This window comes from Myxocyprinus asiaticus, chromosome 6 (genome assembly GCF_019703515.2).
Source record: "Myxocyprinus asiaticus isolate MX2 ecotype Aquarium Trade chromosome 6, UBuf_Myxa_2, whole genome shotgun sequence".
In the NCBI taxonomy this organism is placed as follows: domain Eukaryota; kingdom Metazoa; phylum Chordata; class Actinopteri; order Cypriniformes; family Catostomidae; genus Myxocyprinus; species Myxocyprinus asiaticus.
In genome coordinates this window covers 25,109,970-25,182,058 of record NC_059349.1, presented here as the reverse complement: position 1 = coordinate 25,182,058, position 72,089 = coordinate 25,109,970, and the positions used below count along the sequence as shown (strand labels likewise).

General features: G+C 40.3%; 2 protein-coding genes across 2 annotated transcripts; one reads left to right on the top strand and one right to left on the bottom strand.

Annotated features, from left to right (window-relative positions):
- Positions 1–55,408: 55,408 nt before the first annotated feature.
- On the top strand, positions 55,409–56,922 carry LOC127442388 (M-phase-specific PLK1-interacting protein-like). The gene is made up of 2 exons (XM_051700375.1): positions 55,409–55,846; positions 56,058–56,922. Exons 1-2 carry the CDS (start codon positions 55,520–55,522, stop codon positions 56,256–56,258), a joined length of 528 nt encoding a protein of 175 aa, XP_051556335.1. The 5' UTR covers positions 55,409–55,519; the 3' UTR covers positions 56,259–56,922.
- A 134-nt stretch (positions 56,923–57,056) lies between these two features.
- On the bottom strand, positions 57,057–66,160 carry LOC127442387 (ras-related protein Ral-A-like). Its single transcript, XM_051700374.1, has 5 exons — positions 65,757–66,160; positions 61,714–61,913; positions 61,420–61,628; positions 61,073–61,247; positions 57,057–60,594 (listed from the first exon to the last, which is right to left on the bottom strand). The coding sequence occupies exons 2-5, from the start codon at positions 61,813–61,815 to the stop codon at positions 60,472–60,474; spliced, it is 609 nt and encodes a 202-aa protein (XP_051556334.1). The 5' UTR covers positions 61,816–61,913; positions 65,757–66,160; the 3' UTR covers positions 57,057–60,471.
- Between the last annotated feature and the right edge of the window lie 5,929 nt (positions 66,161–72,089).

The following is a 72,089-nucleotide window of genomic DNA, read 5'->3' as shown; positions in this document are numbered from 1 at the left end:
TTTTAGGGTGCCTTGCTGATTCCAATTAGTAAAAGTGCCATTTTTTAAATCAGACAATGCTGACATCTAAAAAGTGTTGCAAACATTTAATCCTTGTCTTTTAATTTAGATGGTTTTCGCTATAGGCTACAGTGCAATACTTGCTTAATCAAACAATAAATGCTCTCACATCAAATGCAATTTGTGTAATAAGGTACTTTCAGCTTGACACTTTTTGTTCCTTCTATGTGCTCTTTTTTACATCATTGCATCAAAAAAGACATAAACTATAAATATCTAATGGCAATTAGCATCTGATGTCATAAGCAATACCCTTGCTGCCTTATAAACACAGATGTTTTTGGAGAAAGCCCAATGCGTGAAAGCCATTTAGTCGTGATATATATATATATATATATATTAGGTAATTAAATGAAGTCCAGATGGGGTTATAAAACATCATTTTGTCTTCTGAGAGAAAATAGTTACTAGATATTTTGTGTTTTATCCTTGAATGCACCTTGCTTCCATCTAATAAACTTCACCAAGAACACCAGCAAACAACTTTGAATTAATGACAGTTTAAAAAAAAAAAACTCATCCTCTCCAGAACACATTGCATTTCTGTTTCCCTTGTGTGCTGAAAGTACACAAACACAATGGAGTCACTTTAGGTAAAGGAGAAGGTGCATGCATATCAGTATGATGAATCTGGATTCCTAACACTTTTAGTTTGTATAAATGCACTATAGTAAACTCTCATTCCATTTCACAAATTGGTAAAGTTTATTCAAGCAGTCCTCTATGTGCAACATGGATTTAGCTGAAATTATTTTTTACTGGTGCAAAGGGGGAGTGGAGAGCCAGTACACTGAGTGAAAAGAAGGTAAATAAGGAAAAATTCTGCAAACAGACAAAGTGCAGCGACCCTGTTGATAGGTTGGCCAGCACTTTTTATCTAAAACACTAGTATGCATTCCGCTCAGGGTAAGGCAACTCAGCACGTGGTGCAAAATTTACCAATCAAAATGCCATGAGAGACATCGATCAGCACTTATGTAATTATTTATGATTTCATAAAAGCACAACATGACATCAGAAGTTGAGACAATGAGACAATGAGAAACACACGGTTTGAAGGATCTTTATGGATAAAGATACACTGTGTAAAAAAAAAGTATTATTGCTAACAGTGTTTGGTAAGTTAATTAAAAAAGTAATCCACTACAGTACAGATTAACTGTCTAATTACTGCTCTAAAATAGTTATTAGATTACACTACTCATGATTGAAATTTTAATGGAAAAGTTGTCACATTACTAATTACTTTACTTCCCAGTACTTTCTAAAATACAGTAAAACCCAAACAAACACTTTCAAACTAGAGGGCAAATAGCTTTAATAGTAAAACCACCAATATAATGCATTACACTACTGTTTTGTTTTTACTAAAAAAGTAATTTGATTACAGTAACTAGAGACATAAAAACATAGCGCTCGTGCATGAGACACTGAAAAAACAGCGAGACATGGTGTAACCGTAAGAGATATCCATCTAGCGCATGTTTATATAACAAACAGTGCAGATGTACGCAAAAAACGTGTTTGGTGTTTGGTGAAAAAACACTGATTGCCAGGAACCTCATTTAACAAAAAACGGCATCGGTCTCCGTTACATTTCAAATACCTTTTGCCATGTTTGATACATTTATGTTGTGATGAGTTAAATAATTTCTTTAAATGTTTGTCGAAGACAAACATTTTTTATATATCAATGAGTATAAAGCTGAAAAAAGAAAAGGGGGTGGGCACAGCTTTGAGTTTGCCAAGAGATGAGAATAAATGAGAAAATGCCTGCCTTTAAAGACTAGACCTTTCATGCTTGAGTTGGCCTGTTGGGATAGTGGCCAGGTTTGAGGACAGCCTCTGATGTGAGTCTCATTCACTGAGGGCCAGTGTTGTCTTCATGTTATTCTAGGCAAATGGAAGTGACGTGGATGAAATAGGCAGCCATTGTCTCCTGATGTGTTGACCTCATGCTCCCTCTGGGACTGTCTAAATATTATTTCTTGCAAAAATGTTGAGCGCTGTTGATAGGACCTTTTTCACAGAGCCTCCACTCTACCATGCAGTAGGATGGCTTTGTGTGGTGCTTCTATCTGTAAAGCAGCTTCTTTTTTGTGTACGTCAAGTCTTCATTTTGTGTACAATAAGGTTCTCCAGGGTCACATGTGGTCTGAATGTTGGAATACTTATGATTTGTTGCTGGTATTGTGCTGTGTGCCAGCAACGGATGGCAACAAATTACAATACAGCAAAGCTATAATGGAGTATTAATATTCACCAGTGCTACTGACTCTTGGCTCAAAGGATGTTTATCACATGAATTTCAGCCTTGTAAATTATAATTTATTTACAGTTTGCTTCTCAATTGCTTTAAGAGTATTGACAGGCATTTGTGATGGGTAGCCTTTGTTCTTATTAATTTTATATGACTTTGGCAAGCACACTTGTTTCAAGTGAATTGGTTTTTTGTTTCCACTGTCTTGTGACCACTTGTAGTCAGACCAAGTTAGTTTTGTGTTAGTTTTTGCCCATGTCTATTAAGCCATATCGTTTTGTAGTTCTAAACCCTGAAAATAACCTCTAGCAGATATATACATTTAAAAGTCTTAATCTTCCAGGAGAACAGACAAAACATATTGCAGACTTAACCTGCACTACACAGATGTTTGTCCAATCAAATGCTCTCTAGATTGAGAATGTCCCACCCCCTAATATCACCTGCAAATGACTAGCAAGTAGCAAATCATAGTTCATGACTGTGACGTAAAGCTAATTGTATATTTATTTTAAAGCAAGTCTTTGATATGAAAACTTCCCTTTTTAGAAATAAAGTATAGCGGATTAAACTTCAATAGTCGTGAAACCACTGCAAATATTATTGTTGCGTTCCCATTTGTTCATTCAGCAATTTGCTCCAACAGACTTTCCATGTATTTGGAACTACCCCGTGTATTTTGGCTTCGCTATATGCATGCATCATTTAAATTCATTTAAACCAACTGATCTCAGTTCAGGAAACTCTGGGCTGTCAGTAAAGTGTTACATTTTTGACGTACGGAGTCATGTGACAAAACAACATGGCAGCGAAATGCCAACAAAACTACATCTGGTAAGAAACCTAATTTTTTACATTAAAACCTGTTTGAGTCAAAAGATTAGAGTCTCTAGTTTCATCCGATAAAATCTGAGCAATTTATCATGAAACTCCACACTGCTAAACACAATGTACACTAATGTGTACTTTAGCACATTTTTCTGAGACCAGTGCAGACCGACAGCACACTGGAGGTTAAGTCATTCACTAAATGGAGAACAAGGGAGCATCCTATGCAGCTAAGTGTGGTGATGGTTGAGGAGAATCCCCTGTTCACTGTGTAAAGCGCTTTGAGTGTAGTGTCAGAAAAGCGCTTTATAACTGTAACGTTCATTCATTCAAGTGCATTCACTCCTAAAATCCAACCAAAAGTTCAGTTTCAGGCTGTACATGATGTTTGGATCACTCAACATGTTTGGCAGACATGGGACAATGGTAATCAGTACATAGATTCAGAATTTATAATGTATAATATTACTTTAACATCGTTGGCAGTAATTGGATGATGCAGGCCATTACTTTGAATCAAAATGAATTATGCTAATTTCTGATGTAATGTCTGTAACGTCTCAAAAACATGAATAACCAACACTCCTGGAAACATAATAAACAATTTGATAAAAAGAAATCTGACTGTCTATAGCTTGGTATTATTTAATATTTCACAACTGAGTCCCAATGTCCATATATGTGGACATACATTTTTATGAAAACTATTTGTTCTAGATTATTATTATTATTTATTTATTTATTTATTTTTTGGTATATTTATTAGGTGCTACTAGTTACAAATCAAAAAAGGAAATGGAAAATGCACAAAGCAGTCATGCTCAGGTCTCAGGTTTAAAAAATCTAATACAAAAAGGTTGCTAGATTTCCGATAAGGCAGAAATGCATCTTTACCCTCTGCGAAAAAGGTCCATTGGAAATACACTAACACAGGTAAGAATTTTTGTTGTTGTTGTTGTTTTGGTCTGTGAATATTGACACTCAGAGATTGGTTTCCTAAGTAGCAGAACAGTGTGTACTGAGTACTAACTGGAGCTGAAAGGAAATGCAGTAAATGGTTATGGAGTTGTGTATGGTAGAGTGTCAGCTGCTCTCAGGATGCATCCTTCCTCTGATGAGACTGGAGATGCTGACTCACTCCTACAGCTATAGTGGGTGATTAAAGTGTAATGCCATGTGTGCCACCTCCACATACTGCACATGCACACACACATACAGCCTGACTGGTCATGCAAAAGAAACAAATCACATACTCAAACTGTACATGTACAAAACAAAGTTTTGCAGTGAAATGTTACTGGTTTGTCAGTGTTTGCTAGAGTGTGTGCAATGTTAGCTCAAACCACAACAGCAACTTTTCTGAAGGCCACACTTCTCTTTATGGTGTGTAACACATATTGGTTAAGGACATGGCACACTGTGTGGGGGCTAGTGAAGGATGTAGGCTGTTGGATGAAGGACTAAGACAGGGAGGCTATATATTATTGTTTATATGTCTTCAATAGGGTTTTTCACTCCTAAACACATGTAGAACAATCTAACAATTATTAAGAAAGAACATGTTCTAACCTCACTAATTACTACAGATTACACACGCACTGTACTAAAATATTTGCCAAAATGTCAAACAGGCCATAACTGAGAGTTTATCACATACCGCAAGCTTTTGTAAAGATGCCGTACTGGGGGAAAGTCTATAATTAAAAAGGCAAACATGTTGTGTTGAACTATAAACAGGGATCTCAATGTTCACACCAAATTTGGAGAGGTACATTTAATACCGTGCTCTTTGTTACTGAGTTTTTCAAGTTTGTCAAATGCTCATTGGATCTCAAAGGCTGAAGTACACAGCATGCACAAGTTTCAAGCTGAAATTACCCTAAATCTCTGAGTATTTAAGAGTAGTACTAACTCTGGAAAAGATTTATGGTTTAGGCTTGTTTGTAAGGTCTGTAAGTGCAACATTCTGGATGTATTTGCATCAAACAATAAAGCTTAACGTGCTAACATATCACAATGTAACACTTCAATAAATCTTAACATCTAAACTTAACTCAATGAAATAAGAAAATAAGAGTGCTTGAAGAAGATGGATACAGACTGTTACAAATAACAATACTCCAGGGAAAGATGACGGTATCGCGGTGAGAGAGAAAAGAGTTCGGAGCTGCAGAAAAAATGCTGGCGGGACTGTCAACCCCTTTGAACTAAGCAGACGCACATATGATCCTCCAAGAATCCCAACCAAAAATTCACAGAATAATTTGACATATCGATTAAAATGAGTCATTGTGATATTTTAATGGGCTGTAAGACAAGAGTAAGATGTTAGGCTCAATAATAGACTCATTTATAGAATTTAAATGGTGGTCACCATGCATAGTACACTGCTGAGATGCATAGTGTAAGGTAGAGCTATAAATAAGACGTAGCTCAAACGTACAATTTATTATATGTCTTAAGTAATTGTTATCTTTGTTTTCACTATCGTTTATCAGCATGGCTTGTGTATTTAAAGATATTGAGAGAGGGCCGCTCATGGTCACAGCATAATAAATGAACAAAGATATGGCAGCAGCTATTTGTGTAAGTGTAAATAGCAACAAAAAGCATCTTCTTTGCACTAAGTGCAAATAGTGTACTAAAATACAGTATAGGGCTATCACTGCAGTGTGTTTATTGTATTTATTTAGAGTCCCACAGACACCCTACACCAGCCCCTACCCTTAAACCTAACCTTCCCTTTCAAAATTCAACCATGGTTTTACTACAGTACCATAGTCTCGCTATGATATTTTGTAGAAAATTAATAGTAACCAAAAAGTTAAACATGATTACTATATTAACACCACATTACAGTACGGAGTGGTGGTGGCGTAGCGGGCTAAAGCAGTTAACTGGTAATCAGGTTGCTGGTTCGATCCCCACAACCACCACCATTGTGTCCTTGAGCATGGCACTTAACTCCAGGTTGCTCCGGGGGTATTGTCCCTGTAATAAGTACACTGTAAGTCGCTTTGGATAAAAGTGTCTGCCAAATGCATAAAAAAAAAAAAAAAGAATTACAGTAGTAACACCGTATGGGGAATTGCATTAAAACTATGGCTTCTGCCTAAAAACATGGTTAATACAACATTATCATGGTAATATTAAAATCTAACCTTTATCTCAACTCCCTGAACTTCACTGTGTCCTAATCACTGCAAGGAAACCCCCCTCAATTTGAACACTGATTTCAACTTAAATCAATATTTTATGTCCATTTATCTATTTATTTGGAAAGTAGTCTTGTGATAAGTGGGATAATGAGCAGTCAGACCGTTGCAAACCGGAAGTGAAATTCAGCTGTTTCTAGAGACTTTGTGATTTCTATATTCTTACATAATAACATAATTTTAATGCAAATCAACATTTCATTTCATTTTCATGCAGGTACTTGTGTAAGAAGCAGGATAATGTACAGTCAGCCAGTCAGTATTGCAAAATAAACTAGGGGGTCCATGGAAAATTGTAAAGAAGTGTAAAATATATATATATATATATTTAAAAAGTAATAAAGTTAAAAAATTTCCAAATTTGACATTAATGGTGCTGCTTAACATACTGTATTCATTCTGATTTCTAAAGACTAATCATGAGATTAACCGCAATAATTTTTTATATTGACAGTGTTTTCCTTTATATTGCCTTTATAAGTTAGAAAGGGGGTCCTTCACAAAGGGATCATCATATTTAGGGGGTCACTGACATAAAAAAGTTTGAAAACCCCCAAACCCACTGAAAGACCTTTTCAGATCGATTCAGTGAGTTAGAGAATGTCCTACTACAGTGGCCACCTGGTGCACAACACAACATAAAGTAAACTAAATGAATTAAGCGACAGCACAAGCTAAATACTCTTGATATTGTTTATGAGTAGAATGTATGTGGATTTGACATATGATAGTCTTGTAATGTTATGACTGCTCAATAAAAAACAGCTGAAAGATTTCACAACACAACAGAACATTAAAAGAGGGACCCGACTTGGGCCAGTAACCACCTGGCAACCACCCAGAACACCCTAGCAACTGCATAGCAATGCGCTAAAAACAAAAACACAGAGCACATTGGCAAGTGCGTAACAATGCCCCGGGAAACCACCCTGAACACCCTAGCAACCACATATCAATGTGCTAAAAAGTACTGAGAATAGATTAGCAACTGCATAGCAACATTCTACCACCCAGAAAAACCCTTGTTTTAACCAGTATTTGGTTATGTCTAGAAGGTAAACTGGTTGCCTAAAGTCTCACAAGAGTCGCATGCAACGTTCAAACACTATGTTTTTTTGTGTTTATTTGGAGTCCCACAGAAACCCTACACATACCTCTACCCATAAACCGAACCCTTATCTTAACCCTACCATTAAAACTAACCCTAAACCTAATCTTATTAACAGCAAATGAGACTCGGAGGATTACCATTTTGACACAGCCCCAGTATTTGACAATGCTCAAAATGTTTAAAACAAAAATGTATCGATAGCCAAAATTAGATTAAAACTTACAAGAACAGTCTCTGCTCTTTAGATTCTGAAGTAGAGGCACAACGCTGTTCGGGTCCCCCCTCGTGATTTTGATTCAGATTTGCAAATCTATTTGCTAAACGAATCTATCCTTCTGCTTTTTTAACTGATTTGACCAATTCAAAAGAATCAAACTGATCAAAAGATTCTACTCAAACAATTATTTCTAGAATCGTACATCACTATCATTGAGATGCAGGCATGTTTACTTCATTTTGGTGAGAAAATTAATACTTTGATACATTTCTCCAGACCCTTTAATTACAGTTGCATCAGAGTGAAATCGGAAAACAGTAGGTTGACTTTTCTTAGCTAAAATCCTCTGTTCTTACCGAAATTCGAAACACTGCCCCCAGTGGCCAAAGCGGTAAGTGTCGTTGTGAAGCGATTTGTTAACCATTAGTGGAGTTAAAATGTAATGATATTTTAGGGTGAAAAATGCAACCTCTGAATCGTGCTCGCCACTGATTATGTGAATGCGAAAACTTGTTTCAACGTGGGATCCGAACCTGTGTCTCCCATGCTGCTGACGCAAGGTGCCTCCGGTATTGCCACAAGCAGGGGTGTAAAAAGTACTCAGAAATTATACTTAAGTAAATGCATGGATAATGAGTGAAGATTTTACTCCATTAAAAGTCCAAGTATCTAGTCAAAAACATACTTGAGTGAAAGTAAAAAAGTATTCACATTAAATTGTACTTAAGTATTAAAAAAGTAACTGTTTTTCTAGCTAGAATGAAATAAAGAGAGGAGATTGTGTGAGAGAGGATGTTGTTAAATTCGATTGGTTTTTTAAGTTGCCTTTTTACTGTCTCTGACGTCATATTTTTTTACCCCAGTGGTATTTGCAACCTGGTCATAGAATCATGTTAAAAAACCTACATTTTTGCAAAATGATTTTTATGTGGCCTGTTGTACGTAACATGGCGATTTCCTGGTGAAATGAACACTAGAGGCACTAAAACAACAATTACTTTTATCCCCTTTCATTCAAATCACAAGTTAATCGGTAGATTAACAGTTCATAAACACTTTTCGCTCTGTTCCTCACACAATGCAATCATATGACATATAAACACATTTACTATAGCACATGACTCATTTTAACGTTTGCATTACATAACCAACTACATTTACAAGGTTGTTTAAGTGTGATCAAATTGCACGGTAGGTCAGCTGATAGCGTGTTGCATATGCGATAGAAAGGACCGGGGTACAAGTCCTGAAGTGCACGCGAGTCGACACGTGAGCCGAAAGTGTCATAGAAGCACCACAAAATAATGCAATTGTGTTTTTCATCTCACATTTGCTTTTTCTGACACTATCGGTTAGGTTTAGGTTTAAGGTTTAGTATAGGGTGGTAGGTTTTGTTGATTTAAATCTTGATAGAACATTAACCTTAAATACCTCATCTGTTTGAGAGAACATTTCACTCGCTTTTAGCGCCACACAGTGGACATTTCACTTCGGAACTGCCCTGAGACATTTAATGAACCACATAATTTTATTTTGCAAAAGCATTGCCAGAGTCACGCAGTGTAAGTTGCATGGGAGAAGGCACTCATGAATTGCAATAAACCCAGCCCCTTGAGACATAGATTGAGAAAGATTTTAAAAAATTCAAATGAAGTTAAGAAAGTTAGTAATGTTGTTGGTTTTGTGAATTGTTTTCTGAGTTTTGCTACCAAACCTTGCTGTTGAGCAGATGGATGAATTCCATTAAATTCATAATTAATATTTATTCAGATTCCATTCTTTTTATTATCATTATTACCATCATTATCATTGCTGGTTTTATAGTTATTATTATAATGAATAATGAACAACAATATTAATTCAGCAAATAGGAAGTAGAAATTCAGAGATATGGTTTAAATATGAAGGCAAGTGTAGAAATAAATGGCATGTAAACATTTAATTACAAAAGCCTTTTGTTCTTAAATACATTATATATTTGCAACATGAATGATCATTTTTGACTTCTTAACTGTATAATCTGTACCAGTAGCAGGCGTTCAGAATAAAGTTTAGGACAAAAACCATCAGTGTTTCTCACTTCGTGCTCATAGTTTTGAATGAATGCATCACATTCAGTCAGTCGGTCACATATGGTATAGTCGCACAAATATTTCAGCGTATCCGCATATTCAAGCGTACTCCTCAGTGAGTGACAAACCATTTGAAATGACTAACCTCTGGTCTGTCATCTGTCTGATGCAGTGAAAAGGCTGCATCAGTCCAGTAAGATGAAAGAAAATTATCTGCAAAAATGTAATGAGTACTTTTCAAGTTGAATTAAAATTGTAAGGAGTAAAAAGTACTATATTTTCTTTGGAAATGTAATTAAGTAAAAGTACAAGTATTCCGTTTAAATGGCCACAAGGGAAGGTAAACACACAGGAGCCAATGCAAAAATATCTGATAGGAGATGCCGCTTGTCAGTGAGTCGGCATAATGTGGCCAATCCTAGGTTATTGGAACTTTTTGAAAGAACATGCAGACTTCCCTTGTGATTATGTTGTTGCAACTGTTTTATTTTTTGCAGTGTTAAGTCGCGAAAGTAATGAAGGGGTCTGGAGATATGTATCGAAGTAAAAGTATTCTCTTCATATTGAAGTAAAGAAAAAATGAAAGTTATCAGAAAAATTTATACTCAAGTAAAGTAGAAATATTCAAAAACTGTACTCAAGTACTTTGTACACCTCTGGTCACGAGGACACCACAGCCAATGACAGGCCTGTCTTTTAGTCATTAAAAGAATTGGTCAGCAAACATGTCTGAGTGAGAATACTCCCTCTGGAATAAACTTCTTTTAGTTCCAAATTTCTAAATCCTATTGTTTGAAAGAGGTTAGTGAACATGAAGCCAACCACTTCCTTTAAAGGTACAGTCCACCCGAAAATGAATCAGGCAATATGTTAGTCTCAGTCAACATTCATTGTCATTGCATTTTTTTTCCATAAAATAAAAGTAAATGGTGAATTAGGCAAACATTCTGCCAACTCCTTTTGTGTTCCTCGGAAGAAAACAAAATCATACGGGTTCGGAACAACATGAGGGTAAATGCTGAAAAATAAATAAATAAATATAATAAAAATATTATATATATATATATATATACTACCAGTCAAAACTTTTGAAACACTTGACTGAAATGTTTCTCATGATCTTAAAAATCTTTTGATCTGAAGGCGTATGCTTAAATGTTTGAAATTAGTTTTGTAGACAAAAATATAATTGTGCCACCATATTAATTTATTTCATTATAAAACTAAAATGTAAAAAAAAAAATTTAAATAAAAAAAGTTTTTGAAATTGATGACTTGGACCAAATAATAAAGAAAAGCAGCCAATAAGTGCCCAACACAGATAGGAACTCCTTCAATACTGTTTAAAAAGCATCCCAGGGTGATATCTCAAGAAGTTGGTTGAGAAAATGTCAAGAGTACATGTCTGCAAATTCTAGGCAAAGGGTGACTTTGATTTTCAAAGGGGAGGGGGGGGGGGTTGTTTAGTCACAACATAATTCCCATAGTTCCATTTATGTTATTCCATAGTTTTGATGACTTTACTATTATTCTAAAATGTGAAGAAAAAAATTATAATAAAGAATGAGTGTGTTTCAAAACTTTTGACCGGTAGTGTATATATATATATATATATATATATATATATATATATATATATATATATATATATATATATATATATTATTATTATTATTTTTTTATTTTTTTTTTTTTGGTGAACTATTCTTTTAACGTCTAAAATCCAGGCCTGTCATTGGCCACATCTGTCATGAGGCAGCACCATGCTTCTGCGACCTCCCCGTCCTTGTGGTGGTGACCTAACCCCTACATACCCACCCTCAAATGCAACCCACTTAGAGCCAGGCCTCTATTTCACACAACGGTTCTGCCCACTTCACTACATATCGAGAAGGAAAATAATAACTTCATTATAGAGATGCCTCAACAGGTTACACTACAACTCACCTACACCTATTCCATCTCCCACACTATCAGCTGAGCTTATCATCTGATAATGCCTCTCGCATACAGTTGAACACGAGCTGCGCTGTATTTGCAGTAAATTTGTCTTGTTGCAACTAAATAAATATCCTCAGTGATCTGAATCCATCATTGACCTCTCTTATAATGAAGTGTGTGGTTGGCACAACACAACAACACAATTCCATAAATCCAATCAAATTTGTGGTATTTTGAAAAGGCTGTATTCAAATGAAAGTGGCAATAAAGGTGTTTTGTTATATATGCTAAAGGAACAACAGCAGTAAACATGTCCATATGGGGAAACATGTCCATATAAGGGAGTCTGTGGATATTTCTCAGGATAGGGTTCTTTTTGAAAATCAATTATCTTGAAGTCTTGACTAAAAAAAAAAGAGAGAGAATATTTACTATGTTACCGCAGATGGAAAAAAAAATACACTTAATGCCCCCAATAGCAGGGTCATGTTGTCACTAGTACCATCATACTATAATGAAACCTGTTTCCTTGCTGTAATGTATCCCATGTGGTTTTATTGAGTTCACTTGTTTATTCGACAGTTATTAAAAAAAATGACAATAATGAAATTTCATAGAATTTATAAAATAATTGAAGTGTTTAAAACTAACATAGATGGCCACTGCTATAGAAAACAAGCATCTGTGCAGCTTGAATCAAAATTAAAGTTACTGAGAGATAGTCCTTGTTACAACTTTTCCATGTGACAACTAGCCCCAGTCTCCCTTATGTGCAGCACAAATAGCTTGTATGGTACCAGGAATAAAAAGGAGCTTTATGGGATAACTTTGTGTGAAGAACATACCGAAATTTAAAGCGTTATTCACTAAAAATCACACTGACAAACTAATTTCATTATAGTACATAGATATAAACCAATACGTGGCAGGTTTCGGATATAATTCAGGAGGACAGGTAATACACAGTTCACAAATAGTCATAAAACCGATGCCACAAAACAAGTGTTGGTTTCCATGGTAGTGGTAGCGTTGCCCTGAAAAATATCTGTAAGTGATTTGCATAATAGATTATACAGTTTTGCTGATAAATATTTAGAGCAGTAACCTTGAACGGTTACCAGACATATGTTTTCCTTGAGAATGACAATGTGCCTTCAAAAAAGTTTTTCTTGTAATAGAGAGATTAAGGACAGCCCTTAGAGGCCACCCTGAGAGAATGGCCAGTTTCATTACATTTTCCTGAGAAGGTTTAAGACTACCTTAATCTCAACTCCCTCTGGTCATACAGTCATTCACAGATATCCTTGCCAATTGTACACTAAAGCAATACAGGGATTTAAAGAACAATGCTCAATATGGACAGCAATATGGTGGAACAGGCAAGCATATGTTGGTGAAACAAGCTGCCGTTGGTTTCCTTTACCTTAACAAAACAAGTTGTATCAAATTTATTACTAATTCTGATTTAGGAAACAAAGACTGTGCCATGCAACAGCAGAAATGTGTCAACCGTTAAAGATTTTTCCATACCATTCATACCGTGTTAGACATATCCATGCTACAATACATACATTAAGCAGGACTGAATTATTTTATTTGCATGTGGAGGGAAGGAAGAAATATGGATAAATGCAATTAAATTCAAGCAGAGTAAGAACTTGTTATTAAGGGGTTTTGTTAGACACAATGCAAAGCAGAGTTTACATTGTTTATGGTTGCAATCCAACTTATGTACAGTCAGAGGTCTGCATATATCGGCTATTTTATGATGACTTCAGACATGGCTCATCCAATCAGATATTATATCTGGATTTTTTATTATTTGTTTAATTTACATTAATTTTACTATTTGAGTGTCTTTGTTTTTACCTCAAGTGTTACATGTGAACCAGCTGTTTTGGCACTAATTCCAGACTTATTGATTTGTTATTAATAATATAATTAATAATATTATTAATCTAATAATTTTTTTTAAACTGTTGTCTCCATTAAGTTCCAAATTAAAAGAGTCTTTTTTTTTTTTTTACCTCAAGTGTTATACATGCATGTGAACCAGCTATTTTGTCTCTGATTCCAGACTTATTAATTTGTTATTAAATAATATTATTCATGTAATTAATTTTTGTGTATGTCCATCAAGTTTCAAATAAAAAGAGAAAATAATCAAATGAGATTTAGTAACTTTCTTTTTTAAAAAGTATTTAATTCACTGGATTATCCAAAAATAGATTTTACTACATGGTTACGTAATTTATAAACCATTTTTAATGTATAAATATGTATTTAATATCGATGATCAGTTGAACTTCACAGACCACATTACAAAGACAGCCTGATCTTGCAGATTAGCATTGTACAACATTAGAAAGATCCGACCTTTCTTGTTTGAGCAGGCTACACAAATTCTTGTCCAGGCTTTTGTTTTATCTAGACTAGACTACTGCAATGCTCTTTTGGCAGGACCTCCTGCATGTACAATCAAACCTTTGGAACTGATCAAGAACGCGGCGGCACGTTTGGTCTTCAACGAGCCCAAGAGAGCGTACATCACTGTACTGGCTGGCAATGATTGCACACTTCAAGTTAAAGGCATTGTTGCTTGCATAAAGAACAGCCTCTGGCATTGCACCCCACTATCTACATTCACTTCTCCAACTCTATGTGTCCTCCAGAAGCCTGCGATCAGCGGGTAAGCGACGCCTCATGGTACCATCTCATAGAGGCACAAAATCCTTCACTCTCAAAATCACTCCCTCTCCCGGACCTTCACTTCAACTGTTCCTGACTGGTAGAGTAGCATAACCTTTTGCCACTTTCAAGAAACATCTTAAGACACATCTCTTCCGTGAGCACTTGACCCAGTCCTACTAATGCACTAACTGTCTTCTCTCTATATACAAAAACAAATACTTACAAATCTCAATTCATTTTTTTACCAGTGTCTTTTACTTTCCTCTCTGCTTGAACTTTTCTGAGAAAAATTTAAACGTTATATTGCAGCACTTTGTCATGATCCGGCGGGTCTGCCTGTCTTTTCCTGTGTGTCTGTGTGAGGTTGTTTTCCCTCGTGTGTTTCCTTTTGCCGCATGAACGGCGCGATTAGCATTTCCATGGGAACTAATTCACTTGCCGTTCACAAGCTGAATATCGCCACCTGTATCTTGTTAACCCTGTCTATTCATACCCTCTCGTTTCTCATGTCTAGTGCCAGATAGTTTGTATGTGTTAGCGTCTCAGTCTCGCCAGTCTGTCGGTCTTGTCCTGTTTGCTCTTTGTTTTTGTCTTCTGCCAGTTTGTTCCTGTTCTGCTGCTCTCTGTTTAATTATCGCTCTGAGGACTGTCTGTTGAATTTACTCACCTTTGGAATATTTACCCTGTCATCACTGTCATCCATTCTCCGCCCGGTGTCCCAAGTTGGTCATCACTGTCACCATCCTCATCTCTGCCATATTGTCTCCAGTTGCCTGCAACCTGAGCCAGAACTCTTTATTGTTTACATTGTTATATCAATAAACTTTTATTTTTTTCTCTGCATCCCTGGGTCCTCCACTCATTTCCACTCAATCTGGCACCTCTCTCCGTACCACCATCAACCATCAGGGGGCGCTCCTCGATCATCAGCAGGACCAGCTCAACTCCACTAGTCATGCCATCAATGCTTTAACATCTACAGATATCTCCCAGCGCCGGTCCCACCCCCAACATTGCTGCCACTTCTCCCACTACTGTCTCTTCCATCAGATCCTCCAAGCTCCGGCTGAATCTGCCAGCACCATACACCGGTGAGCCCAAAACTTGTTGATAATTCCTGTCACAATGATCTCTGGTTTTTGCTCTCCAACCAATGTCTTTTCCCACTGAGAATGCCAAGGTAGCTTATGTGATCACACTTCTCTCTAGCCAGGCTCATGAGTGGGGAACAGCAGTTTGTGATAATGGACATCAGTGCTGCTCATCCTTCCACACCTTCTCGGATTAACTGTGCAAGGTGTTTGACCATGCTGCCACAGGCATGGAGGCAGAGAGAGTGCTTTCAGAACTTCGTCAAGGCGACAGGTCAGTGTCAGACTATTCTATTGAATTTTGTACTCACGTTGCATCTTGTGGATGGAACGAGCAGGCACAGTGGGACCGGTTCCTGAATGGGCTTTCCGACTAGGTTAAAGACGATATTTATGCCCTGGACTTCCCTAAATGCCTCGATGATCTAGTTGGTTTTGGCCATCAGGGTGGATAATCGCCTCTCTGTTCGGCGAAGATATCGCAGAGCTTCTCTGTCTAGAGAGGTTCCTGTCTCATCTGCCTTTTTTCCATCACCGGCCAATCCATCAGAACCCGTGTCGGAGGAGGGACCCATGCAGGTTGGGAGAGTTCAGCTATTCTCCAAGGAACGTTACAGATGTTTAGTCAATGGTTTGTATTTGTACTGCGGACACCTGGGTCACACTGCTGCTTTCTGTCTGGTAAAAGATCCAGCTCACCAGTAGATAAGGGGTTATGAGTGAGCATCACCCCTCTGCACAAATTCCCCAGAAGACGTTCCTCCCGGCCAGGTTGCAATTTGAGGAATCCATCCACTCCATCTTCGCTCTTGTCGAATCTGGAGCTAAGGGTAATTTTCTGGACTCTGAACTGGACACTAAATGGTCTATTCCACTATCATCACTCAAGGACCCCATCTCTGCCAGAATTATATGCGGCACACCGCTCACCAATGTAACACATGTAACGGCACCCCTCACCCTTACTATCTCTGGGAATCATATTGAAGAAATATGCTTTTTGGTCATCCGGTCACCCTCACTCCAGTGGTCTTGGGACATCCGTGGCTGGTAACTCCCAACCCTCATTTAAACTGAACTGATAATTCTGTGAAGTCTTGAAGCTCTTTTTGCTTGTCTCAGTGTTTTGTCTCTGCTCTCTCCCCAGTTTCATCTTGTTCTGTTTCTCAGGAGGAGCCAGCAGATCTTACTGGGATACCCAAGGTCTACCGCAATCTGAGGGTGATGTTCAGCAAGTCCCGGGCTGCTTCTCTACCTCTGCACCGTCCATACAACTGTGCGATTGATCAATTTCCTGGCACTTCTCTGCCTCGTGGTCGTCTCTATTCACTCTGTGCTCCGGAGAGGGAGGCCATGGAAAATTACATCAGCAATTCTCTGGCAGCAGGTATTATTCGTCCCTCTTCCTCTCTGGCTGGGGTTGGGTTCTTCTTCATTGGTAAGAAGGATGGCTCCTTAAGACCCTGCATAGATTATTGGGGGCTGAACAACATAACTCCTTTACTGTTGATGTTGTCATCCTTCGATCTCTTGCAGGGGGTCACCGTCTTTACAAAGTTGGACTTACGCAGTGCTTAACACTTGGTCCGGATAAGAGAGAGGGACATATGAAAGACTGCCTTTAACACACCCACTGGGCACTTCGGATTTCTCATTAGACTTTTCGGCCTTTCCAACGCCCCAGCTGTCTTCCAAGCACTCGTCAATGACGTGCCTCGGGACATGGTCAAACAATCCGTTTTTGTTTATCTTGACAACATATAGATTTTTTCTCGTGATCACAGTGACCATGTCCAGAACGTGAGTGCTTCAGCGACTGCTGTAGAAGCGTTTGTTCATCAAGGTGGAGAAGTGTGAGTTTCACGCACAGTCAGTTTCGTTCCTGGGGCTCATCCTCTCTCCTGACGGAATCCGAATGGACCCCACCAAGGTTAAAGCTGTTGTCGATTGTCCAACTCCAGATTCTCGCAAGGCAGTACAACGGTTTCTGAGGTTTGCCAATTTCTACTGGCGGTTCATTCGGAACTTCAGTCAAGTCGCTGCACCTTTGATGAGTTTAACCTCCACCAAAACGTGTTTAATTTAGTCTTCACATGCTCAGGCTGCGTTTCAAAGACTTGAAAGCTGCTTCATTTCAGCTCCCATTCTTATTAACCTTGATCTGTCTCGCCAGTTTGTGGTGGAGGTTGATGCGTTAGAGGTCGTGTTGGGGCTATTTTGTCCCAGAAGTCTCTGTCGAAAGAGAGGCTGCATCCTTGCATGTTCTTTTCTCACCGCTTGACTCCAGCGGAACGGAATTATGACATCGGCCACAGACAATTGCTGACTGTCAGGTTGGCCTTGGTTGAGTGGCGTCACTTGTTGGAAAGGTTGGGGGTCCCTTTTTTAGTCTGGACTGATTGCAAGAACTTAGAATACATTTGTCCGCCAAATACCTAAATTATCGACAAGCACGATGGGCGCTCTTTTTTGGAAGATTAGATTTTTCCATTTATTGCCCCGGTTCTAAGATCGGCAAGTCCGATGCGTTGTCCTGCTCTTTTGAAACCGAGAGCAACTTGATTTCTCCAGAAAACATTCTTCCACCTATTGTGGTGGTAGAGGCTTGCACTCAGGCATTAGTTAAGCAGAGGTTCTGGTGGCCCACAATAGTGCAGGATGTTCGTCAGTTTGTTGCGGCCTGTCCGGTGTGTGCTTGTGGTAAGACTTCCAGTCGGCCCCCCTTTGTCCGCTGGCAGTCCCTTCGAGACACTGGTTCCAGATTGCCTTGGATGTTTTACCGGTTTACCCCAGTCCAATGACATTAGAGTCATTTTGACTGTGGTGGACCGGTTCTCGAAGGTGGCCCATTTTATTCCCCTCCCCAAATTACCTTCAGCGGGGGAGACAGCAGCTACTGTCATTAATCACTTCTTTCAGATTCATGGCCTCCCGATGGACATGGTTTCTGACAGGGGACCCCAGTTTGTCTCAAAGTTTTGGACAGAATTCTGTCGACAACTGGGTGTGACACTAAGTTTGTCCTCTGGGTTTCATGATCATGATCCGGTGGGTCTGCCAGTCTTTTCCTGTGTGTCTGCGTGAGGTTGTTTTCCCTCGTGTGTTTCCTTTTGCCACGAGAACGGCGCGATTAGCGTTTCTATGGGTACGCTCATTCGTGCCTTTCACGAGCTGATTATCACCACCTACATCTTGTTAACCCTGTCTATTTATACCCTCTCATTTCTCGCATCTAGTGCCAGATTGTTCGTTTGTGTTAGCGTCTCAGTCTCGCCAGTCAGTCAGTCTTGTCCTGTTTGCTCTTTGTTTTTGTCTTCTGCCAGTTTGTTTCTGTTTTGCTGCTTTCTGTTGAATTATCGCTCTGAGGACTGTCTATTGGATTTACTTCTGAAATACATACCCTGTCATCGCTGTCATCCATTCTCCGCCTGGGTGTTCCAAGATGGTCATCACTGTCATCATCCTCATCTCTGCCATATTGCCTCCAGTCACCTGCAACCTGAGCTGGAACTCTTTACAGTTTCAATTAAAAAAAAAAATTCTACTGTGTTTTTTCAATAAACTGTTATTTATTTCTCTGCATCCCTGGGTCCTCCACTCATTTCGTGACACACTTCTCATAATATTACCTCCTTAGGATGATTTGCTTTTTCTGTATTTCTCATTTGTAAGTCGCTTTGTATAAAAGTGTTTGCTAAATGGACAAATATAATAAATGTAAATGTACATTTTTAATTGAATTTCCAGCAAAAAATAGCAAATTGTAATATATACAGTTACCATGGCATAAAATTGGTCATACCATGATAAAAGATTTTGGTCATTCTACCCACCCCTAGTGTGAATAAGAGTTTTTAGGTACACTGTTTAGATGTGGTTGATCCAGGAACTAAGGTTTCTTCTACAATTGATAGCATTATGAGCCCAGGGCAAGGACTGTATGCCATTGTCTTGCCTGCCTAAACAACCCTTCACTCGCAAATATGGGAATATGGGATGTTTTCCCCACTTTTAATGACTGTGCAGCGATAAACAATCAAACATCCCACTCCAACCTTTGATAATTAAGGACGGCCATGCATGCCTGACCACATGGTGTGTTTTCTGTTTTACTCTCTTTGTTCAGGATGTTGATGTGTAATCAGCCACATCAGAGAACACTATGGCCCAACTACAGGGGGTTCCTCACCAGTCACTCTCCAGGTTTCTCAGTAAGTCAAAAACTGCACCACACATTTCCCTCCACCGTTTTGTTTTACTGTATGATTTTGTACATTCATCAGCGCTCTCCAGGAGCAAGAGCAAGAGCAAACTCATACTGTAATTGAGCTTGTCAACTGCATTGTTGGAGATCATTTGACTATAATTCTTATTACTATTCATTTATTTATGTCCAGTGCCACGCTGATGTGCAATTTATTCTAAAATAGCTTGTAGACACATCATCTTTATTTTGACAAGAACAGATATATTGACTATTTAATAATCAACACTAAGCTCTATGTTACTTGTTACAACTGCAACCAGGTGTAAACTAAAGCATTTTTTTATTATATTGTGTAAAAGAGCACTGTTTCCAGAAGTAAACATCTAATTCTCAATCACATTTTTCTGTAAGGAAACTGATTTTTAACACTAACTTATAAACCTTTAAAAGACAGACCTATCATGAGGTCTGATGTTGTTAATCAACTTAAAATATATTGTTTCTATTCTTAGAAACAACTATTTAAAATGATTTGTTTTATATATTTCCATCAATTTAATTTGATTACCTCATTCGCAATGCTTCATGGAACTGTAGTTCATGCCCTCATTGAAGATCAAGAAGTACACACTCGAAAAAAAAAGATGGCTAAAAAAGTGGATGTTGCGCTGTCTTAAAGCCAACATGCTGTTCAGAACCCATTTTACATAATCTTACATATTTCAGATGGAGATAGGATATTCAATAAAAAAGACATGCATTTGTTTTATTAGAAATTGCACCAATGAATCATGTAAAATTAGACCAGGAATGTGCAGTGGTAGTCGAAGTAAATACAGTAAATTTAGATTTCATGTTGATTTGTACACCTATGCAGAATTGTTCATATTGTACAGTGATTTGCCTCGAACTCATTCATACACCTGAACCATCTATACCACACTAGACAGTCGCACTCACAATCACAGTTGTGATGGTTATAACAGGTGCTCCTGATGCTCTGTCAGACTCTTGTATGTCAATGTGACAAAACACACCAGGAGAATTTGAAGCATAAGAAGGGTACACATGTACACCGTCATCCTCAGTTTGCATGAAGCACTCAAGATGACTTTGTGAAACATGCACACTTGTATCCTCTGACAATAGGTGAGACAAAATGAGGTGTTCCCAGGTGTGGGTTTGTGTTTGTGGTCAGAGACACAGCTGCAGAACCTGGCAGGCTGTGACTGTATGTGTTGTGATAATATACCCAGGTGTAAAATTCTAATGTTCTATGGCAGCAGTTTGTGTGTTGTGGTTGTTTGGAGAGTGTCTGAGTCAGCAGTGTGGTTTTATGTGAGTTCTCCCTCAGGAAAACCAAAAACATTTTTCCCCTTCAGACATCCTCCATCCTGTAGTTCCTGGCAGGGTGGGCACATATGCTTGTCTCACAAATGCACAGAAGGGAATGGGTAAATTTATCCTACTTTGATCCTCCAAACCTGTACTGCAGTGAGGTCTACAGCACCACATGGTTTCTTGATCACAACTTCATTTTGGCAATGTATTCTTTAATTTTTCATTCAAAAGTCTTCCCATTAAGAAAAATAACAACAGAGATTTTTTTTAATATTGCAGTTGTTTCTCCTAGACATCAATTAGATTAAATGGAGAGCAAATGGAGACTTTTGTATTGTGCCTTGATCCTGCCATAGAGGAAAATATACATTATATCTCATAACTGTGACTTTATTTCTCGCAGCTGCGAATACTTCTCTCAGTTGAGACTTTACATCTCGCAGTTGCGACTAAGTTCAAGTTCGAGTTTGCTTTATTGTCATTCAACCATGTGTGTACACAGGGAGAACAAAATTGTGTTTCTCTTATGGGTCTTGGAGCTAATTTAACATTTAACATAAAAAACTGGACTATCCAACAGAGAAATACTATACATACTGTATATAATATGCAATTTACAATATACGCCATATACAGTTGAAGTCAGAAGTTTAAATACACTTAGGTTGAAGTCATTAAAACTAATTTTTTAACCACTCCACAGATTTAAATTAGCAAGTTGTTTAGGACATCTACTTTGTGCATGACACGAGTAACAACAATTGTTTACAGACAGATTGTTTCACTTTTAATTGACTATATCACAATTCCAGTGGGTCAGAAGTTTACATACACTAAGTTAACTGTGCCTTTAAGCAGCTTGGAAAATTCCAGAAAATGATATCAGGCCTTTAGACAATTAGCTTCTGATAGGAGGTGTACTGAATTGGAGGTGTACCTGTGGATGTATTTTAAGGCCTACCTTCAAACTCAGTGCCTCTTTGCTTGACATCATGAGAAAATCAAAATAAATCAGCCAAGACCTCAGAATAAAAATTGTGGACCTCCACAAGTCTGGTTCATCCTTGGGAGCAATTTCCAAACACCTGAATGTGCCACGTTCATCTGTACAAACAATAGTACGCAAGTATAAACACCATGGGACCATGCAGCCATCATACCGCTCAGGAACAAGATGCATTCTGTCTCCTAGAGATGAACATAGTTTGGTACGAAAAGTGCAAATCAATCCCAGAACAACAGCAAAGGACCTTGTGAAGATGCCGGAGGAAACAGGTAGACAAGTATCTATATCCACAGTATAACGAGTCTTATAGCGACATAACCTGAAAGGCTGCTCAGCAAGGAAGAAGCCACTGCTCCAAAACCACCATAAAAAAGCCAGACTACAGTTTGCAAGTGCACATGGGGACAAAGATCTTACTTTTTGGAGAAATGTGCTTTGGTCTGATGAAACAAAAATTGAACTGTTTGGCCATAATGACCATTGTTATGTTTGGAGGAAAAAGGGTGAGGCTTGCAAGCCGAAGAACACCATCCCAACCGTGAAGCATGCGGGTGGCAGCATCATGTTGTGGGGGTGCTTTGCTGCAGGAGGGACTGGTGCACTTCACAAAATAGATGGCATCATGAGGAAGGAAAATTATGTGGATATATTGAAGCAACATCTCAAGACATCAGCCAGGAAGTTAAAGCTCTGTCGCAAATGGGTCTTCCAAATGGACAATGACCGCAAGCATACCTCCAAAGTTGTGGCAAAATGGCTTAAGGACAACAAAGTCAAGGTATTGGAGTGGCCATCACAAAGCCCTGACCTCAATCTGATAGAAATTTTGTGGGCAGAACTGTAAAAGCCTACAAACCTGACTCAGTGACACCAGTTCTGTCTGGAGGAATGGGCCAAAATTCCAAAAACTTATTGTGAGAAGCTTGTGGAAGGCTACTCAAAGCGTCTGACCCAAGTTAAACAATTTAAGGGCAATGCTACCAAATACTAATAAAGTATATGTAAACATCTGACCCACGGGGAATATGTTGAAAGAAATAAAAGCTGAAATAAATCATTCTCTCTACTATTATTTTGACATTTCACATTCTTAAAATAAAGTAGTGATCCTAACTGATCTAAGACAGGGAATGTTTTCTACGATTAAATGTCAGGAATTGTGAAAAAATGAGATTAAATGTATTTGGCTTAGGTATATGTAAATTTCTGACTTCAACTGTACATAGTATACACATAACAATAATTCCAAACAATGTGGGACACAATACAGAAAATATACACAGTATACACAAGACCTTTGTAGGACATTAGAATATCAGCACAACACTTTAAGCATGATGATTGTTGGCATCAGTATGATAATGCAAACATTATATGTTCATTGGGAAGTAGTGTCTCTCGGTAGGGGCAGAATGTGTATATTCTAGGTTTGAAGGTACATATGAATTGCTGAGTGCATGATGGTACGAGAATAAATAGATAAGCAGTTTTTCTAAAAAAAAAAAAAATTACTTAAAAAAAAGTACTATGTATAAAAAGTTTTGGGATATGCTGGATACATCTCGCAGTTGCGACTTTACATCACGCAGTTGCAACTTTACTGACTTATAGCAGTTGTGACTTCTCGCAGTTGCGACTTTATATCTAGCAGTTGTGACTTTGCTTCTCACAATTGCGACTTTACATCTCGCAGTTGTGACTTTACTTCTCGCAGTTGCGACTTTACTTCTCGCAGTTGCAACTTTACATCTGGCAGTTGTGACTTTACATCTGGCAGTTGCAACTTTCCTGATTTTTTTACTTCTCGCAGTTGCGACTTTACTTCTCGCAGTTGCGACTTTATATCTCGCAGTTGTGACTTAACATCTCACAGTTGTGACTTAACATCTCACAGTTGTGACTTAACATCTCGCATTACAACTTTACTGACTTTACTTCTTGGAGTTGTGACTTTACATCTCACAGTTGCGACTTCTGGCAGTTGTTACTTTCCATCTCGCAGTTGCAACTTTACATCTGGCAGTTGCAACTTTCCTGATTTTTTACTTTTTGCAGTTGCGACTTAGCATCTCACAGTTGTGATTTTCCATCTCGCAGTACAACTTTACTGACTTTACTTCTTGCAGTTGCGACTTAACATCTCGCAGTTGTGATTTTCCATCTCGCAGTACAACTTTACTGACTTTACTTCTTGCAGTTGCGACTTTACTTCTCGCAGTTGCGACTTTATATCTCGCAGTTGTGACTTAACATCTCACAGTTGTGACTTTACATCTCGCATTACAACTTTACTGACTTTACTTCTTGGAGTTGTGACTTTACATCTCACAGTTGCGACTTCTGGCAGTTGTTACTTTACATCTCGCAGTTGCAACTTTACATCTGGCAGTTGCAACTTTCCTGATTTTTTACTTTTTGCAGTTGCGACTTAGCATCTCGCAGTTGTGATTTTCCATCTCGCAGTACAACTTTACTGACTTTACTTCTTGCAGTTGCAACTTTACTTCTTGCAGTTGCGACTTTACTTCTTGCAGTTGCGACTTAACATCTCGCAGTTGTGATTTTCCATCTCGCAGTACAACTTTACTGACTTTACTTCTTGCAGTTGCGACTTTACTTCTTGCAGTTGCGACTTTATTTCTTGCAGTTGCGACTTAACATCTCGCAGTTGTGATTTTCCATCTCGCAGCACAACTTTACTGACTTCTTGCAGTTGTGACTTTACATCTCGCAGTTGCAACTTTATATCTCACAGTTGCGACTAACATCTCACAGTTGTGACTACTTCTTGCAGTTGCGACTTTACATCTTGCAGTTGCGACTTTATATCTTGCAGTTGCGAGTTAACATCTTGCAGTTGTGACTACATCTTGCAGTTGCGACTTTACATCTGGCAGTTGTGACTTTACATCTGGCAGTTGTGACTTTACATCTCACAGTGGCAACTTTACTGACTGATCGCAGTTCCGACTTCTTGCAGTTGTGACTTTATTTCTTGCAGTTGCGACTTTACATCTCACAGTTGTAACTTTACATCTTGCATTTGACTTTTTGCAACTTTAGATTTTATTTTTCACAATTATGACTTTACATCTCTTAAGTCACAACTGCAAGATGTAGTCACAATTCTGAGATATAAAGTTGCAACTGCAAAAGTCACAATTATGAGAAATTAAGTCACAATTGTGAGATATAAAGCCAGAATTATCCCTGGCAGGATTCAAACTTTTTCTTAAGTTTTCTTCTTCTCAGACTTTTCTACTGAGAAAAAGACACCAATATCCTACATGCACCTCTTGAGTTTCAGAAGCGATCTCCACAATGTCACAAATTGTGCTTAGATTTGCCAAGATACCTGTGATGAGGAGGAGGGTGTGGCCGGGCCGAGAGGATGCATGCCCGGCACTGAGTTGCCCAGTCAGCTGGAGAGGGATAAAGGAGGAGCCGGGGACACCAGAGAGAGAGACAGCGAGAGAGAGAGATGCACGCGGCCGCTCTGTGTGTGTTTTTCGATGTGTCATTGTGTTTCGGTTCTAAGTTTTATGTCGATTGAAGTCTTGTTTTTGTTACTCCATCCTCCTTTCCCAAACTGTTACAATACTGAAGTCAGATTTCAAAATGAACTCCAACACTTTTCATCAAATACTTCTAAGACCAAATTATTCAAACTATATGCTATCAACATTATTTTATAGCCCTACACTAACAATTGTCTTTTGAGTCTATCTATATCTCTCCTTAGGAATTTTAGGGAAAATATCTGAGGACAAATTGATACTTAAACAAAACATAATTGAGAACTCCATTAAGTTTCCTGAGCTATCAAAGAGGAACCTCTGAGCGATAAAAATTTCCTCTACGTTTAGAACAACAGAACAGTGTTAAATTGGGAGCTATGTATAATAATGACTATACAACCACCATGCTTTAATAATGATTGAACAGAAATACACTGAATATAACAGTTTAATCCCTTTTCATAATTTACCTTATGCATTTCAGCATACCTGATATTATGAAGCTTACTTTGCTTCAGCGTTAAAAAAATAAAAGAAAAAAATAAATAAATTTGCCTGAGCCATATTGTTTCCCACATTAAAGAACACATGAAGCTATCCACACACAAACACACTTGAAAGTTAATAGTATTGTGTTGTGCATGAAGTGCTGTTAGGATGACTCAGACTTGTAAGAGCATTACTATGCTTGGATTTGGCTGCCAATTAAAATGCCCATGTGTGTGAGCAGTGTGTGGGTTGGTGGGGCTGCGCTCTTTCACACAAGAAAAGCCTCAGGGGGTCATTAATATAAAGCTAATAAGAGACCTGGTAATTGGGCATGTGGATCTCTGTGTGTGTGTTATGGGAGTGGGTATAATAATTTTTCTGAAATAGAGGCTTTATCACCGAAATGGACTATTTGGACTTGGGTAGCCTGTCTTCTGCATGTTGATTTCTAAAAATTGTATGCATTACATGTGATCTATTTCTGTATACGTGTACTGATGACACAGGTCATTTTATTTTCACATATGACCAATCTGCCCCATGTGACGTGTGAAAACGGTGGTGTTCTCCATCAACACCTTTATTACTTAGCCTGCGTGATACGGCCGCCCACCCTGCATGCCTCTGTGAGTGACTCTGATTGGTGAGGAACAGGCCATGTGTGGGCAGAGAGGTGTCATTCTCATTTTAGTGGCCCTCACACTGTGTGTACCTACACCCTGCCGTCCATTCCATATCTCAGGGATAATGATGCTGATGGTGCCCAGTCTGCCCACATAGTGTGGTCAAGGAATGTTTCATCCGTTACATCTAGCCACAGATAGAAGTGAGATGTGCATGCACGCTCATACACATTTGAACACGGGGACGTTATGGACGCAAAACAGTATAAACACACTTATGCAAGCACCCACATATGCAGACATCCACTAACTGAACTGCCCACACATCTATCTCACTGTGTCAATAACTATTCATCTGAGAGAAAGAGATGTAGTGAGGTAAGAGGGGATTCCTTCTGCGTAGTCTCTTTCACAACTTTCACAACTAACAGCTGTAAATAAGCAAGCAGTAGGAGGTGTTACTGTTCTCTGAGCTATGCTGTCACAATGAACATTCATAATGACATAAAGATTAGAAATGACATCAACATTTATTCAAGTCAGAGAGACTGTAGGTTGACTTTCTAGAAGTACCTCAGCGGGATATTTTGTTTAAACTCAAGCATTTCTTGGTGGGTGATTTTTCAATTAGGGGCACTTGACCACTATTTTTTTTTAAAAAATAGGTAGAAAAAAAACCCGTCATGGTTACTGGTGTAACCTCCGTTCCCTGATGGAGGGAACGAGACGTTGTGTCGATGTAGTGACACTAGGGGTCACTCTTGGGAGCCCGAGACACCTCTGGTCTTTGATAAAAGGCCAATGAAAATTGGCGAGTGGTATTTGCATGCCACTCCCCCTGACATACGGGTATAAAAGGAGCTGGTATGCAACCACTCATTCAGGTTTTATGCTGAGGAGCCGATATAAGGTCCAGCCATTTCAGCGGGTAGTTCAGCGTTGTGGCAGGAGGGACACAACGTCTCGTTCCCTCCATCAGGGAACAGAGGTTACACCAGTAACCATGACGTTCCCTATCTGTCACTTACTCAACGTTGTGTCGATGTAGTGACACTAGGGGTCCCTATACGAAACGCCACAACTGGTTGAACTGTGTTACGTGAACTGGCAGTGTGTGGTGGACAGACTTGCTGTGTGCCTCATAGCCAGCACACCAGGTCGACACGTAACCTCCCCCAACATAGTTATGAGTGTCGAACGGCCCTTTTTGGGGACAAGTCGACTACCCAAAGATAGAGACAGGTTTAACCCAGTCGTGGCCTCTTTTCCCCTTCTCTTTTTCCACTCCCTAAAAAAGAAGGGGGATTATCCGACTGGGCCACCAGGTCTAGTCGGGGGGTGTCCCTCCCAAGGGGAAGACACCGTGGAGACCACACCTCTCCCAAAGAGAGGGGGGGGTATTTAAGTGGAAGAATACATCACATGGTCTTTCCAACCATGTGGAGAGCCTTCAAGGTAGATCCTGCCCAATGGGGGAGGAGTTACAACAAACATGGAGACTGGGGCAGAGGGGCTCTGCCCAAGGAAGACACAGTTTGCCAGCAGGGAAACGAACTAGCAGAAGATATATATCGCATGGGGTTAGCCTTACAGGGAACCGCCACATGCGGAGCACCTACCCCAGAACAGGGCTCTTAGTTAGCGCGTGTACTGGGCCGGCAGCGAGTCTCTCCGAAAACTCGACTGCCACAGGGCTCGGAGGAAGTCAACCAGGGAACAAAGTTTGTGAACACTACTGGGAATTAACGGCGCACGTCTTCAGCTCCAAGGGAGGTGGAAGGTGCTATGTGCAAGTGATACACCCCGCCAGCTATCCCGGGCTTATCTGCTTGTGTTGCATGCCACTACCTGGGACAAATCCGGTTCCACCCGGAGGTTGTAGAACCTTGCAAAGGTGTTGGGTGTTCCCCAGCCCGCTGCTCTGCAAATGTCTGTTAGAGAGGCACCTCTGGCCAGGGCCCAGGAAGCCGCTACACCTCGGGTAGAATGGGCTTGTAGCCCTACCGGGGGCGGCATGTTCTGGGCGAGATATGCCATAGTTATGGTGTCAACGAGCCAGTGGGCGATCCTCTGCTTGGAGACAGCGCTTCCTTTCCGCTGTGCACCAAAGCAGACAAAGAGCTGCTCAGAGATTCTAAAGCTCTGCGTGCGATCCAAATAGATGCGTAAAGCGCGCACCGGACACAGCAACGACAGGGCTGGGTCTGCCTCCTCCTGGGGCAGTGCTTGCAGGTTCACCACCTGGTCCCAAAAAGGGGTGGTGGGAACCTTGGGCACATAGCCTGGTCGGGGTCTCAGGATCAAGTGAGAGTAACCCGGACCAAATTCCAGGCACGTTTCGCTGACAGAGAACGCTTGCAGGTCACCTACCCTCTTGATGGAAGTGAGCGCAGTCAGGAGGGCAGTCTTCAAGGAGAGTGCCTTAAGCTCGGCTGACTGCAAAGGCTCAAAGGGTGCTCTCTGTAGACCCTGAAGAACTACGGAAAGATCCCATGAGGGAACGAGGTGCGGTCTGGAGGGATTCAGCCTCCTGGTGCCTCTTAGGAACCTGATGATCAGGTCGTGCTTCCCTAAGGACTTACCGTCAACTGCGTCGTGGTGTGCTGCTATGGCGGCAACGTACACCTTCAAGGTGGAGGGGGACAGCCTCCCTTCCAACCTCTCCTGCAGGAAGGAGAGCATTGATCCAACTGCGCATCTCAGGGGGTCTTCGCGTCAGGAAGAACACCACTTAGCAAACAGATGCCACTTAAAGATATACAGGCGCCTCGTAGAGGGGGCCCTAGCCTGAGTGATCGTGTCTACCACCGCGGGTGGTAGACCGCTTAGGTCTTCCGCGTCCCGTCCAGGGACAAGACATGGAGATTCCAGAGGTCTGGGCACGGGTGCCAGAGGGTGCCCCATCCCTGAGAAAGAAGGTCCTTCCTCAGGGGAATTCACCAGGGGAGCTGTTGTGAGGAGCGTGAGGTCCGAGAACCACATCTGGGTGGGCCAGTAGGGTGCTACCAGGACGACCTGCTCCTCGTCCTCCCTGACCTTGCACAGAGTCCGTGCAAGCAGGCTCACTGGGGGAAACGCATATTTGCGTAGGCCAGGGGGCCAGCCGTGTGCCAGTGTGTCTATGCCAAGGGGAGCCTCGGTGAGGGCGTACCAGAGCGGGCAGTGGGAGGATTCTTGGGAGGCGAACAGGTCCACCTGTGCCCGTCCGAATCGATTCCAAATCAGCTGGACCACCTGAGGGTGGAGTATCCACTCTCCCCTGAGGGAAACCTGCCGTGACAGCGCGTTCGCTGTAGTGTTGAGGTTGCCCGGGATGTGAGTGGCTTGCAGCAACTTGAAGTGCTGCTGACTCTGGAGGAGGAGATGGCGGGCGAGTTGTGACATACAGTGAGAGCGCAGACCGCCTTGGCAGTTGACATATGCTACCGCTGCTGTGCTGTCCATCCGAACTAACACGTGCTTGCCCTGGATCAACGGCCGGAACCGCCGCAGGACGAGCAGAATTGCCAATAACTCGAAGCAGTTGATGTGCCAATGCAGTCGCGGGCCCGTCCAGAGGCCAACGGCTGCGTGCCCGTTGCAAACAGCGCCCCAGCCCATTTTGGAGGCGTCTGTCATGACCACGACGCGCTTGGAGACCAGTTCTAGAGGAACACCTGCTCGTAGAAACGAGAGGTCAGTCCAAGGGCTGAAAAGATGGTGACAGACTGACGTAATGGCCATGCAGTGTGTCCCGTGGCACCATGCCCGTCTCGGGACTCAAGTCTGGAGCCAGTGCTGAAGCGGCCTCATATGCATCAACCCGAGCGGGGTGGCCACCACCGAGGACGCCATATGCCCCAGGAGCCTCTGAAAAAGTTTCAGTGGAACCGCTGTTCCCTGTTTGAACGCCTTCAAACAGGCCAGCACCGACTGGGTGCGCTCGTTTGTAAGGCGCGCCGTCAAGGAGACTGAGTCCAACTCCAAACCGAGAAAAGAGATGCTCTGAACCGGGAGGAGCTTGCTTTTTTCCCAGTTGACCCGAAGCCCTAGTCAGTTGAGGTGTGAGAGCACCAGGTCCCTGTGTGCGCACAACACGTCTCGAGAGTGAGCTAGGATTAGCCAGTCATCGAGATAGTTGAGAATGCGAATGCCCACCACCCTTAGCGGGGCAAGGGCAGCCTCTGCGATCCTCGTAAAGACGCGAGGAGACAGGGACAGGCCGAAAGGGATGACTTTGTACTGATACGCCTGACCCTCGAACGCGAACCGCAGGAAGGGTCTGTGTCGAGGAAGGATTGAGACGTGGAAGTACGCATCCTTCAGGTCTACCGCCATGAACCAATCTTGATGCCGGACGCTTGCCAGAATGTGTCTTTGCGTCAGCATCTTGAACGGGAGTCTGTGTAAAGCCCGGTTCAGTACTCGCAGGTCCAAGATTGGCAGCAACCCACCGCCTTTTTTCGGTACGATGAATTAGGGGCTGTAAAACCCTTTCTTCATCTCAGCTGGAGGGACAGGTTCTGTTGCGTCCTTCCGTAGGAGGGTAGCGATCTCCGCGCGCAGGGTGGTGGCGTTTTCGCCCTTGACCAAGGTGAAGTGAATACTGCTGAACCTGGGCGGGCGCCTGGCGAACTGAATCGCGTAGCCGAGTTGGACGGTCCGGATCAGACACCGCGACGGATTGGAAAGCGCAAGCCACGCGTCCAAATTCTGCGCGAGGGGGACCAAGGGGACAACGTCGTCGGACGTACCGGCAGGGCGGAGCGTGAGGTGCCACAGCACGTCGTGGCCGTGCTGAGTCTAGGGACATCGAAGCACTTACCTGGCTCCTTGTGACCACCCCCGGAACAGCCTGGGACAGGGGAGGAAGAGGCCTGTCCTCGTAACCCATGGAGGCTGCCACATCGGGGGCAGCTGTGTGCCACAGCTGGGCGCTCAGGGGCGGAAAGGGCACTGCTGAGGAATGGGAGGTCCGTGGGGGGATACCCGGTGGAGACGATCCCACTGGGGTCCCCAAATCACCCCCAGTGCTAGCCGCACTGGCCTCATACCCGTAGGTAGAAGGACCGAGGCGGGGAGCCGCTGGGGTGGCTTGCTTTTCTTACGAAAGCAAGCCGCGACCACTACGTTGCCATGGTCATATTCTCGCAGTGAGAACATGAACCATTCACAAACTCTGCTTCCGTGTGGGTTGCGCCCAGACACGAAAGACAGCGATCATGACCATCCGAAATTGAGAGATAACGACCGCAACCAGGAATAACATACAATCGGAAAGGCATCTTTAAAAAGACGCGTCTTTAAAAAGATGTTCCGTGTGAGCGCTCTTTTAGAGAAATATATACTCTTTTAGAGAGGAAAAATGCTCTTTCAGAAAATATACTCTCTTTGTTTTCTGCCGAAGCACCCAGGGGCGTTCTCTGCAGTGCACCAGTGCAGAGGAGGGAGAAGCTGCTGAAATGCGCCGTCAGATCCAGCAGAGGTGAATGAACAGTGATATTCAGCTCAATGAGCATGACCGTTTGGCTCCGAAGAGAAAATCTGAATGAGTGGTTGCATACCAGCTCCTTTTATATCCATATGTCCTGGGGAGTGGCATGCAAATACCACTCACCAATTTTCATTGGCCTTTTATCAAAGACCAGAGGTGTCTCGGGCTCCCAAGAGTGACCCCTAGTGTCACTACATCGACACAACGTCGAGTGAGTGACAGATAGGGAACTATGTTTCATCTACAGTATGTTATAACTTTTATCACATGTCCTGAAATAAAGGTCTGATCATGGCCTAGATCAACTTTCAAGTAAATTTTGTTAAAATGTAATGGATTTTTAATATTGTGTGTTATGGAAATTACATTTTCTATTTTTTGGAGAAAACGTTGGATAAGCCACTTGTTGTGGACATGCTAACACAACAATTAAGCTAGCACGCTGTTAACTTTTAATTTAGATTTGAATTTAGAAAAAATTCTTAATATACAATAACCTGTTTGATAATGACACCTAAAAGCTACTTTCAGATCATGATTTAAAAATCTTGAAATTAATTACATTTCGGTTCTTCATAATGTCACTCTGCTGCCCTGGCAGAGATGTGCTCCTCTGTCAATTATCATTTCTACAACAAACACTTATAAACTTTTTTGCCGAAATCTCATTGTTTTCTAAAATAATTGCCGTGTATTGGGGACAGTGACTCTTTGCTAAATAAAATAAAATAAAATACAAAATTATTTGTAAACATGTTGCTTTAAGTTCTTGGGGAAAAATGCAAAGTAGAATTTAATTGATTTTAACACTTTTTATGAATTTATTAGAGAGGGAAAGTTGAAAAGCCCCAGAGAGAAATTATGGCAAATTAACATGAACATTTCTACATTAAAAAATCGGGAAAACATTTTTTATTTAAGAAACGCAATAAAATGTTATAAAATGGTAAAAAAATATATATATATAAAAATAAAATAAATAATTAAAAAGAAATCTCCCAACTGAAGAATCACCTCGTTACTTGAAGTAAGCAGTTTTGTAATCCATCAATACCCTCCTTCAAAACAATTTCAAAGACCAGCAATCATGACTTAAAGTTGTACTAAGAGCATTATTACAGATTCAGCATGGACATAGTCATATAGTCATTTATGTGGCCAGAGTAACAATCTATTCAGCCCTCTCTTTTTGTGACTTGTACACAAATAAACAACAAAGCTGTGTTAAATATGCAGGAAGGGATACCGACACCATAACTGATGTAAATGAAGAAGGTTTTACTAGGAGCTCATGTGTATAGATTTCTTGGATGTTTTTGCTCACACAATGGAACACAGCTGAGACAGAGCACTAACACTGCCGAACTAATTTAATGTCCACCTGTTTTCTATCAACTTTTCATTACCTCTGTATAAAACGTGTCTCACCAAAGTCTCTATGGCCACAGCTGACAAGAAGAGAGGTGAGGAGTCTTCACCTTAAAAGCGAGTATTGCCAGACTGTACAGCTCCCTCTGGAGTCTGGAAACTTGTTCCAGATATATGTGAGGTTACATGCTTGCAACAATCCAGCCCACTAGTCAATCTCATCACTGGTGTATCCAAGAATGCAACTGTCTGATCTGGGAAAAAGTGCATACTCTGTTTGGAGGGGGGAATGCAGCCTTTCAGAGAAAATGTGCAGGCCACATGCACTAAACAATATAAATGTAAGTCATAAACAAGCTCATTTCCTTAGCGGTTCCAGAGCAATAGGCTATGTCAGCAAAACGTTAGGATAAAGTGAATCTAATGTGACAATCGTTTTAGAAGCTTGAATGTGATAACTATACAAACTTTCACATGATGCTCTTGGCTATACTGTCCCACAAAGCAGTACAAAACTCTATCATTATGCCAAAACAGAAACTGAGACAAAACGGCTTTGACGTTTTTTTGGTTTTCTAATGGATTTTGTAGTTACTGAGATTTTCACACACAGGTGTTCTCTGAGTCTATGCATAGTTGTGCCAAACTTGTCTGTCACAGGACAGATCATAGTAATGTAAGTTTTTCAAACTTTTTATTGCCAAGGATCCCCAGATATGATGATTTCCTTGCGATCCCCTAAAATATAAAGGCAGCTATATATTTTCACGTATAAAGACCCATTTAGACTGTGCAAAATAGTAAGTGAAATATTATTAGGCAACAGAAGAAACACCCAAGAAAAATGCTAGGGACAACATTTGTGAAATAATGTTGATTACCACAAAAAATTATTTCAAATCATCCCTCGTTTTCTTTGAAAAAAAGAAGCAAAAATCGAGGTTACAGTAAGGCACTTACAATGGAGGTGAATGGGGCCAATTTTTGGAGGGTTTAAAGGCAGAAATGTGAAGCTTATAATTTTACAAAAGCACTTACGTTCATTCTACTGTTAAAACTTTTCTATTATTTTAGCTGTAAAATGTTTTATGGTAATTTTAAGGTTTTCATTTTATCACACAAAATAATGTTAACACGCATATTGTTAACGTCTTGTGACTACACTCTTGAAACAGTATTTTAACGTTTATGCATTGGCCCCATTCACTTCCATTGCAAGTGTGTCACTGTAACCCAGATTTATGCTTTTTTTTTTTTTTTTTAAAGGAATATTCCTTAATTAAATATATGCCTTCCTGTTGACTGTATTACACCCTCTAACCCAAACCATAACCCTTAACCGTATAATGTATAATGGGCAGTATAATGGGTAAACCGTTAGAGCAACATAAAATAAAACTAAATAAAATGTGAAAAACTCTAAGTTTAATGCTGTGTTTGTATTCTCCTTGATCTTCTATGGTGCCTATTGCTACTTTACTAACCTATATGAGTCATAGAGGCATCAGAGGTAGCTTCTTCAATCAATAGGCTTTTTCATGTGGTGGGATGTTGACGTCCACCAACCTCCTACAGACCTCTAGATAAAGGTGACCTCTGGGGCACAAACAGCTGCTCCCTGGTGTTTAGTTCGTCATTATGGCCAGAACAGTGCACCTCTGTTTCCTCTGGGACATCACAGATGTCCCAGAGGAAGCATGTTGCCTTTATGGCAATGTTAAGAATACAAACTAAAATGATTCCTTTAATGCTCCCCTAATGTCTGAACAGAATGCCCAGGGCAATGAAAGCAATGTTTTTCATTCAACATTTCTTAACAAGTTTCCTAGAGTAACTTTTAAAAAAATCCACATGTAACGTTTTAACCATACATTTAGAGGAAGAAAATGTAATAAAATATTTAAACATTTAAAATATGCCTAGCTTTAAGACATGTTTAATTTTAGAATTAGGGATTGAGTTTCTCACAGGCATTGCTGTTATACATCTATTACACTGACTGAAAATCAGCTAGATACTAATTCATTTTCACAGGATTTTTCCAAGCAGCAGATGTGAAAACATTTCAGTTTGATCGAGCTTCAGACATGTGGTTTCAGTCAAGTCTGAAGTATGCACATTGTCCACTCTTTAAAAGTTTTCACTTCTTTGTAGTGCAACAAATAATTCCCAGCCCAAATCTTTCTACCATTCCTCTTGCAGTTAACAATCAATTTCTATTATGATTTAGCCATGATAGCCAATTTGTAACAAATACTGTAATAAAATTTTCTTGTATTGTAATGTTCCTTTTTGTTTTTTATCATATTGTTCTAGGCTTATTGACGTTAGAGGAAACAAAGTCGTTAGAATAGTGCATGATGCCTGACTTCCACATACTTATTTGGCAATGATAAGCATTGAGGAATGTGAAAAATTCAAGGGCGATACAAGAGATAAATCCTGTGAGGAATTTGCGAATGCCATCTTGTGGTTAAAAGGAATAACTATGTCAAGTGTTGTAAACTTCATGACAGAAACCAGTTTACTAGCATGACTGAACATTTGTTGATTGTGACATATGGGGATTTTTATGATCAGTGACATCTGATTGGGCCTGAAGTTCTGCTGAAAGTTCTAAACTTTGTATGGGAGAGCAGAGTAACGGGTTGTAATTTGAACATGTTGTTTATTGCCTTCTTATCTTGCTAAAATTGTGTGTTGATGCATCTGTTAAAAACAGAATAAACATGACCCTGAATCCATTACTTACATTGCTACTGCTAAAGCTGCCACATAGATTTGCATCTTAATAACTTACACACTGAGACTTTAATACATTCAAATGCATAAGATTCATCTTTTGATGAAATAGAAGGATATTATTTCAGCTTTAGAGCAATGTGAATTGACATAATGAAATGGGAACTATATTTAATCTTCTAAATCTAATCAACTGCAAACTACTCTCATTTCTGTCATTTCCTCAAGATTCTGTAAATTGCCAAAGCCATGTGCCTTGCTCCTCTAACTGGATGCACTGTGTTTTCCATATAAAGCAGAATTTCTTGCCAGTTACAAGCCCTAACCACTCAAAATAGGCTGCATGTTGTAATTAACATAAACATGTCCAACTCATTTGTGAAATGTTCAGCAGATTCCCCATAATGCAGTTTTTAACTAAAGTCTCATAATATTCTCTACTGTTGACAGGACAGGATTTAGAACGGTTACATAAAGGGGGCAATAACACATAACGAAGATTGTTTACCTGCAATTACATCTATCACTTCTTCGTGACAGCAACGGCTCAAATGTGAATTTTGCAACCTTGTGGAACCACCAATTAGTGCAAGTAATTCCAGGCGCATGCGCATTCTGTGCTTTCAAAGACACACGGTTAGGAAAAATGGGCTGCGCGCGTTCAGAGTTCATGCACTCTGTTGCCATTCGCTTCTGACTGAAGTATACTTTAAGTTTTAGGTTTAGCACCATTACAATTTGTGCTTGGGGGGAGGGGGGCAAAGCCCACCCCAGCATCCCCCTTGATCTGACCCTGACTGTTAAATTAAAAATACAAACTCTCTAACCTTTCAGAGCGTGACAAACACTTTGGTCGCTGTAAGGTTAGAAGGAGAGAAGTCAAGGATCAGAGGATATGACTGTATGTAAGAGGGGATTTCTCCAGTTTTAAAGCAGCCAATCTCAGAGCCCTGGAAAACCACTCAAATCCACAGGGAGAGCAAATTGAAAAAACTAAATCCTTATAGGAAGTTTCAACAGCTGACAGAAAATGGTTAAACTCTTTTCCTGTGCCAAGGATCTCTGCAGAAACACTTCCCAGTTTCAGGTCTTTTCATTCTTAAACAAAAGTTGAAATGTTGAAGGATGTGAGGTGTGAAAACATCTTTGAAACATAGTGCACAGCTGGCCATAATTCATCCCAGGATATTCTCTCTCACTCTCACTTTGTTTTGGTTAAGCAATCATGATCAGGTAAATAATGAGTGCCTGCAAATTAAGGCTTTTACAATGCCAGAATGAATTGTGTGGGTTTCATGGAAGAAGCGCGGCCATCTTTGCACAGATACAGCACATTCTGGAAAATACATGGGTAAGTACAAAGCAAATCCCACATGCTCAGGGCCAAACCATAAATCTCTTCCCTCTGGTTCTCTTCCAGTTTTCCAATTCATGACTGCAGGTATTGCAGTTTGGAGACTTTTTAATGTGGTTTTCTGTTAGGTTATGTGTCTTACAAAATGTTTATTGTTTTGACATTATTTCTGCCCTAGGACCACTATAACACAGCATACCATATTCCCTGATGCTGTGGATGACTTGCCACTTCAATCTTGATTAGTATGAATCCTTCCACTCGAATGATGAATATGAATGAATGAGGCCTACAATGACAAAACAATAAATGAGACACACTAATTAAATGCTCATTACAATGACATTTCGCCTGAAAGGTGTATGGTGGTGGTTATTATCTTTCTAAAAAGATCAGAACGGTCAAGCATAACTTGTGATATGATGAAAGGTAAACATTGCAAGTAATATTTGATTTTATGAATGTAACAAATTAGACTGGAGTGGTTTTGATGTTTTAGTTAGGTGACAATTTGAATTTCCTCACATCAGATCTCTTCGCAACCTATAAATGAAAACATGCACAATATTGGGTTAATCACCTCAGAATAATTGCAACTATACAACTGTACATGTATACAGTGGCCCCCAAAAGTTTTTGGACTCTTTTGGACACTTAAGTCACAGTTTAAAAATGTCTGAATGTCATTGCATTAGACAAAAAAAGGATTGATGAGAGAGGTCAATGGAGAATGGCCAGACAGGTTTGAGCTGACAGAAAGGCTACGGTAACTCAGATAACCACTCTGTACAATTGTAGTGAGCAGAATATCATTTCAGAATGCACAACATGTCGAACCTTGAGTCGGATGGGCTATAACAGCAAAAGACCACGTCAGGCACTTTATAAGGACCATAGTGTTCTTAATAAAGTGCTCAGTGAGTGTATATATACAGTACACTAGATGCACTGTCTACAGTACATATGTAGTTAAATATGGTAACTATGTACAGCAGCTGAGGGAGACAATAACATGTGGCTTTTCTGAAGATGCCTTTGAAGAAGAGCAGAGAACTGGGGCAGGCTGGAGTTTAGCTAAGGACTAGAGTGATACTGGAGAGAAGGTGTGTTCTGACAGGCTGGTTTAAAAAGAAATGATATACCAGTGCAAATCAGTGCTCAGGACAAGAAGGGTGAATGCTGCAGATAAAATGGTAGCAATAATGCTCAAATGAATGGAGGTGAAAAAGACAATATTTAAAATTCCACACCTGATATTTAAAGAGATGTTGTCATGTTTTACTCACTCTTGTGTTGTTCCAAAGCAGTATGACTTTCGATTTTCCATGGAACACAAAATGGAGATCTTGGGCATAATGTTAGTCTTAGTTACCATTCATTTTGAATGGTGACTGAGTGTGGAGGGGGACACGGTCGTGTCTGTCAGTGGGGAGAGAGGAAGCGGTAAGAGCCATCATCTGGTGATTATTGACTCTAAACACCTGTGTCTTGGTTCAGTGATGGCGGAGACGGGATTTAAAAGGTCGTCGGAATGTCAGACCGGGAGAGAGAGTCCAAGATGCACACATACACGCCCAGACCGAAGCTGTACGCTGAAAAGCCATTTGAATAATATAATTATTGAGTTTATGTTGACTGTTATCATTGAAGCTCTGTGTGAAAATTGAAATTCTTGCTGGAAAGCCTACGTTGAGTTAAGCCTTGAGAATAAAAGAATACACACGTGGACTGTGACACCGGCTCCCATTTTTTTTTTTGAGAACTCTTACACTGAAACTAAAGGCATTTCCAGACCTGTAGCTCATCTGATTTGATCCCAAAACATAGCCTAAAATTTTACAATGTTGCATTTTCTTCTTGGTTCCATTCGCTTTCACAAGGCAACATTTCAAAACGGACAAAAAGTGTGTTAATAAAAGTCAAACCGTGTCCTCATTGGTCAGAATGTTTGTGCGCTATTCCAGGATTTAGCTCATAAATGACATACTGGTTATAATTGTATACCTGTAACAATGTTTCGACTGGTAAACATTTTTTAAGTTGTTTATGTCACGGTTATGCAAAACGCTGTCACATGAAACAGAATTCCCATTCCAATTAGAGGTTGCGCTACAAATAAACATTATCTGTCACTCGGATGGATATGAGTTGTAAAATGTCCAATATTCCACTGCATTTCATACAAAACTTACTTTAGGAATTATGACTGTCAGATGTTCACAGTTATCATAGGGACATTGATTGGTTCGTTGGTCCGTTGGGTCAGATTGCATTTTCACCATAAGCGAACCACACCAGTGTTCATTTGGAATCTAACCAAGACTACCTCGTCCAGGTTGTTTCGGACCGATACTTTTGGTGTGGATCCGGGTGCGATTGCCATGTTCATATATGCCAAAACAAACTGAAATCAGGGAGAAAACGCACCAGGTTCGAATTTCTAAACAAATGCTCCAAATGAGCCAGGTTTGAAAAATGCCTAACATTCTGCATAATATGTCCTTTTGTGTTTTATAGAAAAAAAGAAAGTCATATGGGTTTGGAACAACATGAGGGTGATTAAATGATGACAGAATTTTCCTTTTTGGGGTGAACTATTCCTGTAAGGTCATTTATTACATTGCACCCGCTTTTGATCAATTATACCTGTCCTACTTTTCTCGGTATGCACTTGATGGACTTGTAAATGGTTCATTACTTCATTTATCAAGTCATAGTAAAGCTCCATGTTGTAAATAAGTGAATAAGTAAGTGGAGCCATATTTAGCACCGACCCATTAATGTCACTGGCTTGTTGCACATGTGCTGTAAATGGGCAGGACAAATGTGTGCATAAAAGGCATTCAGACAGCAGTGAATAAGCGACAGGGCTCTGAATTTTGGGGCAGTTGAAGAAACAAGAAAGCTATAAGAAAACCTTTCATTCCCAACAGATCATTGTGTGCATCAGCCACAAGTCTCTTTTTTAATAGGATTTTTTGTTACAAAAAAGTTTCCCACATTGATTGCAGAGACAAAGGACCTGCTGGTGGAGAAAATATGGGGTCACACGTGCTGACCCAAGTGCAAGGGTTGACAGGTCTGTGGTAACACAGTTCAGCCACAGTAGAATTGGGACATTTCAATTTGTTTAATTAGTGTCCCTGGACATTCCCCAAAGGGGCTCAGATGCCAATATGGTGCTTTGAATGCTTCCAGTAATTGATTTATGTGTGTATGTATGAGTCTATAGATTTGTCTGTGTATTTATAGGGATTTCTGTACTTGACATGCCAACATTTTAGGGAAATACAGACATTTATGATACCTCATATATTAAAATGTTCTTCAAACATTGGACTGCTTGCCTTAAGTGAGTCTCAGAAATGCAATAAAGCAATGAAAGGTTTTGGTGTATAGTACACATTCATGTCATGCTGTCAAGGTAGGGTTAAGTTTTAAAATACATTTTGATCTGCAATATCTGTAAGTGAAATTGTATGACAATATTTGAAAGGAATACTACCCCCAAAAACTACTTGGACTACTTTTATGACACTTTATAGTGTTTTTATTTATTTATTTATTTTGCCGCTTGGCATTTAAAATCACCATCCACTTTCACTGTATGGAAAATAGCTGGTCAAACATTCTGACAAAGGTCTACTTTTGCATATCATGGAATAAACAAAAGCATACCGGGTTGGAATGACAAGGGGGCAAGTAAATTATTTTCAACATTTTCAGTTTTGGGTGAGCTATTCCTTGAATTGACAGAAACTTGATAAGCACAACAAATAGTGCTTTACACATACATGTCCTTATTAAAACTCATTTATCATACACTAATAAAAATACTTTATGTACATGAACATCAACTGGACATGATTCTGTACATTATCTACAGGGACCTTTTATAATAATTATAATATTATTGCATTATACTGTATGTTTGGCTTGACAACTCATCCATGTTCCTGTAGTCTCATAAGCTCTGGAGTATCACTCAGCTGTAAGTTGAAGTCACGGACTAGAGAAAGTTAATGTAAGGGAGTGTCTGGAGAACCTAATTACAAATTCATTACAAAGATTTTTAGACATTTGGGAAGACCTGTGCTGCGTGACAGAAGTTGTACAGGATACATTAATCAACAATTGTTGTCTCTGTGGTGTCATTCTCCCAGCTGTACTCATACCTGGAGGGCAGGTTCTCTTAGGTCAGTTGGAAAGTATTAAAAAACCACATCGACACTCATTATTCACTAAGGCAAAGGTATTTACAATTGGAACAATACTATGTTCAGTCTAATCACATGACATCTAACCATTGTTTAAACTGTTTAAAAACCCCAGCAACTGATAGATGCTGTAACTATGCCATTAAGCTTTCAAAAAGCATGTTTTTACATTGACATCTATTCAAAGTAGCCATGTTTTCTGATAAAAAAGCACCATAAATCCCTAAAATTGCATTATATTGTAGTAGATATTTCACCAGTGACATAGTGAAACGGACTTATGCTTTTCTTTTTCTGCTGCAAGGAGTTCTAATATAGAGCAGGTATATACTTTATACTGAATAATTTTCTTGAATTGAGTGCCCATGAGGTAAAAATGGCAGCATTCAGGTTGCATACTTCCAGGGTTGCATGTGACAGTAGGTCAACTGCCATTGAGATAAATGGAAATGCTAATGGTTATCTTTCTCCAGGTATATCAGACATCCTAGCCATTGAAATCATCTGTGAATCCACCATGTGGCTTATCAGAAATTTGGAAATTTTACTAGTTTTTATTTTAACATTTATGTTTATTTTTCAGTTTTGTTTTAGTTTTAATTGGCGCATAACTAGTTTTTGATTCGTTTGTATTTTTTGAAAATTTCTATTTTCAGTTTATATTAAGTTTGAGTAGTTTGTTTTTTATTTATCCGTTACACCACTAAATATTATCTGTAACACTTAACAATAACATTGTATTTGAACAAACACTTACAGCACTTATTAATATTGGTTAATGTTAATTCCAACATACACTAGTAGATTTTAAACATTAAAAGTTATGTTAATATAAATGTAGTAAATCTTAACATTAGTTAATAAACAATTGTAGATTTACACATTTACATTGACCAAGATTAATAAATGCAATAAAATATACTGTTCTTCATTAGTTCGTGATGCATAATGTTAATGTGTACAACTTTATTGTAAAGTGTTTGCATATCATATTATCGTCCTGGTTACTTTTGTAACCTCCGTTCCCTGATGGAGGGAATGAGACGTTGTGTCGATGTAGTGACACTAGGGGTCACTCTTGGGAGCCCCAAACACCTCTGCTTTTTTGAAAAAAGGCCAATGAGAATTGGCGAGTGGAATTTGCATGCCACTACCCCGGACATACGGGTATAAAAGGAGCTGGTATGCAACCACTCATTCAGGTTTTGTGCTGAGGAGCCGAGACCAGGTCCCGGCCATTTCAGCGGGTAGTTCAGCGTTGTGGCAGAAGGGACACAACGTCTCATTCCCTCCATCAGGGAACGGAGGTTACGAAAGTAACCAGGATGTTCCGAAAGTAACCAGGACGTTCCCTATCTGTCACTCACAACTAGCTGAACTGTGTTGCGTGAACTGGCGGCGTGTGATGGGCAGACTGCTGTGTGCCTCGTAGCCAGCGCACCAGGCCATCACGTAACCTCCCCCAACGCTCTTATGAGCGTCGAACGGTCCATCAGGAACAAGTCGACTGCCCAACTATAGGGACAGACTAGCCCAGCCAAGGCCTCTTTTCCCTCTCTTTTCTCCCCAAAAAGAGTGGAATTTGATAACTTGTGCTAATAACATAAGCCATAAGTGTCTGCGTCGGGGGGTGTCCTTCCCAAGGGGAAGACACCGTGGAGACCACACCCCGCCCAAAGGGGGGGGGGGGTTTGGAGTGGAATACATCAAGGCGGTCTACGCTCCCGTTGCATGTCACAACTCGCCACCGTCTGCTCCTCTGGAGTCAGCAGCGCCTCAAGTCGCTATGAGCCACTCACATCCTGGGCGATCTCAACACCGCAGTGGACACGCTGTCACGTCAGGTTACCTCAGGGGAGAGTGGAGACTCCACCCTCAGGTGGTCCAGCTGATTTGGAGTCGATTCGGTCGAGCACAGGTTGACCTGTTTGCTTCCCAGGAATCCTCCCACTGCCCGCTTTGGTAGACCCTGACCGAGGCACCCCTCGGTATAGATGCGCTGGCACACAGCTGGCCCCCTGGACTATGCAAATACGCGCTTCCACCAGTGAGCCTACTTGCACAGACCTTGTGCAAGGTCAGGGAGGACGAGGAGCAGGTCATCCTAGTAGCACCCTACTGGCCCACCCAGACGTGGTTCTCGGATCTCACGCTCCTCGCGACAGCCCCCCACGGCGAATTCCCCTGAGGAAGGACCTTCTTTCTCAGGGACGGGGCACCACCTGGCACCCGTGAACAGACCTCTGGAATCTCCACGTCTGGCCCCTTGGCAGGACGAGGAAGACCTAAGTGGCGGTGGTAGACACGATCACTAAGGCTAGGGCTCCCTCTATGAGGCGCCTGTATGTCTTGAAATAGCGTCTGTTCACTAAGTGGTGATTTCCCGACGCGAAGACCCCCAGAGATGCTTTCTTTCCTGCAGGAGAGGCTGGAGGGGTGGCTGTCCCCCTCCACCCTGAAGGTGTATGTAGCCGCTATTTCAGCTCATCACGATGCAGTAGATGGTAAGTACTTGGGGAAGCACGACTTGATCATCAAATTCCTGAGAGGCGCTAGGAGGTTGATTCCCTCCGGACCACGCCTCATCCCCTCGTGGGACCTCTCTGTAGTCCATCGGGGTCTACAGGGAGCTCCCTTTGAGCCCCTGGAGTCAGCTGAGCTTAAGGCACTCTCTTTGAAGACTGCCCTCCTGACTGTGTTCACTTCCATCAAAAGGGTAGGGGACCTTCAGGCGTTCTCTGTCAGCGAATCGTGCCTGGAGTTTGGTCCGGGTTACTCTCACGTGATCCTGAGACCCCGACAGGGCTATGTGCCCAAGGTTCCCATGACCCCTTTTAGGGATCAGGTGGTGAACCTGCAAGCGCTGCCCCAGGAGGAGGCAGACCCAGCCTTGGCGTTGCTGTGTCCGGTGCGAGCTTTACGCATCTATTTGGATCGCACACAGAGCTTTAGAAGCTCCGAGCAGCTCTTTGTCTGCTTTGGTGGACAGCGGAAAGGAAGCGCTGTCTCCAAACAGAGGATCGCCCACTGGGTCATTGACGCCATCGCGATGGCATATAAGGCTCAGGACGTGCCACCCCTTGCGGGGTTATGAGCCCACTCTACCAGGAGTGTGGTGGCCTCCTGGGCCCTGGCCAGTGGCGCCTCTTTGGCAGACATCTGCAGAGCAACGGGCTGGGCAACACCCAACACCTTTGCGAGGTTCTACAATCTCCGGGTTGAGCTGGTCTCGTCCCGTGTATTGGCAGGCACGAGCAGGTAAGTTCCAAGACAGTTGGCCGGGTGTACCGCTTGCGCATAGCGCCTTTCCCCTCCCTTGAGTTGAAGATGTGCGCTCTTGACTCCCAGTCGTGTTCACAGACTGTGATCCCTGGATGACTTTCCTCCTTAGCCCTCTGGCAGTTGAGTTTGCGGAGAAACTCGCTGTACTGAGGTAGGTGCTCCACATGTGCTGGTACCCCGAAGGCGACCCCATATGAAATCTTCCACAAAATTGTTTCCCTGTCGGTAAACTGGATCTTCCTTGGGCAGAGGCCCCTCTGCCCCTGGTTGCCATGCTTTGTAGAAACTCCTCCCCCCTCGGGTAGGACCTACCATGGGACCTCTCCATATGACATATTTCCGACAAGACTCTGTAAGACCATCTGACGTATTCTACTCAAAATACCCCCCCCCCCCCTTTTGGGCAGGGTGTGGTCTCTGCAGTGTCTTCCCCCTTGGGAGGGACACCCCCCGATGCAGACACTTATGGCTCCCAGTCAGTTAACAAATTCCACTCTTTCTGGGGAGAAAAGAGAGGAAAAGAGGTCTCGGCTGGGCTAGCCTGTCCCTATCGTTGGGCAGTCAACTTGTTCCTGAAGGACCGTTCGACGCTCATAAGAGTGTTGGGGGAGGTTACGTGACGGCCTGGTGTGCTGGCTACGAAGCACACAGCAGTCTGCCCGTCACACACCGCCAGTTCACGTAACACAGGTCAGATAGTTGTGGCATTTTGTCTAGGGACCCCTATCGTCATTACATCGACACAATGTCGAGTGAGTGACAGATAGGGAACGTCATGGTTACTTTCATAACCTCCGTTCCCTGATGGAGGGAATGAGACGCTGTGTCCCTCTTGCCACAACGCTGAACTATCCGCTGAAATGGCCAGGACCTGGTCTTGGCTCCTCAGCACAAAACCTGAATGAGTGGTTGCATACTAGCTCCTTTTATACCCGTATGTCTGGGGGAGTGGCATGCAAATTCCACTCGCCACTTCTCATTGGCCTTTTTTCAAAAAAGCAGAGGTGTTTGGGGCTCCCAAGAGTGACCCCTAGTGTCACTACATCGACACAACGTCTCATTCCCTCCATCAGGGAATGGAGGTTACAAAAGTAACCATGATGTTTTGGTGGCAATGTCTGCTCTGCTCTAAATTCATTCTTAAAAGTTTGTACAAAATATCTGAATCTATGATTTGCAAACTGTTACTGTATATAATTTCCAAACTTCTCACATTCATACTTTTGTCCCATGATTGGTATAAAGTAAAGAGGCCCAAAACTCTTTTGCTTTTGTTTCCTCTCATGTTTTGATATTCAGGTGAATTGTTGTGCTTGACAACCACCCCACCCCGACACCTTTTCACACCCATTTAATGACCCTTTTTTGTAAACAACTGGTGCTGAACTAGGGGGGTTTCATGACACTTTTAAATGCCTTTATTCCTTAACATTTACTTTTGTGATTTGTATTAGATTTGTCTCTTGAAGTAGTGGGCTAAAGTGCAGAATTGGTAAGCAGAATGTTGCCGGTTCGATCCCCACAGCCACCACCATTGTGTCCTTGAGCAAGGCAATTAACTCCAGGTTGCTCCAGAGGGATTGTCCCTGTAATAAGTGCACTTTAAGTCGCTTTGGATAAAAGCATCTGCCAAATGCATAAAATGTAAAAAAAAATAATAATAATTTCTCGCCATCTGTCTGAACATCCATCACTACCTTCTGGATCAAATTAAGTGTTTTTATTGACCTCCTCATATTTCATTGACTAAACTCATAAATAGGCAGCTAAAATCCCTTTGTTCCATCTGTGGCCATTACAAAAAGCTATAAACAGGAGTTATTATTTTATGAAGAAAAAGGTTTTCAAATGTTTTCATGTATGTAGTCAAGTCCAGTCAAGTTTATTTATCATTTGCAGAGTTTACTCAGGGTTTACCGTGCATTGAAATGCATCAGACGAGGCTCAGATTGCAGAACAATATATCAACATAGACAATTGCACAAAACAAGATACAGACACAGAGTATGTAAAAACAAAGTTAATAATATTAGAAAGTTTGAAGTGGATAAATATCTTCTATATGTACAAAAAGAACAGTAATGGGAGCACTGAGGAACACATGAAACAGTATATGTTGGTATTAGATTGTTGGTAATGCTAAATGAATCGAGATATATAACATCGCCCAAAACAGGACAAAGCCACCAGTCGTCTTATATAACATCAGTGTCATTATACACAATATTGGGCATTTCTATGGCAGCCATATTAAGAACCCCAACTATCTTGTTATGTAATATTTACTAAACTATTATTTGATCCATCTGTGGGTATCCAAATATTTTATTTTGTTTGGAAAACTTCCTGCATGACCCCATCTCTTGTTTTCCACACAGAGGACAACGAATATGTTTTTCGAAGATAGGCACGTTTTCCGCAGCTATTCACATAACCGATTGCTACCTCTGGTCTAGACTTGGCAGGGAGAATGTACCAGCATCTATTTTGGCTCTTGTCCTAATTGGTCTAAAAATACACGTATTGTCATCAATCAATTAATCTGTTAACACATTCTTTCTTTCTTTTCACAGCCGTGTTTATGAAAAAGTAAAGGGATAGCATTTCAAGGGTACAGTTTTTTTACAGTATAGTTTTGTTTTTATATTTTTCACGTGAAATGTGAGAAGAAAGCTACATATCTGAGTCACGAGTTTGGGATTTCATCCCAACCAATGTTAAGGGCAACACAAAGTTGTTCAACAAACTTTTCAGATCGTGTCTCACACACACACCTGCAAAATCAGTCTGGAAGTGTGCAGAGAAAAAATGAGCAAAATATCCATTTAATACCCTAAAGCTCAGACAGGTGTGTTTAGATCTCTTATGCCTGGCATCACAAATATCCATCTGCTGTTTAATGTTGCTAGGGATTAGACAAAGGAAGCGTGTGATCCCACTCTAAGGAATATTCAAGTAATTATCTTAAAGGGATAGTTCACCCAAAAAGGAAAATTCTCTCATTTTTTACTCACCATCATGCCATTCCAGAAGTTAATGCCTTTCTTTCTTCTGCTGAACACAAACGAAGATTTTTAGTAGAATATTTCAGTTCTGTAGGTCCATACAATGCAATTGAACTGTGGACAGAACTTTGAAGGTCCAAAAAGCACATAAAGTCAGCATCAAAGTAATCCATATGACTCCAGTGGTTAAATCCATATCTCCAAAAGTGATATAATAGATGTGGGTGAGAAACAGATCAATATTTAAGTCCTTTTTTTACTTTAAATCTCTACTTTCACTTTCACATTCTTTTGTTTATGGCAATTCAAATTCTTTGTGCATATCGCCACCTACTGGGCAGCGGGGAGAATTTATAGTAAAAAATGACTTAAATATTTATCTGTTTCTCACCCATACACATTGGCATAGAATTGGGGGGATGGAAAGGGGGGAACACGTCACCCCTCAAAGTTGTGAAGAGGTCATGCACCTGTCCTTGTTTATTTTATTTTATTTTCAAGGCTGAAAATAATTTAGTATGTGATACCTTGCAATTGTTTGACTGTGAGTTTGTCATAATCAGACAAAAAACTGAAGTCCCCCCTCCGTTGTACGAGTTGTTATCGCCCATCTAGTGTCGCGCAATTCCCCTCTAGCATAGATGCCGGTATCACATGGTACCTGTTACTTTTCTCAGCACTGGTCAGGATGGGCCAATCACAGCCGTTTATTTTTACTGGATAAGGATTTTTAAAAAGTGCTTTTATAGATAATTCTAAGGGTGGATTTCCATGCACAGGTATGAATCCTTGCAATTATCTGTTTTTATTAAAAATTACTATACATTGTAAAATGTCTCCAAAGGGATATAAAACATTCTAAAATTTTAATGCGGATGCATGGAGGATTCGGTTTTCAGAGCGTCAAGCACCCCATGCAGGAATACAACTTTGTTTCTCAGAAGACACAGTCAGTTGCTGACAGTATGTGCGATTTCGGTATGTAGGTATGTTACCCACACAAAACTTTCATATGAATTTAGAAAACCTGAAAATAAACAGATAGGCATTTCAGATGAGCATGTAAGAACTGTAATTTTCTGAAAGTAATGCAAAGATCAAATTTTCTATTTATCTGTGCGTTAATTTGAACTGTTATTATGCAATGTGGAATGTGTTGTAATGAAACATTACAACCCCCACCCTCATCCAGATCTACATTTGGACCACCCATGTTCAAACCAAATCTACGCCATTGCCCACACCTATCTTATCACTTCAGAAGATATGGATTTAGCCACTGCAGTCGTATGAATTACTTTTATGCTGCCTTTATGTGCTTTTTGGACCACCATTCACTTTCATTGTAAGGATCTACAGTGCTGAGAGATTCTTCTAAAAATCTTTGTTTGTGTTCAGCATAAGAAAGAAAGTCATACACATCTGGGATGGTATGAGGGTGAGTAAATGATTTTTAATTTAAAAAATATTTTTGGGTGAACTATCCCTTTAATCAGACCTCAAGGTCCCACTTAAGAGCTCTGCATTTATGTGACATCAGAAGCATGTTATTTTAAATACATCTCCAGAAGAAAAATAATGTGGTTGGAAATTAAGGTGCAAAAATTTAGAATAAGTCAACATGATGACTGACACCAGCATTACACACATAAGTGAAAGAAACAAGATGATTTTACTGTCTCAAACCATTCTTGACATCTGTGAAAAACAGTTCTCCTGGGTGAAATAAAAAAATTAGAAGCACAACTGCCAAAAAGAAACAGAAAAGTGACGGCAATGCCTCGCAGTGGATTAACTAAAAAATTTCCAATCTGCTAAACTCTTCAAGGACACAGGTGCATTTTGTGGCTTCAATACTGCTCACCTGAGATCTCGCACTGCTCTGAACTCTATAGACCTACAATTCCTGTAATGCATTCCCAGAGCTCCAGAATCCCATTAAGAGACCGCAAACAACAGCACCATTCAACATGATTAACTACTTTCCTCTGAAATGAAGATGAATGAGCACATTACATATGTAGTTACTGCACAAGTAAGGACACTGCACAACTTTCCCATTCATGGAATTCTACAAAAGATGAAATATGATATTACATCAAGGACTATGTTTCCATGAGGAAATTGTCATGAGATGGCTCTTCATTTTCATGCCAATGAGCCCTTCATTGTTTACAGTTTCCCAAACAGTTCAAAAGACAAAGTTTGAAGTGCCATAAAGAATCATAATGAAGCAGCCCGAGAGCAGCGGGTGCGAATAGCAAGTGACCAACTAAGCATGAAGCCAGATGACAAGATTTGATTATTAGAGCATGAGTATACCAAAGTGCCGAGGGATTCTGAACTCTAAATAGTCTCCCTCTGAGATACGGCTCAGCCCTCAGATATAGTGAGACCAAAAGAGTGTCCCAACAAGGAAAAGTCTGTCGCTCTCTTTCTCTAACACATGCACGCCTTCCCAAACTGATTGACCATAAGCTAATGCAAATACATTCCAAAAGGACCATTACCAAACAAAAGGATCGTCGGCCTGCTAAGACTAGCAAACAAGAACATGGAGACAACCCTATGGCAACTCTATGGCTCAACTCACTCTCACAGTGAAATCTTAAGGATTCATATGACTTTTCTAAATTTGGCTAATTCGTATGATATGGTATGACTGCACTCATATGAATTCGTACGACCTTCACTACAGCCAATGGTGTTGCTGGACATCGTTTTCATCTAATACGCAACAAGTACTTGTTTCTGTTACACATAACAGCTTCTTATCATGTTTACATACTCTACTGATTGGTTAGGTTTAGATAAGGGGTTCGGGTAAAGGCATAATATTAATAAGAATGTCCTTGACACCTTGTGCATGGAACTCACACTTACATCCACATTACACATCCGGGCATCATACAAACGAAATCGTATGAAATCATACGAAATAGCCAAATCGTAAAAAATATGTACAAATTTTCATGAGATCAGGTTGGCAGGCCTCTCATCTCATAGGAGACAGTACATGAGAAAATGACTCAGGACATGACCACTAAAATATGTAGGCCTGCCATGTACTCAATAAAACGACGTATAAAAAGCCCAGAGCAAGAATTTCGTAGTTTTAGAAAATCACTGAGAGTCTTACTGCATGTTGGAAAGTATCTCAGCTTAGAGTTGAGTTCTTCCTTTAGTTTAGTTGAAGACACTAACAAAGTCCCCAGAGACAGAAGGAAAATGCATTAGCTTTTTAACAAGTCAGGCAGCTTTTCCTAACCACAACAAAGCAAAGATGACCACATTATTTGTCTTCTCTTTGAGCACTCAGTTGTTTTTCCTCATTAACATTAGACATAAAGCAAAAATGGTAACACTTTACAATAAGGTTCAATTTGTTTACATTAGTTACCAACATTAGTTAACATGAACTGACAATGAACAATAATTATTAAGCATTTATTCATCTTAGTTAATGTTCATTTCAACATATAGCAATACATTTTTTAAATCAAAAGTTGTATTTATTCACATGAGTAAACGCACTATGAACTAACATGAACTTACAATGAACAATTGTATTTTTATTGACTAACTTTAACAAAGATTAATAAATGATGTTCATAATATCTAATGCATTAAAGGGATAGTTTACCCAAACATTTATTCATTTACTCACCCTCATGCCATGCCAAAATGTCTGAAGAACACAAATTAAGATTTTTATAAGAATATCTCAGCTCAGTAAGTCCATTTTTGCTAGAAATTCTTCTCCCTGCCCAGTAAAGGGGCGATATGCATGAAGAATGTGAATCACCAAAAACACAAGAAGAAGAATGTGAAAGTTAAAGTTAAAGTAGAGATTGACTGGGCAAGGAAGAGAATTTATAGTAAGAATTGACTTAAATATTGATCTGTTTCTCACCTACAAATATAATTTAGCTTCTGAAGACATTGATTTAACCACTGGAGTTGTATGGATTACTTTTATGCTTCCTTATGTGATTTTTGGAGCTTCAAAATTTTGGCATCCACTCACTTGCATTGTATGGACCAAAAGAGCTGAGATACTCTTCTAAAAATCGTAATTTGTGTTCTGCTGAAGAAAGAAAGTCATTTATATCCGGAATGGCATAAGAGTGAGTAAATGATGAGAGAATTGTCATTTTTGGGTGACCTATTCCCATAAATAATGTTAACGAATGGAACCTTATAGTAAAGTGTTAGTGAATTAAAAAAATAAGAAAAAATAATGTATACTCATATGAGTTTAAGTCTCCAGTCATATTAGAAACCTGAAAAACACTGTTTTATTCTATGGAACAAATCTTAAAGGGATAGTTCACCCCAAAATGAAAATTCTCCCATTATTCACTCACCTTCATGTTGTTCCAAACCCATATTACTGACTTTCTTCTGTGGAACACAAAAGGAGATGTTCAGTGAAATGCTGGCCTCAGTCACCATTCACTTTCAATGGTGGCTTTCTCAGTCACATTCACACTGAGGCCAACATTTTGCCTAACATCTCTTTTTGTGTTCCATGGAAGAAAGTCAGTCATAAAGGTTTGGAACAACACAAGGGTAAGTTGTTTACAGCATTTGAAGATCAGTAAAATTATCTGAGGACCAGCTTTCAATGAGTAGAAGACAAAGGGGCATTTGAGGTGGTAGAAAGTTGGTCTGGGAACTGTGGACTCATGGGAACTGGAGGGTTAGAGCACCAGTGAAATCTAGGGTGTGAAGAAATAGGTCACTTGCCTCGGAGACTAAAGAAGGACAGAGAACACAGTTCATCTGAGTGGCACATTGTTTGTCAGTTTGATGGACTATGACTTCAGTGACACAGTTTTTTCCCATAAAACATTGTCCCCCTCACAATTTGCAGACAAAAGGATGTCTCATGTGCCCATCTGCAGTTTTTGTGTGCATTTTTTGCTTGTTATCTTTGCTATGTCAGTCAGACTCGTCTGACCTTTAGCCTACTAATGTTCATCATTGTTTTTCTCAGACAGAACAGCTGAATGCTGGAGATGGTTTGCCAACTTAATATCTGAGCACTTAGGTTATGGTATTCCAGCTGCATCTTCTATATTCTCTCATCTATACGCTCCACAGTTTTGTTGGAGGGGTCCTCTATAGTTTAGTGTATTTATGGAGCCTGGGGGAATGGCCCATCCATTCAACTTCTGTCCCAGGCCATGTGAATTTAAGCAATGGCCTTGTTCACTGGTCATATTCCCACTTGGAAAAGGCTATCTTAACATTTTTTGGACATGTCCAATGCCCATTATGTTTTTCTAAGAAGTGTTAGTCTTACAACCAAGTAGCTTTAACATTGTGTGCTCAAAGTAACATGCACAAAATCATCATTCAATTCTGAAGTTTTAATGTATTTTAGCTATGCGTCAGTCTTAAGTTCCTTAAGCTCAGTTAAGGAAATTTACTTTGCACCAACTAACATTATTCCAAATTACTCAGTAGTGACGATTAGAAAAGTATAGGGCCACTGTATTCTCACTGCAACCGTTAGTCCATGGTGTAAATTCCCAAACTTAATTTCTCAAACTTTACATCGCCTTTTAAGGCTACACTTCCCTTGGTATGCTGATCTCCAAATGAAATAATAACAAAACCAAACATTGTTCCACTGATGAAACTGTGACATAAGAGCTTTGAATTAAACAAAATAATGTATTAAAAGAAAACTAGCTTGATGACTTAATCCATCAGCGGCCCTCAATCAGACATCTAGTGCTGTGGGAAAGCATTATTTTTCTTCACTGTAAACCTCTTATGCTCTCAGCAAAAACTTTGTCTACATGAATTATGATGTGGTTATAAGAGCACAGTTAATAACAAACGGATGTGACCTCAACAGAAGACTATTTGCAACAACAGGACCCCCAGCCCCTCCCACCATGCCCTTCATCTAGACAGTCTGGGAGGCATTTAATTATACTTTTATTATGTTAAAACCAACGATGCGTCGCTATTATTCAATTGCACCGATTTGTTTACGCATTAATCAGCTCACTGCTAAATCATTACTTTTAACTGCGCAAAATAATGGTTACACTGACCTCCATTGGTGGCTCATGAGAAAGAAGCATTTACTTTTTAAGTAGGTAGTCACGTTCACAATATCATACAGTAAATAATAGTACGATAAAACACTCTAAAAACTACTTTAATTCAAGGGTTAATTTCGCAACTCTTTAACACCTAAACTAAACTGGATATAAAAATGAGTTCTAATAGATCTTCATTGACAGAAGTAGCATTGGACTGCAAAGAATATACTGAAAGTGCCTTAATTAAAAGTACTTTATTTATTAACTTTTTGTTTATTAAGTACAATTTGTACCCCTGTTGAGTGATATCTATTCTTTCATATATATATATATATATATATATATATATATATATATATATATATATATATATATATATATATATATATATATATATATATATTTTCATCCTACTGGTTGTTTGAGAGCCCCCACATAGAAAACAAACTGATTTGTTAGCTCAACAACCATAACACATAAAAATAGACAGCTTCTACTCAGAAATGTACATATTTATAACTTTTTTAGCTTTACTTAATTTTCATTAATGTGTACAGTGGTTACTGAGATTAAGCGAGTAGTGTTTGACTGGTCATGTGATTCTAACATGGCAGCCCCCATGTACGGATCCTCTCCATGTAGAATAAAACAGCTTTTATAAGGTTACTGATATGACTGGAGTCTTCATTATAATATGAATGGTCATGATTTCCTAAATGTATTACAAAATTACTATTCATGTCTTTAGGAGTTAAACTTTTTTAATGAGGAAAAAATTACTGAATGCACCTTTAAGTAATCCAACACCATTTTTTCCCAGTGTATATAGAAACAACAACTAAAATGTGGTGACAATATGAATTAAAATAACTAACAAAATAAAGTAAAATGCTAAAAACTAAACTAAAATCAAGATTTAGGCCTACAACATGTACGTAAACAGACATTTATTGAGACGTCTGGAATCACAAAATTTGGGCTTCGAATACTGTTGGACAATAGGGGAACAAGTTACTTGATTATTAAAATACATAGTCGATTAAATAATAATGTCGTTTATGAAATGACGTGCCTGCACTACACCGAAACTTCCCTTTGTTAGTAGGCGATATTGCGGATTTACAAGATGATTAAACGCGCGTATGGGTGCTTAACACGCCATGAGAGTAGGCGGCAGCACCGAGTCGGTCATCTACAACGAATTCAAATGTAAATCATAGAAAGACTGTATTACTGGTTCCGGGTCAACACGTGTTTTGTTGTGCTAAAAACCGAAAGTAGGCAGCTTACGAGACTAGTTGTCTGTTGAAGTGTTGGAAGCAAAGTGGTAGAAAAATCTCGAGACAATGCAAACACCACATTTTCGCCATCCACGCCAGGGATCGGGTCCGAGGGCTGGAGGTTTCCGCAGTTCACCTCCCGCTTTCGTCAGGACAGGGAGTATGTTTCCATCGCCTCCGTGGGCATTTTCAACCCCGCCGCCGACGTTTGGACCGAGATTTGGACAGTGTTCGCCAAATACCCCACCGAGAGAATTTGGTGGTAACAGGGGTGGGAAATATTTTAACAGCCATTCGCCGGGTCACACACCGCACAGATCAAACCCCAGTCCCCGCGGCACACCGTACAGACACTCGCCGCATGAGAGTCCCGGACGACACTCCGGACATCAGGTAGACCGAACAGTCAACCACACTTTTAGTGGCTTCTTTAATAAACATACAGGTGTGCTTTAATGTTTCGACATCAGAATGCGTGTAATCGCCATTATCACAATCAACTGTTGTAACCTTTAAGCGAATTGTATTTAGTTGCTTAGGGCAGTACAATACAGCATCTGGTTCATTCATTAATGTCTTTCTGCATGATAATTTTCTCCTTAAGGGTTCACCACGGACATCCACACCGTTTGGGTCAACGCATGGCAGGGGGAGAGGGACAAATGATACGGAAAAGTATTACAAACCATCAATGCTCCAAGATCCCTGGGCTGACCTTCAGCCTATCTCGGTCACAGAAACTCAGTCTAAATGCAACTCCCAACAAACCACAAATACAGGCAGGCAAGGGAGGTACTACAATTAAAACTTGATACATTTCACAGAAATGTAGCCTAACTTCAGTGAAAACACAAAAGTCACTGTAAAGTCCTATTTAGTGCACCAATGTAGCAATTGCTGGTTTATTTCAAGCCTGCACCCAAACGTGTCATTGACTTAAGTCAGGATTCACCAACAATAATTCTGGACATTTGTTTTTTAAATCATGTGTACTTTCTGGTACACAGTCATTCTCTTTTTTTTTTTTTTTTTTTATATCTGTAGTTGAACTACAGGAGAAGAAAGATGGGTGCTATTATAACTGGCAACCTATTCAAAGTAGTTTGTCCTTTCTGGCCCACTCCCATGGAGTTTGCTAATCTTATTCATTGAATTCAGAGGCACCTCTATAGGCTCAAGATACAGTCAAAACAAAAGAGGTCTGACCAACACACCCATCTACCTCTTAACATTGACTATAAACTAGAAAAACAAGTATTTGTAGGTTTGCCTCTTTTCTGCGTTTTTTATGGACTGTTAATATTTTTAACTTTTTATTTTTGGTTACCTCTTGATTTTATAACAAACTGAAAATGTATTTTCTGTATACTGAAAAAAGAAAAGTGGACTTATTTCAGACAATATCATCATAAATAGCCAATTAAGGACTATTGTTGAAGCTTAATTCAATTAAAATTTACAATGCTAAACAGTCGTTATGGAAAATCTGTTACATTTTATGATTTACTAATTGTTAAAGGAATATTTTGGGTTCAATGCAAGTTAAGCTCATTCAACAGCATTTGTAGCATATGGTTGATTACCACAATACATTTCGACTTTCCTTTTAAACAGCAAGAAAGAATCGAGGTTACAGTGAGGCACTTACAAGGGAAGTGAATGGGGTACAATCTGTAAACATTAAAACTCACCATTTCAAAAGTATAGCCACAAGACATAAACAATGTGTGTTAACATGATTTAAGTGTGATAAAATCACTTGCAAACCTTTTCTATGTAAAGTTATAACCAATTTTACAACTTTGTTGCCATGATGACATAATGTTTAACCCTAAAATGACCATAAAAACAACCTTTTAAACCATTTTAAAGCTCAAGTAATAAAGGAGTTTTAACAGAAGAATTAATGTGTGTTTTCACAAAATTACAAGTTTCACATTTCTGCCTTTAAACCCTCCAAAAATTGGCCCCATTCACTTCCATTGTGTCTCATTGTTACCTCGGTTTTTTCTTTAAAGAAAAGGAGGGACGAGGCAAAATATATTTGCGGTTATCAGCATCATGCCATTGATTAAGCTTAACTTGTATTGAATCCGGAATACTCCTTTAAGTTATTCTTAACATTATTTTTATTTATTTTTACTGTTGATACCATAACATTTATACACATCTCTTCCAAGTTTATTTCTCATCTGGGAAAATTATTTGTGGGTATTACACTTTTTTGCTGCATGATATCAATCAAATCTGATCACTGACTCATTATAGATCTACAAAAATAGATTTTTATTAATGTAACAGAAACATAACATTTTACATTTTAAAATCCAGTATACTTTAATGTTTTATTTTTCACTCAACATTCTTATCACCAAAATTACAGACAGCTACTGTTGTATTATTACATCAGTGCTGTCAGTTGCTTTTTAAATCCATTGTTTTCTTTGTCTTCGTTGTCAGCTAGTTCCATATAGAATGTATATAGAAAGCACAGAATGAAATGAAGACATTTCAGCTGAGTGTATTATAGAGACGCAAACAATAGAGGCTTAATATTGAAATCTCTTGAATTGTAAATTTTTTTAAAAAGCTTAAAGTCACTCAAGCAATGAGTTGGGGTCCGAGGCATCAGCTGTTCAAATGATGTCAGCATCATTAACCCCACGGCACATTTACCACACAAGACCAATCAAGAGTAGCTTTGTTGTGGGATTTCAACACACTGTGACAGATTAAACAGAGCAAAAGAAAAACATGCTTATCTCACAGTATTAACATTAAAGGAACAGTGTATTTGTAGCTGCAAATGGCAATTAAAGAAGCAAAAAGAACATGTTTGGTAGATGCCAGAATTAGGTGAAAAGAAACTGTTAACCTCACATTTATTTATGGTACATATGGAACTTCAAGTTAGGATGTGCTTATTTAAAACCTTTTATCGAAGGGTGACCGGTTCTTTTTACTCCAAATCTGCGGAGTAGCCACCAGGGCCAGGTGTACAAAACACTTTATGTATAGCCCTTTTAGAGTTTCTTAGTTTTAGTATCAGTATAATTTCACAATATTAAGTTTACCCTCTTGCCCTCAAAGAACTAAAATTCAGAAATGTTTTAATTTACAATAGAAAATATAATTACACAGGATAAAAGGTGGAATAAAATTTCAAATGCATATGTTATATTAAAATACACAATTCAGTCTGTGTAATAAAACAACATTCCAACCTGTATTTCACAGTAAAGTAGAACTAAGCCAGATGACAGTTTCATTTTTATGTAACAAAATACAATAATGTATTAATTGGGACACCTCCACGCCACTGAACATATCTCCAATTCTGCTGTTGCACACATACATCGGGATGATGAATAGCCCTTTTGACTGCAAGATGGGGTTATGATTAGCCTGTGGGACAGAAATCTGATGCATTTAGGCTTAAGCTATTATTAAAGGGGTCAAGTCATGAGGAACCATATTTCCCTTGATAATTTGACATACAGGTGAGAGGTCATTGTACTATAAAAACTCAAAACTTCCTCTCCAGTCTGAAAAGAGCATTTATTGTTCCCACCCTGCAAAACAACTTGTTTTGAAATCGGTGCCATATTGATGTAGGAAAGGTGTATTTATTTGAATATCCCCGCATCCACAACGCTGTGATCTGATAGACCTGCTACTCTGAAAATGGTACTTTTATTAATGTAGTTTGCTTTAAACCAACAAAAAAAAATTAAGATGTAAAGTAAGGTCCCCAGACGTTGTTTTGTTCCTGATTGTGTAAAAACAGCATCTTTGGATATCCTTCTGAAGATCCAAACATTAGGAATGAGGACTGACCTTTGTTCAGCACTTTTCTTTAAGGATTCTATTGCGATGGTGGCACGAGGGGAACCTACACAATATTAGGTCAGTGGTTTTAATGTTGTGGCTGATCGGTGTATAGCTATCAATGATAAGCTGGACTGAGTGCTTTCAGAGGATTTTGTAAATCGCTTTCTCGTTCTCATTCATTTATTCTCGGGAAAAAAACAGTTCCACAAGCGTTTCCGGAGGGTGTTTGCACTTCAAAGATGTTTGCCAGTCATAACACAGTGGGCGTGTATATTGAAGTCTTGAAGGGGACAGCACAGAAAACTGAGCAAATCAGACAGTGGGCCAAAGACAAGGGTGGAAAAATGTCATTTAACACTTTGTTATTACTGTTTTATTAATGTGCAAAAACCTTTATTGTTAATACTTAAAGTAAAAAAAAAAAAAATAGCATGACATGACCCCTTTAAATGAAATGAAGGACAGTGTCAAAAGTCTTTGCTGAAATGCATGGGCTTTACACTGCGTTTACACAGCAGAAGAAGCCTATCAAGAATAAACTGCTGGGTTTATTACTTCTCTAGCTTGTATTAGTCATTTTAACATTCACTTAAGCAAAAATTAGCAATCTAACCCTTCCTTTAACATGATGTCCTGAAACCATACTTTATAGATTTTATATACTCGTTAGGATTTTATGTTGAGTAAAACAGAACAGGAGTTGTAAGTCACCACGGTCCTGAAAAGCCCCCTAAAACTTGCACATAAATAGCAAATAGTATTTTACTGAAAGTGTTAGTGTTCAGCACTCAATGTTGCCACAGTTTAGTCACATTAAGAACTAAAAGCAACTGGACTAGTCGATGGTTAACTGAGTAATTAATGCACAGTACATAAAATCTTTAACATTGAAATCATTATAGTTGTCTGTAATGGTGTGCTTGAGCTTAGAAATGTTTTGTTTGATGATGACACCATTTAGTTATCTCTGTTTGACATTATTTTGGTAATGCATTTCTGATATTCCCTTTTGTACCCATTAAAAGACACCAACAAAAAGTATCAGGAACACACCATAGCCTGGATGTGTTTTTAAGAGTTGATCTCCAGCAGTTTTGGCTGGAGAGTGATATAACCTGATTAATTGTTTTTTTGGAAGCAGTTGAGGAGTAAAGACATTAGCATAATAGTGCACATTGACACAGTCTTTATAAAATGCAACATCTTTCCCGAATTCTCTTTGCCAAACTTTTCCTCTTCTTTTTTCCATTTTTCTCTTTGCCATCTTCCATTTTTCTGGCTCTGATGTCACGCATAAGATCAAAAAACACCTGGAGAGATCATGCCATTTGAATGAATGTGTAAGTGAATCTGAGCTCCATTGTTTAAAAAACAAAACAAAACTTCAGCTAATACTGACTGATTCATTTTATTCATGAAATAAATAGTTCACCCAAAAATAAAAATTGTCATTATTTACTCTCATGTCGTTCCAAACCTACATGGCTTTCTTTCTAATACGTAGTTACATAGTTGATAGTGACTCACTTTAAAGCTTTTCTACTTTTACGACACGTATGGGTGCTTTTGTTAAGCTTTAAAGTGAGTCACTATCAACTGCTATTTTATGGAAATCAGTGATTGTGACAGTCTTTAAAATATCCTTTTGTGTTCTGCACAATAAAGAAAGTCATACAGGTTTGGAACAATATGAGCGAGCTTGAGTAAATGATGACAGAATTATAATTTTTAGGTAAACATTAAGTATCACATGTAATAGTTGCCGAACCAGTCTTTTGTAAGGCCTACCTTATCTACGTTGGCACGGGTTTTAGCAGAAGTTTCAACATAGCTGACGCCCCACTGCTCTGCTCTGGCCTTTGCCTCCTCCACCCCAACTTGCCGTCGCTCCTCCAAGTCTGACTTATTTCCCACCAGCAGGAAAGGTACGTTCTCCTCCTCCTTCACCCGAAGGATCTGTTCTCTTAAGTTTAGAAAATATAATCTTCAATAATGGAATGCTGCTCATTAGAGGGACATTATGGGCTCAAACTTAGAATAGATTTATTGGCTGCATGCACACTTTGTTATGATAAACAACCAAACTTGTGAAATGTAGTGTAGTGTAATTACCAATTTGAATGAGATTTCTCTACCTGAAGTCAGCAGTAGCAGCAAAGGATTCTGATTCTGTAATGGAGAACACACAGAGAAATCCCTCTCCACTGCGGAAGTAGTTGTCTCGAATGGCAGCGTAGTCCTCCTGTCCAGCTGTGTCAAGGATGTCGATTTGGACCTCCTCTCCATCCAGAACCACCTTTTTTCTGTAGCTATCAGCTTTAGTGGGCTCATAGTCTTCCACAAACTTGAGAGAGATCAGTAACATGATTACATTTGCCAGTTAATGTCAATTTACACAAAATGTGAAATTCTTAAATGTTAAGCCTTACCTCATCATACATAAATTGCAATGTTAGTGCTGACTTGCCCACGCCGCCACTGCCCACCATTATCACTTTGTGAAGGGCTAAAGCATTCCTATTAGCAGCCATGGCTTCAAGCGATGAGAGGCAGGTGGCGGTGCAATGATGGTGACCAAGTATTGAATAGTCTGAGGTAGATGGGTATTAAGGGAACCCTAGAAAGGAGTCTTCGAGAAAAGAAGAGCTGTTAAATTTGTGTCCTTGTTTTTATTATTTATATACCATTGCTGTCTGATGAAAGGAATGCATCTTCAAAAAATTTATTTTTCAAATAAATAGAATTATTTGATTACGCAGCTGTTAGTGAATTATTTGATATTTTAATTGGAATTACATGGATTTGTGTTAGCCAACGTGGACATGCACGGTTTTCTTATCAAGGGTTCCAGTGGCGCATGTTCAGTTACAGAGTCAAGTGTAACTGTTCGTGTTCCCAGAATTCGGTAGGTTATCAATTGCTAGATAATTTTTGGATATACTCCAAGCTTTCACTTACTGTTTTAGACTGAAATCAGTTTTATGACTAGGGTTTCTAGACCGGTTGTTGAGTGGACAGTTCGGTTTTCCGGGTCCAACACATAAACTGCCTGCCAGAATTAGCTTTCACTCGTGGTTTCAAAAAGAAGGAAATCTGGCAACCGTATATGGCTGGTATAGTCTACTTTTTAAAGCCACAACATTGTGTGTGAATTAATGGCTTTGGTTGTCATGGAAACCACGCAGCCAGTGCGATGTAGGCAATCTCTTCACTACACTTCAAACTAAAAAACAAGAGTGTTATTTACACAAATCTATGCTTTTGGACTCCTATCATAGTTGTACATATTTTACCACTGTTTTCAAAGAACAAGTGGAGATAATTTACCATGGTGGTGGTGTTATAAATGAACAGACCGACTCTAGCTTCAAGTGACAGCCAGACAGCTGATGTAAATTAGTTGATGCTCTTCAAAACATAAGGGTGGGACATACTGTTTTGATGGACACTTCTCAAGGCCAAAGGAGATGCTTGTTAAACAGAGAGCCTGATTAAACATATTTTCATTGGCCATTTCGATGCACAATTCAAACAGTAGGAAGAGGTCATTCTGCACATTCCATCAATGGTAAAAAGTGTAAATAGGCAAAAGTGGAGATACTTTTTTTTTCGTCAGACAGCGACGATATGTTCCTTGAGGTTCACTTATAATATTAGTACCGTTTTTTTACAGTCATATATTTGTAAAGCATGACAATTTTCCATCCTCATTCTGACCCTCTGTTTTGGTGCTGTTTCTCCTTTAACACTTGAAAGTACATGCCCACTTTTATGATTGGTTCTCTGCTCTTGATTGACCTGCTCTCCATTTTCACTGCTCACCACAACTCGGCAGGGTACAGAAGTGATTAGCCGTTGTTGTGGAGGTGGTCAGATGCAAATGTCTACCACAGTGTGACATCATAATGTGGTGGAGGTAGAGAACGAGTCATTTTGGCCGCTTGGTTTCAACACTCTTTTTGCAGTGAGGAAACTTTAAGTTCTGAAATTGTCAGTATGTTTTTATAGTACAATGACCTCTTCTATTTCCTGACCCATTTAACTATGTACAGCAGATGTTTGTTTTATCTATACAGCAGCCATAATTTTACTCATACATGAACCATGAACAACATTCTTTATTAATACTGTACATGTACGGTCTAGTTAGTCATATGTTTACCCTACAAATAGGCTAAGCCAAACATATGTTTGGGCTGATACTGATGAATAATTAGCTTTCTCCAATTCCCATATTCATCCTGCTAATAATGATGGTAACATACTTTATTTTTCTTCCCTTGAGAAAATGATGAAACAATGAGGCTTCTCATAAGGGCTAGTGTACAATTAATCTGTTCCCTTCCTAACTGACACCATCGCTCACTGAAAGTGAAACAAACAAAGCCACTCAAACTCCTAATTTCTGTTAACTCACAATAGTAAAGTCTTTATATAAAATGTATGTACATGCCCATGTGGAATCAATAGCTCACACTTAGAAAAGTTCATCCATTTTTAAACTTTACAAACTGTAATTATTAGCTTCAGGATCAGCCAATTGTCCAGATGTATGGTGAGAATATGACTTGTAGGTGCAACATAACTACAGTGTATGTATGTATATATATATATATATATATATATATATATATGACTAGCTATTTATCATGAAACTTAAAATCATATGGGTGGATTCACTGCATATTACTACAGGATTACTGTTGCTGACTCAAGTACAGTCTACCTGAATGTTAACTAAGGAAGTTTTGTGTTATAGATTTACTCAGTTAACAGCTCGCTTTGTAGTGTATACAAATAGGGTGTGGCTAATGGTAAACTGTCAACACTATGCAGTATCCTTGATTTCTTCCATATATGATTGAAGCCACATTAACAAACTAGTTGGCAGAGAAAAAACAATGGAAAATTCAAATGAGCAGTGGACTAATGGGGCGTCACATTTCTCAAAAGCTTTTGTTTGCAGCCGTGGCTCATTTCAGTAACATTACAGATAGGGTTTCAAAGTAAGGAGTGGCATGACAGCTAGTGGTGTATATATATATATATATATATATATATATATATATATATATATATATATATCTTACTAACTTCTGGTAGACAAGCATTTGAGTACAGTGTTGGTACTGAAAGGGCCAGGCACCATGGTCATAGGAAACCACCGATGAGCAGATCATCTTGTCAGAAGATTATAAAGATCTCTGCTCCTTTGCTTTAAAATAACATTCACTTAGTGTGTTTTGTAATGGTTTAAAAACTTTTACACATTAATCTTTTAAATATAGACTAAACTTATTACGTTTCAGTACCTCTCATAAGCGTGTGATATTTGTAAATTTTACTTAAACGAAAGGCAGCATCTGTGTTTGTAATGAGCTATTCCACCATACTGAACTATAAACATCCTGTTGAGTGTTTGAAGATCAAGTCATGCCTGCCCTCATGACCACTTGCATATGATAGGATTCATTTAAAGGAATAGTTCACCCAAAAATGAAAATTCTCTCATCATTTACCCACCCTTGTGCCATCCCAGATGTGTATGACTTACTTTTTTCTGTAGAACACAAACAAAGATTTTTTAAAGAAAAATCTCAGCTCTGTAGGTCCATATAATGCAAGTGAATGGTGACCAAAACTTTGAAGCTCCAAAAACACAAAGGCAGTATAAGGTGTTTTAATTCATGTCTTCTGAAGCGATTCAATCGATTCTGAGTGAAAACAGACCAAAATGGGTCCTCTTTTTTCACTATAAATCTTGACATCAGCAGTCTCCTTGGCAATATGAAATATTTTTGAAATATTCTTCTAAAAATCTTCGTTTGTGTTCTGCAGAAGAAAGTCATAAACATCTAGGATGGCATGAGAGTGAGTAAATAATGAGACAATTTTCACTTTCATCTGGTTAGCTTTAATGTACTACTAGGTTTTCTTATAAAATTACTGCTCAAAAATAGGGTGGAGACCTCTTCCTCTGACATAGAAATAAACAAGTTGTGGCTCGAGATAGTGATGCATTCCTCAACGATTATACCATAGCTTGCATGATATTTGACACCTGTTTCGTTTCAACAGTCATTTACATGAAAACAAAAAAGTGTTAATTTACGGAAAAACGAAACCATATAACACTGATTCAGAAAGTGTTCATTGGTAGTGTGCTAATGACTGCAGTTGAGCTAGCAAGCCAACTCAATTGTTGCGAAATGACACGCACGAGCAAATCTCGAGAGTAAAATAACAGTGTGTTTCTGTTGTATTTTAATACTGATGTCGCGCTAAATCCGCCTTCCGCGTTGGGAATGGGAGGATTTCGATTTTTAGCACTCTACAGCTAACGGGAAAAACCGCTTCCTTTTGACAACTAAGTACATGGCATGTCAAATCGGCTAACAAATACATACAGTACATGGAAATGTCTGATTACAATTAAACTTGTGGCAAAAGTGTGTTCAAATCACATACTTACCAAATAAACAGGCACTCGCGTGCTCGACGTCTTGTTAGCTTTGCAGCTATGGGCAGATTTGTTTTGCCTCAGTGCATGACTCAGAAGGGAGCAGCACTGCTGACAGCATTGGCTTGGGCTTGGGCTTGGTCTTTACAAACAGGCTACCAAGTTCCTTGCAAGTTAACTATTAGAGAAAAACTTTCATACCATAACATCTGAGCGCATTATCTAATGGCACTCAGCTGTCTCCGTCATGGGTTTTACCTCCAAAGTACGAAAACAGCTTTCGATATAGTCTCGTGCGCTTCTTTGGGCTGTTTTGTTTGTTTCTTGTCGTTTGCAACTTTGGTAACTCCGGTGTCCTCTTGTCAATGAGACGTTCAAATAATTTTCTGAACAGTAGAGACGTTACGTTATCTACGACGTCATCGCCACAAGAAAATAGTCCGCCTAGAGGTCGCCTGTGTAACTGCACAGCACTGTCAGAAAAGGAAACAATCAACCAAACGTAGCTATTGGGCACGAGTTTTTAACATGCAAGTTTATTACAAAATGAGTTGCCTCAGGTTATCATACATTTTATGTATTTGAGGAATAGTCCAACTACTAAAAACCATACAAGTTTTCCCTTTTTCTCCCAATTTGGAATGCCCAATTCCCACTATTTAGTAGGTCCTCGTGGTGGCGCGGTTACTCAATCCGGGTGGTGGAGGACAAGTCTCAGGTGCCTCCTTCTGAGACCGCCAATCCTCGCATTTTATCACGTGGCTCGTTGTGCATGACACCAGACTCCGCATGTGGAGGCTCATGCTACTCTCCACAATCCACGCACAACTTACCATGCACCCCATTGATAGCGAGAACCACTAATCGCAACCACGAGGAGTTACCCCATGTGACTCTACCCTCACTAGCAACCGGGCCAATTTGGTTGCTTGGGAGACCTGGCTGGAGTCACTCAGCACACCCTGGATTCGAACTTGCAACTCCAGGGGTGGTAGTCAGTGTCAATACTTGCTGAGCTACCCAGGCACCAGCAACACAAGTTTTGTAATTTAGCAAACAGTTCCCATTCAAATTGCCATAGAGAGCTCTAATAGAACGGATACATTTTCCTGCCACATCTGCCTGTCAATAAATTCATGTTATTTGACACCTGATTCTGAGAACAGTGGAAACACACAGTCAAACATCTGCTTCCCTAGACTGGAAACCAAAAAAATATTATCACGTCACTACCATGCATTACTAGGAGATGTTCCCGATCTATAAGGGAGAACTGGGCTAACTGTCACACTCACACCGGGAAGTTGTTACAAGGGCTATATCTCAGTAACAATAAGTTCCCTTACAACTCAGTACACTTGACATTGTTTTTATTAACACATATGGAGAGTGCCTTCTTACACAACCTAGCTGAAACCTCTCTACACTAACAGCAATATTCTAATATTGTCTATGGTGTTTAAGCCCCAGCTGTTTTGACACGAAGCTGTCTGCTATAAAAACAGGTGAACAAACACCATTTCGTCAGAATTTCTTCCTTCAAGACAGCGATTATCTCTTGTCTAGAAGCCCTCTACCATTCGCCTTCGATATACACGAGCCAGCGGGCAGAATCTTCACGGCTACAAGAAGCCTCTCTGCTCCCCTGCAGTGCTCCAGCGAACATCACTCCGCCACGCCGCTTGATGCTTCACTGGTGAAAGGGCCTCAGCATCCTGATTCCCCGCAGCGCTTCGGCAGGTGTTGTGTATCCTTACAAAGCAATTGCATATTGTGTATTGTATACTGTGTGATATAAATATAAATATATATTTATTCATATATTTATATATCTAAAAGAGTCACTTACGTGTTCGCGTCTTTTAAAAGATGTCGTTCTGTAAGTGTTCATTGTGCGAGAGACACATCCCACCGTCAGATCAGCATGAGAGCTGCATTTACTGTCTGGGCCGCGCCCACGCAGAGTCAACTCTCATGGAGACAGATTGTCCTCACTGCGAGGGCATGGGTCTCAAGACGCTTCGCAAGCGAATCACCCTCATTCCGAGGGACGATTCAGCCTCACGCGACCTCCCACCCGCCTCTTCTGTGATACCCAAGGATTCACTCGTGAGGCATGGCAGGGATGAGAGGTCAAGCAGGATGAATTTGAGGTGGACCTCATGCCAGCACACATCCTGCGAGCCCCTCAATCTCCACGAAGTGCATCTTTTCCAATACACTATGTGTGAGACGAGCTCTGGCCCTCTGAAAGAGTGCGGCCTCGTCTTGTTTGGCGGTTCTGACACTGGGGATGAAAATGGTGATGTCATGTCTCTCGCTGCATCAGGCGAGTGGTCAGTGGATGATGCTGCTGCCCCTCCCCCAGAGAGGACGAGGAACGTGCATGTGCCACTGACAGGGAGATGCTTTGCGTCCTTACAAGAGTGGTCGAAGAGCTCAACCTTGAGTGGTCTCCCCCAGAAGAACCTAAACAGTCTCGCCTCAATGAGGGATTCCTGCAGTCCAGACGCCATCAAGCTGCCGCATCCCGCAAATCCGCCCTATTCTTCCCTGAAGTTCATAACAAACTGTCTAAGTCCTGGCACGCAAACTTCTCAGCATGCTCGTCCTCTCTAATGTGGATCACGGGGAAGAGAAAGGCTATGTCCAACTACCCCCTGTGGAGGAGGCGGTAGCGTCACACCTCTAACCAGCGAGTAACAGGGTGTGGAAATTACGCCCCATACATCTTTCCAAGCCATGTCGACAAACGTCCGCACTGGCTGGAAAAGCTAATGGCAGTGCTCCAGGTATTTCAAGCCAAGCTCCTCAGGCAAATGAATGAGAAAGGCTTCGATCCAGAGACTTTCAAAGAGCTCCGCACTGCTACAGACTTAGCGCTGCGTGCCACGAATGTCACTGCACAGGCCATCGGCAAGTCCATGGGCAACCTGGTTGTTCTGGATCAACATGTATGGATGACCCTCACAGAAATGAGTGACAGGGAAAAAGCCACTCTGTTGGATGCTCCAGTGTCTCCAGCCGGCCTCTTTGGTGGCTCGGTGAATACGTTTGCTGAACGTTACGCAGTGACTCAGCAGCAGTCACAAGCTATGAGACACTTCATGTCCAAATGGAGCACATCACAGTCGGCTCGCCCTCTTTCTGTTTCGAGCCAGTACCCGGCTAAAAGCCCCATGCCTGCTACCTCAACGCCGGCAACTGCCGCCGCCGAGCCACCGGTGAGGCCACGCAAGCCGTGGACCAAACGGAAGCAGCCATATCAGTGCACACCCCGCGCCGACGGGAGAAACACCCCTGCGCAGCAGAAGCGCTCCTGGCGGGTGCAACCCTTTGAAGAGGAAAGCAGAGCACGTGGTTCCCTCAGGGTCTGCTCCAAAGAAGACTCAATTGGAGACACAGAACACTGTTCCCTATCTCCCCACTGCTGTTTGTCAGAAAAGGAATATTGTTGTTCACAATGTTATGCAAAATGTCGTTTTTGTGTCATGCACTCAAATAAATGCAATAAAAAAATGCAATAAAGAATACACCACTCATTGCAAATGCACGAGATGCTCATACATTCTCAATAAAGAGCCCTTTCCTCTTCAAAGCACACACATTATGCGCAAACACTTCCCTATGGTGAGCGACGCATCATATCATACAGTGAGCAAACCAAATTGCCCTCTGTCCCGCTACGTGCATTTTCAGGGTAAAAGCATTGGGGTTAATGGCGTTGGCATCCTGTGCTTTCAAAAGCTACTGTCAGACACAGGAAAACAATGGCAAAACAGAGTAGACGCAGGCAAAAACACGTTCGGTGTGAACAGCCCCTAACTCATCCGTTTGAGCGTATCTGTGAGTGAGAGCATAAATGATTTCAGACGGCCTATATGTTTTTTCATAAATTACAAACCCGAACCCTACTTAAAAAACTCAACCCCAGCGGCTTCTAACATGAACCGCTCCAAGAGCGCTGACAACAATGTAGTTGCGTGTGTACCCAGAACAACTTGTCACCCCTCAAGCATTTTTTGTGGAGCTTTCCTACCGGGGCAGGGGCCCCCCCAACATCCGGGGCCCCACACAATTGCATGGTTTGCATGGTGGTTAAAACCGCTACTGTGGACATCACCAGCCCACTGTCTGATCTCACTAAAAAGGGAGCTCCAGACCTGGTCCAGTGGACAGAGCAGTGTCAGCGGGCATTTACTCAGGTGAAAGCCGCACTTTGTAGTGGGCCGCTTTTACATTCACTCGATTTCTCTCTCTCTTTTATTCTACAGATGGATGCTTCAGACAGGGGGCTGGGGGCGGTGCTCATACAGGTAGTGGAGGGGGAGGAACGCCCGGTGCTGTAGATTAGTCGCAAGCTCTCGCTGAGGGAGACTAAGTACAATACCATTGAAAAGGAGTGTCTTGCCATCAAGTGGGCCTTCCTCACTCTCCGGTACTACCTGTTGGGGCGGGCCTTCACCCTCTGTTCGGATCACACCCCACTCCAATGAAAGATACCAATGCACGGATCACCCGTTGGTATCTGGCTCTTCAGCCGTTTAGGTTGGAGGTGGTCCACAGACCAGGAGTGCAGATGGCTGTCATGGACTTCCTTTCCAGAAATGGGGGGGAGTGGTAGGCAGACCGGATGACTCCCTGGCCTGAATTGCGCAGTGGGGATATGTGGCGGCGGGGGCGTGGTCGAGCATTCGTCCGGAAAGAAAGCGGTAAGAGTGCACACACCTGAGCCTTATAATGTCTGACACCTGTTTCTAATTGCAGTAAGCATTGGGGAGAGCGATATAAAGGGACAATGCCAGAGATGGGGGAGAGAGCTACCCGTCTGAAAGAGACTGTCTAGAATTTAAGCTAAAGAATGTTATGCTGATAAGCCCCTTTAAGCTTGTTTATTAAAGTTATACCTTTAAGTTGAGGAATCCAGTTCCGTGTCCTCCTTTTCCTCCCAACGTCGAGTCTTTACAATGAAAATAGTTCATATATTCATTCTGAGTGCTCCCCTCTTGGCCCAACATGACGGTCACTCACTGCAGCATACTCATGTCGGTCACTGTCCCACGAGACTGCGGCATCATGTTTCCTTTCTGGGAGGTTATGTTGTGTAATGCAGCGTGATGGGATTTTGTTTCCAATATGTGTTAATAAACACAATGTCAAGTGTACTGTGTTGTAAGGGAACGTCTCGGTTATGCACGTAACCTCGGATCCCTGAGACAAAGGGAACGTGACATTGCGAACTCTAGCCGCACTACAAGACTCAAGAGTTCTTGAGGTACAAGCGATGCACTCCAGTCAGAAATTCTGAGGAAATGGTGTTTGTGCACCTGTTTTTTTTTGCTGACAGTGTCGCGCCAAACAGGCGGGGCTTAAACACCATAGCCAATATTAGAATATTGGCGTTATTGTAGAGAGGTTTCAACTAGGACATGTAAGAAGGCACTCCCCAAATGCATTAATAAACACAATGTCTCATTCCCTTCATCTCAGGGAACCGAGGTTACGTATGTAACCGAGACGATTTGGAGTCAAAAATCAACTTGCGCAAATGTGTTTTCTAAAGCAGAGGTTTTCTTTGTTGATTTTAAATACCTACTTTAAACGCCTCTTAAATTGGAATAATGTTTTATCCTCTAAAGTACATTTTTATTATGATCATATTTTTGCTATAGAATACAAATGTCTGGTTCCAGAAGTAAAAATCTTCATTTTTTCCATTAATAAAGGAATTCAAGGATAACTTATAAACCTTTAAAGACAGACCTACAATGAACTATGAGTTTGTTCATCGATGGAACATGCCTTTGTTTAATCTATCAGTATGCATTTTTTTCAACTTCATTGTTTGAATATCATGTTTAATAGCAGAATTCCTGGTGAACAACTACATTACCCATGGCCCAGCAGAGAGAGATCCACCAATCAGAGTACAGTGGCCAACAAAACCCGCCAAAAATAAAGCAATCACTTCCATGATGCACTGTGAGTGAAGCAATCAAGTCAGTCTCTCTACACCCTAAAATACAAATAAACTCAGCAAAAAAAGAAACGTTCTCTCACTTTCAACTGCTATTATTTTCAAAATCAAAAGTAACAGTCAGTATCTGGTGTGGCCACCAGCTGCATTAAGTACTGCAGTGCATCTCCTCCTCATGGACTGCATCAGATTTGCCAGTTCTTGCTGTGAGATGTTACCCCACTCTGCCACCAAGGCACTTGCAATTTCCCAGACATTTCTGGGGGGGAATAACACTAGCCCTCACCCTCCGATCCAACAGGTTCCAGAAGTGCTCAATGGGATTGAGATCTGGGTTCTTCGCTGGCCATGGCAGAACACTGATATTC

What these genes read in the sequence shown, in the direction of transcription:
- LOC127442388 (XM_051700375.1), top strand. Translation starts at nt 55,520, where the DNA reads ATGCAAACACCACATTTTCGCCATCCACGCCAGGGATCGGGTCCGAGG. An exon ending in GACGACACTCCGGACATCAG is followed by an intron (nt 55,847 to 56,057) that starts GTAGACCGAACA and finishes TTTCTCCTTAAG; the next exon opens with GGTTCACCACGGACATCCAC.
- LOC127442387 (XM_051700374.1), bottom strand. Translation starts at nt 61,815, where the DNA reads ATGGCTGCTAATAGGAATGCTTTAGCCCTTCACAAAGTGATAATGGTG. An exon ending in GCTGCTACTGCTGACTTCAG is followed by an intron (nt 61,248 to 61,419) that starts GTAGAGAAATCT and finishes TCTAAACTTAAG; the next exon opens with AGAACAGATCCTTCGGGTGA. An exon ending in CCCGTGCCAACGTAGATAAG is followed by an intron (nt 60,595 to 61,072) that starts GTAGGCCTTACA and finishes TGATCTCTCCAG; the next exon opens with GTGTTTTTTGATCTTATGCG.